The 71381-nt window shown below is 49.4% G+C and overlaps 1 protein-coding gene across 1 annotated transcript; it reads left to right on the top strand.

Moving 5' to 3' along the window:
- Positions 1-28356: 28356 nt before the first annotated feature.
- On the top strand, positions 28357-58700 carry LOC146334088 (RNA polymerase II elongation factor ELL-like; the record flags this gene model as incomplete). Its single annotated transcript, XM_084824919.1, has 9 exons — positions 28357-28374; positions 30836-30957; positions 35280-35443; positions 39540-39793; positions 40680-40804; positions 43621-43717; positions 45007-45478; positions 56075-56141; positions 58041-58700. Coding segments are annotated over 9 exons (1689 nt in total), but the record flags the coding sequence as incomplete, so codon positions are not given.
- Between the last annotated feature and the right edge of the window lie 12681 nt (positions 58701-71381).

Genomic DNA, 71381 nt, shown 5'->3' with positions numbered 1-71381 from the left:
CCACATCATAGGCTGATGCTTTCCTGGCTGCTTTGGCACATTCCCCCTGCCTGCGCCCACTTACACCAAGCTCCACTGCCATTGAGGAGTAAAAGCTGAACTTGAGACAAGATGCCCCTGTGTCTGACTCTGTTGGTGGTGCAGCTGCTGTGGCGTCATCATTGCCCCTCCTGCTGGTGATGGTGCTACTGCTGCAGATATTGTCTTCAGGGGAGGTAGTAGTCCTACTAGCCTCACCCAGCTCCTTCTCATCCAGCCCATCTCTCTGGAAGCACTCCATGACTTTCTCTGTCAAATATGTTTTTACACTTTGGAAGTCAGGGTTGTCGTTTGGAGGCTCCGCACTTGTTGAGCTATCCCTGAACCGTGGTTCAAGGAACGCAGCAGCAATGTATTTCATGTCCCCCCTGATCGAAGTTATGTGTTTGTTGGTGCCCAGCTCCTGCAGAAGGAATTCTGCAAGCCTAACTGCAGGATTGGGGAATAATTCCCTGCCTCCAGCACTGGTGCGCTCACAAATCTCAGAATGGCGTTTTCTCAGCACCCCCCCTATGATCCTTAGCACAGGTAGCACTTGGCCCAGTGTGGCATAGTCTGCACTCAGTACCGCTGTGCATTCATCGAAAATGTTTAAAATGTCCACCAGGTCTTGCATCCAGAGCCACTGATGTGGTGTGACAAAAAATTTGGAGTGGTGTTGCTTCTCAGTGATGTAGTCGTTTATAGCTGGTCTCTGCTCACAGAGTCTCTGAAGCATATGCAATGTGCTGTTCCAGCGTGTGGACACATCCAAAATGAATTTGTGTTCTGGAAGGCCACGGCTACGTTGGATGGCGCCGATTGCCTCCATTGCTGAGCAGGGCTGCCGGAAGTGGGTGCAAATGGATCGGGCCACCTTAAGTAGCTTGCCAATTTTTGGGGAGGCGTTGCTCAATCCAGAACGCACCACAAGGTTCAAACAGTGCGCAACGCACGGAACGTGGTTTAGCCGTGCAATGCGGGCTGCTTTTAGGTAGTTTGAGGCATTGTCTGTTGCTACACAGCCCACTGTTAGATTTAAGGGGGCCAACCAGGACTGAACAACACCACTGATGCTGCTGCTGACGTTTTCCGCTGTGTGTGTCCCTGAGAGCATTGTGAGGGACAATGTCGCTGTTCTACGAGTCAGTCGGCTGCTCGCACTGGTGGATACCCAGTGCGCGGTGACACACAGGTAAGACTTTGTTTGGTTACTTGTCCATGTGTCACTCGTTAAATGTACACTTCCTCCAACTGCACATTTCAAATCCTGTTGGAGTACCCGTCTGATTGCAGAAGCCAGGGCTGGAATGGCTACGCCACTAATGGAGTGACGAGAGGGGACATCCCACTGAGGGCACAATCTCTTCATGAAGCGCACAAAGTCTTCATCTTCCACCAGGGAGAAGGGACGCATACGTGCTGCAATGGCCACTGTCAGGAGGTGGGCCCACAGTCGTGCCTGGGCGCTGTCAGAGGGGAATTTCTGTGTCAGCGCGAGGCATTTCTCCAGTGACACCTGCCTCTTAGCGAAGCTGCCTTCTGTGCCCTTCCCACCCAGACCACTTTGCGTGAGGTCTTTGGAAGATGAGGCAAAGAACTTGGCGGTACTGTTCTTTTTGGATGGTTGTGGCTTCCCGTTGCTATCTTTGGGCACAAGAAGCGGATGATGCACCTCCATGTGTCGCCTCATGGCAGACGTGCCCACTCGTGGACAGCCCCCTTCTTTTCCTAGCCGCACACGGCTTCGACAAATATCGCACATCACGACATAGCGGTCGTTCTCTGCATATTTGAAGATGCGCCACACATAGGAGCTCACCCTGCCACCACCATTTCTTCTTTGGGGAATGGGGGTTTCGGTTCCAGATGAGGGGGCATCGGGAGCTGCAAGTTTCCGCTCATCTGTGGATGGTGTTGTTGATGGCGCTGACCAGTGCTTGGCAGGGGACGTTTGTTCCTGAGGTTTGGGATTGCTCCCACAGAACCCAGAAGGCTGGAAGTGGAGAACAGAGTCAGACCCAGTCTCAGCAGGGGCATCATTGATATAGAAGGGCTCCTCATCATCTTCGCTGTCCGGATCACTGATGACGCTAAGTCCTCCGGCCTTTTTTTCAAAATCACCTGAGCCGCCGCCCACGAGGTGATCATCAGCAGGCAGCTGTGGACCTGGTTCACCTGTCCCACCTCCGCTGTCGGATGCAGGGAGGACGGTTGTGGGCGTCTCTGTAAAGATTCAAAATACGTAGAAGCAGAGTTTCATGAGAAATGCGACTTTTACACATGAGTAATAGCCAAGCGAATAAAACTGTGTTGTTGTAGCAATCTATGAAACATAGCTTGGAATTGTGATCAATCAACATGACACAAGGTGCAGATGTAAGCTACTACTGCACTAGCTAGCACTGCGAAAACACATTACACAAGGTGCAAGAAAAATGTACTGTACAGACTTCGAAACTCAACGAGAGTTATCTAAACGTGTCCTCACTGGTGAAAACATGAAAAGCATGGGGGAGGAGATATCTGGCTCCCTTGCAAGGTCCACTCCTTTGCATCAGCTCTATTATACCACTGTGTGGAACTCAGCACCTACAGGTTTTGCTAACCTACCCAAAGCGTTTTGCTTCCTGAGGCAAAGGATAAAATGGCACCCCTCCATCCCACATAGAGCGATAGCTGAATCTTACTTGAACAGTGACAATGGGAGAGCCTCTTCCACCACACCAGAGGACAACAAGCTGGCTGAGGAGCTGCAAGGCTCCCTAACGACAGGGCTGGTCCTGACCTGAGCACATACTTGGCGAATCCCACTGCCTTTTTCAAGGGTGCACTTGTGGTCCCCCAGGAGCAGTGCCTGATTAGTCAGGCCCTCTTTTTGTAGTAGCCATATCGGGGGTCAGACTAAAGGGACTAAATAAGTCTCTTCTGCAACATTTTAAAAACCATCCTCAGAAATGTAATTGCTTAATCAATTCACATCGCAGCTCTAGTTAAAAGAGATCAAGCCCAAACGAGACAGCAAACTATGATGAATGGCTTTGGAAACAAGCGAGCACAAAACACTGAAGTGTTTTCCCACCGAAAAGGTGTATCGTTTGAGAAAGTATTGCAGTTCTTTTAAAGACTTGGGGTTTTCTTTAGTACTGGAGCACCATGTAACATTTAAATAATATGAAATATGTTCACAGCAATGAATATGAATGAATGTAAAACAGTTGTGTACATTTTGTTGTGTTGAAGAAGAAGATCCCTTACCCAAATGGTCCCCTCCAAAGGTTTTGGACTTCAACTCCCACCAGGCCCAGCCAGCATGACCAATGGTCAATAATGCTGGGAGATGTAGCACAAAACCTCTGGAAGGCTGCAGGTTGCAGAAGGCTAATGTAGGGACTATTCAAATATTCAAAGACATTTATTTGTATCCAGATATTCACAAGCACCTGTGGTGACAGAGTCTTACCAGATTCAACCTTTGGAATGAGGTAGATATCTTGACTTTCATCCCGCCGCTGCAGAGTCTCCTTGGGAACATTTTCATCCGCTTTGGGTTTGGAGACACTGCCCTTCCGCTCACCATCCAAGGACTTTCTTCCTCTTCCTCTGGAGTTGTGGCCGGTTGTGCCTGTGTCACTTTCTGTAGCGGAAATTGGTGGTGTGCGCTGCTTACGGGTGCGGGGTGGGCTGGGGCTAGGGCTGCTGTCACTGTTGGTCACACCTTGGGCTTCCTCCGCTTCCAGCTCATTATTAAAATACCGCTGAAATGCAACCTCAGCGGTGTATGTTCTCGCCGGGCGTCCATGCCTCTTTTGAGTGCCGGATTGACCACGGGTTCCTCTTTTCTCCATGTTCATGTCTCTGGGCAGAAGGAGACATAAATGCATGTGGCAAAGCTGAAATCATGTGAACAGCCTACAATCGCAGATATAGTGCAGTGTAGAAGTAGTCACCCTCCAATCCAGCCATTCAGTGCTAACTAAACAGGGGCATATTGTACAGCAGACTAGGCTGAAAAGCCCAGGATGGAGGATGTGGTCCATCCATGCTCAGGAGGATGGGGGATGGATGGAGACCTTCCAGCTCCCCCCTCCCCCCGCCCCAGAAAGAAATACATCGGCAGGCACATGGGTGAATCCTGGAAAGCCCAGGAGGATGGGGGATGGAATCCTTCCAGCTCCCCCCTCCCCCCGCCCCAGAAAGAAATACATAGGCAGGCACATGGGTGAATCCTGGAAAGCCCAGGAGGATGGGGGATGGAATCCTTCCAGCTCCCCCCTCCCCCCGCCCCAGAAAGAAATACATCGGCAGGCACATGGGTGAATCCTGGAAAGCCCAGGAGGATGGGGGATGGAATCCTTCCAGCTCCCCCCTCCCCCCACCCCAGAAAGAAATACATAGGCAGGCACATGGGTGAATCCTGGAAAGCCCAGGAGGATGGGGGATGGAATCCTTCCAGCTCCCCCCTCCCCCCACCCCAGAAAGAAATACATAGGCAGGCACATGGGTGAATCCTGGAAAGCCCAGGAGGATGGAGGATGGAGGCCTTCCAGCTCCCCCCTCCCCCCGCCCCAGAAAGAAATACATCGGCAGGCACATAGGTGAATCCTGGAAAGCCCAGGAGGATGGGGGATGGAATCCTTCCAGCTCCCCCCTCCCCCCGCCCCAGAAAGAAATACATAGGCAGGCACATGGGTGAATCCTGGAAAGCCCAGGAGGATGGGGGATGGATGGAGGCCTTCCAGCTCCCCCCTCCCCCCGCCCCAGAAAGAAATGCATAGGCAGGCACATGGGTGAATCCTGGAAAGCCCAGGAGGATGAGGGATGGAGTCCTTGCAGGATGCCTTCCCCCCCAGTTCCCCCTGCTCCTCCATCTCACCCCAAAATCACTAAGCATAGGGGCACATTCAGGTAAAGTAAACATACCTTCACTGTAATAAAGAAAAAAGAAAAAAGGTTGAACTGCAGTGCCGTAGAACACGGGGATGCAGAGAAAGAAACACCCTCCTTGCAGCAGCTGGGACGGAGCAGCAGCGGCGCCTGTTCTAGTTTGTCTCTGGACTCTGGAGTCTAGCTTGGAGCAAGTGAGGCTGCTGCACGACTGCCGTCCTATGTGAACTAAAGGCGGGAATCCAGGGGATAAATGGTCGATGAGTTCCCCCCCCTCAATTATCTTCCTGGTGGGGTGGGGGGGTGGCCTGGAGGGATCTCGCTCACCTGACCTCACCTGACCTGAACCTGACCTCACACATACAATAAAAGTATAAAACAAAAGATGAGGCTATGCAGCTCAGCCTCAGGGCAGGCAGGCTACGTGCACTTCGTGACCCTGTCCCTCCCAGCAAAAGAAAGCCGCGTCGTAGCAGGAAAGGAAACTGCATGTTTATTAAATAGTTTCATGAAATCCCTTTCGCCATCTTTCGTCCTAATTTGCGAAGTTGCCTACATAAATACCTTCGTAAAACTTTCGGCAGATAAAAAAAAAAGTGCTGCATGAGCTCACGTTCGGGTAAACCTGGGCACCTCGTCTCGGGAAAGGGTTCGGCGAACCAAATGTGACTGATTTAGAGCCCATTTCACTTTCGAGAGAATTTCTCTGACCTCCCTACAGTATATAGCATTCTTCCAAACATTGCAAGTATTATTAAATCTTCAATCCGCTACACCACAAACGGTAAACCTTATCTTTCAATATCATAACCTCAGTCTTATAGAAAAGAAATGGGAGCAAACAATCCATTTCCATTGGCCATATGTTACCATTCAGTTAACGCGTATTAATAAACATTAAAGGTTTAACCAACAAGAAATGGTAATGATAATAATACCAGAATAATATTATTAATAATAATCAAAAGAAAAAAAAGTTTACAAAAAAGATAAATAAAAAACAAAAGCAAATCATTTGTATATTTTAAGTAATATCATATCTAAAAATATATTTATATGTGTACACACACATATACACACAAATAGGCATTTTATTACAATATAACACACAAAAAAGGAGAAAGAAAAGAAAAACATGCAAACATTTACTCTGGCATACTGCCTAGACAACTTATCAGCTAAAGCCCAAACAGCACTTCAAAAAAACAGTAAAGATGGCTAAGTTCCAACTCCGGGGGCTGAGAGAGTTGGTTCTCTTGTTTTAATTTTAATTACCAATTAAAAATGCTTCTGCAGCATCAGGATCCAAAAATCTTTTCATCTGGCCTTCAAAAAGAATGCAAAATGTAGCTGGATGTTTAATATGATATTGCAGGTTAATTTTCTTTGCCAAACTTCTTGCCTTGGTGAATTGCTTTCTTCTGTCAGCGATGCCTTTAGTATAATCATGAAAGAGCATAATCTTGTCATTTGCTGGTCCCCACCGGAGCTCACCTCATTCTCTTGCCAGACGCATGAGGTAATTTTTTGTGGAGACTTGTGAAAAGTGAACAATAACAGTCCCAAAAGTCCCTTTAGTGCCATGTATTGAACCAGAAACATGATATGCATGCTCAATATCGAGTAAAACATCAGATGGTAAAGCAAATAGCTCATGCAAAAGCTTATCCATAAATTCAGCCAAACCTATATCAGTAGCCATGTCTTTAATATCAAGGATGCAAAGATTCGCTCTGCGTGTGAAGGCCTCCAGTTGAGAAATTCGAGCAGACAAAACATTGTGAGATGCTTTCATGGCCATTTCATGAGCAGCAACCCGATCTTCAAGATCATTAACCTTCGCTTCCATCTTTTGAAAGAGATATTAATTAAATCCACAGCCCCCTGAAGGGCGGTTATTGAGTCCTGAATTGTTTCAAGTTTCTTTGACTGCTCTGGTAGCTGAGAAGACATAGTTTTTATCAAAGCAAGCAACTCCTCTTCATCTCCGGCATTTCTAGAAACCTTTGCCAGGGGAGCAATGGGGTGGGTAGGTGGCATTCTCAAGCCTTTCCTTTTTTCCTTTGGTACTGCCATCCCCCACTTTCCAAAGCACAACAAGCAAGTACAATTGCAGAAAAAAAAAAGCAAACACTTGCGCAGATTTAATTACAGGTCGTCAGATATTGCTGGTAGTTTAAATTCAGAAATGCTATTTGGAGCCGTTTGTCCTTGTGTCTCCTAATTGCTTAGGAGTTTCAAACAGCGTTCAGTAGTAGGGATGGACGAAAGTCACTTACCTGATCCCGAAGCTTGCTTCGCAGTGGGGGGGAGGCGCTCCGTTTCTCCCCCTGAAATGCTGGCCGGTTCTGGCCGGCGGGGAGCACCCCGTCTCTCCGGCCGCGAATCCTGTTGTCCTGCTGGGACGCAAATGGCGGCGTCCCTGGCCTGCAGTCAGCCGTGATAGGCTATGTAAATCCTTACGTAGCCTATCACGGCTGACTTTGAAAAAAAAAAAAAGTGCGTACGCATTTGTGTTCCTTATTTTGGCACGGGTAGTCTACATAAATATTTACGTAGACTATGGCGAAAATAAGGGCAATGCTACGTAGCCTATCACGTACATAGCCTATCACAGTGTTTTTTTAAAATCTAGCCATGATAGGCTACGTAAATCTTTACGTAGCTTATCACGTTTGTTGTTTTTGTTTTTTTTTTACACTTGGAAATGGCGGCGGCGGCAGCTGGTCAGAAGACCGGCCGCCGCCGCTTCTGAACCGCGTGAGCCGTGAGCCGCCGCCATGAGGGACATTCACCAAAGGTAAGTCCCATCCTGGGGGGGGCGGGGGGGCGGACTGTTTCTCCACCAATTTCGGGGGGGCCGAATGCGTTGGCATTCGGCCTCCCAAAGATTCGTGGAGAAATTCTCTGACATCCCTATAGTAGTTGACACTCCGGCATCTAATCTTAGATTCCAGCCCCTCTGTTTCTCCGCAGAAGCAGCTGTTCTTCCAAGATTTCATCCGGATGGTACTGTAAGCTTCCCCTTTTAATTCCAGGGGAAGATAAAAAGGTTTCACAACCTTTTCCCAGCTGTTTGAGATACGCAACCTGTGGAGCTCCACAAGTCGCTGCCTGACGCCATGGCTCCAACCGGATATCGGAAGTTCCATTTTTTTAAGCAATTGTGCAAACTTGGGAAGCAAATTCTCCTGTCCATCAATTCCACTGGCAACCCCTGCAGAGTTAGGAGAGATGGAGAAAAACATCTTTCTCTCCAGTTCCCCCCAATGCATCATATTTATTATGTTGCTCTCATGTACCCCCCCAGCTTCGTTTTCCGACACTATAGAGCCCCAGGTGTGATCACCTAAGGAAGGTGCTTCAACCCCCGGATTATTTTGGCTACCCTCTTCTGCGCCTTCCTTGGTTCCCTTTTTGGGTTGCAGTTGGGCGTGTGGTTGTTGAGCGATGTTAACGCATGCACGGACCAACCATCCCATCTCTCTCTCCCCTTTGCAGGACAGGGGACGGCCTCCCCTCACCCCAAAGTCTTGCCACTATGCGACGCAGCCAGACTACCATGCCCTTTTTGAGCATGGAGTTAAGAAAAGGCTGGTGATGGGGTTGGTGGGGGTGTCTGGAAACAAAGCGGGAAACAAAGGTGACAATCCGATGTCGTGTCATGGCTACGAGAGTGCTGGATGCCCCAAGTTCAAATCTTGCATCAGGCATGAAGCTCCATACAGTGGCGGATTGGGCCTCTCCCTCTCCCAGTTGCAGGTCTCCCCGTCTGTAACCCCGGGGTAATAATTCTGGCCTTCCATTTAGGGGTGTCATAGCGGTGGCTGAGACAATGCATGTACAGTGTGTTGCTAGGATTTAGTGAAGATGGGCCATCTGGGCAAGCTTCCCAGGTCTGGGAGTGTGCGAACAGACAGCGTGGGGTTGTGGACTGAGGCCTGGACCTGGGTTCTAATCTCTGCTCAGCCGTGAAGCATGCTGGGTGACCTTGGTCAAACCACCTCTCTGTCAGCCTACCCTTCCCTTACAGGAGGATGGTGACTGGGACGAGGAGGAAGAGGAGGCTGGAGAGGAGGGAGAAGGAAAAGAGGAGGAAGAGGAAATGGAGGAGGAGGAGGAAGAACCCCATCACGAATCAGATACATTATTTTTTAATCACTGAACATTTTGCCTGTTGCTACCAGGGCTTATCGAATTGTGTCCCTGGAGACCCTGGGGTAGCTTACAAAATGATGGGTTTGGCCTCAGTTTTAGAGAATTGGCACCACCACCAGGATTCCCTGAAAGGCAGCTGGCTGTTGTGAGTCGCCTGGGGCATGTTGTCGTTTGTGGCTCGTGCAGCTCAGGAGTATAGGAGAAGCTTTGAGGGCAGAAAGTCCTGGGTTTGATCTCCACTGTCTCCAGGGCCCGGGAGCGACCCCTGTCTGAACCCTGTGGCTGCCAGTTGGCACAGCATGGAGCTGGACGGGGCCCGTTTCTGTCTCGTGATGAGACCATCCCCTGGGGTTCATCCTAAAACACCCTCCGTACGCCTTTGCAGCTGGGGTGGGCAATGCCAGGGCCTTCAGGTGATTTGGACAATGACTCCCACAATCCCTGACCATTGGCCATGCTGGCTGGGTATGATGGAAGTTGTAGTCCATTTGGAGAGCCCTCGTCGGGGTTCCACAGTTAGGGCTTGATATTCCTTAGCAGAGAAAGTTTATAAACCCTGTTCCAGGGGTAGGAGGACCAGACCATCAACTTCAACGAACTGCACCATCTTTTCCTCCTCCTCCTCCCAGCCAGGATCATGGTACAGGCAAGCCCCAGCCTACCCTGAGGAGGCTTCAGTGACTTTGTGTTCAAGGCCTGCCGTTCCTTGGTTACGAGTCACACTCTTTTGGCTTCTTGCCCCTCAGCCGCCAAGGAGGACCTCTTGTGACGTGAGACCGGCTGAGCAAGAAGAACGGAGCCATGCCCGTGTTCTTTTCTCTCCCTGTGCCAGTGTGGTGGCTGCCTGGGCCACCGATAGGGATGGCAGAGAATTCTGCCACGGATCACGGTGAGGCCGAATGCCAGTGCATTTGGCCCCCCGAACTCCATGGCAGAACGGCCTGCCACCCCCCCGCCCCCCTGCGGATCCCCCGTGGATCCCCCCCCGGGATGAGACTCACCTGGGGCAGATCTTCTGACCGGCTGCTGCGCCGCCATTTCCACTCTTGTAAAAAAGAAATAAAAGAAAAGAAAGAAAGACGTGATAGGCGATGTAAAGATTTACATAGCCTATCATGACTAGGTTTTTTTTTTAAAAAACACGACGTGATAGGCTACGTAAATCTTTACGTAGCCTATCATGGCTGGGTGGGTTAAAAAAAAAAAAAGCGTACGCAAATGGTGGCGGCTACAGCCACTGCCATTTGCGTCCCTTATTTTTGCCCTCTTAATCTACATAAATATTTATGTAGGCTAAAACGGCGAATCAAAAAGGGACGCAAATAGTGCCTGCTACGCTATTTGCATTCCCCTTGATTTTCGCCGTCATAGTCTATGTAAATATTTACGTAGATTAAGAGGGCAAAAATAAGGAACGCAAATGGCAGCGGCTGTAGCCGCCTCCATTTGCATACACAGTTGTTGTTGTTGTTGTTGTTTTTACCCAGAGCCCTCCACAGCCGGAAATCCAGCTGTGGACGGCTCTGGCCTGGCCGGCTGGTCTGCGGAGCTGCCGCAGAGCACAGCCAGCCACGGAGGATTCCAGGGGGAGGGACGGAATGCCTCCCCCCCCATCAACATAATCCGCAAACGGGTAAGTGACTTTCATACATCCCTAGTCACCGATTCAGGACAGGCCTAATGTTGCTGACCCAGGCCAGGAACCTGCAGTGTCACCGGGACTGGGGTGTTTCAGCCCCCAAAGAGGGGAGGGGGATTTGGGCAGGGGCGTGGCAACTATCACACAATGGTGGAGCTGTCAGTTCCGGGTGTCTCCTGTTAAAAGGACCATGAAGCGAATGAGCCTTCTCTACCTGAGAGCCCAGAGAATTAGTGCCACAAAGAGAAAAGCAACCTTCCCCTCCAGATGTATTGGACTACACATCCCATCATTCCTGGCCAGCATGGCCAACATGGCCAACATAGTCTGTGTGTGTTATTTTGTGTTTATAATACTGGGCTGTTCCTATATACTACAGGTGTTCAACCTTGGTGGGCTGTGTCTGGCCCTCTTGGGATCCCAATCTGCCCCACTGGTGTTCCCCAGAAGGCCACACCCCTTTCCCCAACCCCCAACCCCCAACCCTTTGATGGTTTCCCAGCTTTCGCACCAGGTTTCCCCTTTCCGGAGAGTTTGCAAATCCTCTCTGAAGCCGGAGTGACTGGTAGGAAGACCTTTCCACTGCAACATGCTGAGATTGTGTGTCTTTTTGGTCCCGCCCCTTCTGCCTTTGGTCCCACCTACCCCTGAGATGTGGGCCCTGAGAGCTTCTCTGAAGCGGAGGTTTGACACCCCTGTTATATCACAGTCTATTATATTACAGGGGTGCGGAACCTCCCTCAGCCCACTGGCCAAATTCCGTTTCAGAGGAGCTCTCAGGGGCCACATTCCAGGGGTGGGTGGGGCCAGAGGAAAAAGGGGTGGTGCCAAGAATCCATCTAGTTTGAGCTCAAAGCTCTTACTGCCAGTAGCTCAGCCTTAGGAGAGGCATTTCGACCTTGGAGAATGGGGGAGAAATGTGTGAAAGCCGGGAAACCACAGAATGATTGGCGGTTAGAGAAAAGGCAGTGGGAACCAGATTGGGGCCCCAGGCAGGCAGGATTGGGGCCCTGGATCCAAGATTCCACACCCTTGCTGTATTATAGGGATTTGCGTCCCTGTGCAGGCTGCCCAGCGGCCGGATGTCCGGCTGTGAGAGTGGAGTGGAGTGGAGCCGGCCGGAGAGAATTTCGGGGGGAGGGACGGAACACCTCCCCCCCACTGCGTATGTCACCTTTTGAAAAGGTAAGTGACTTTCGTACATCCCTAAGAATTTCATTCAGTAAGAGCATGAGGAAGAAACCCAGGGGAGTAGCTGGGGCAAGTTTGTGGCAAAGTAAAAAATAAAATAAAAATAAACTGTAAACATAACACCACATAACTCTGAGCTTTTCTACAGGAGCATTTATTGTGTGCTCATCTGTCCGTATGCATGGTTGTTTATGGGTTCTTTAGACAACATCGTCTCCAATTTCACGTCTGTTTTTAAAGAGCACTTTCGGCATGTTTTTGAAAGCAAGGAAATGTGGTATTATTTGCAAGCGCAAAAGAAAATGAGATTTCCGCTGGTGTGATCACATTCTTCCACTATTCCACAGTGCCACCTAGAGGTGATGTAGCAGAAAAGCAGGAAAGGAAATTGTCTTTGCATGGTGCTCGGATCTCAATGCTGCAACTAGGGATGTCAGAGAATTCCGCAACAGATCTCAGTGAGGCCGAATGCCAGTGCATTTGGCCCCCCGAAATCCATTGCGTAACGAAGCCCCCGCCCCCCCACCCCACGAAAGACGAGCAGGACGAAGGCTCCGCTGCCCCCACCCCACGAAAGGCGCGTGAAACGGAGCACTTACCTGCTCCCATCCGCGCTGCTTTGCGAATGGTGGCTGTCCTGTGGCCACCATCCGCTTCCTCCTCTTCCTAGCTGTGATAGGCTACGTAAATACTTACGTAGCCTATCACGGCTAATGCAGGGATGCCATTTGCGTCCCTGCGGAGGCCGTGATAGGCTACGTAAGTATTTACGTCGCGGGGGGGGAACCCAGTGTACGCAAATGGCGGCAGCGACCGCCATTTGCGTACGCTGGGGTTTTTCCCCCTGCCATGATAGGCTACGTAAATATTTACGTACCCTATCATGGCTCAATACAGAGATGCAAATGGTGGCGGCTACGACAGCGGAGCCGGCTGGGCAGGATTCCGGGGGGAGGGATGGCGCGCCTCCCCCCTCCGCACGGATTGCCCGGTGTGGAGCCAGGTAGGTGTTTCGTACATCCCTAGCTGCGATGAAACAGCCTCATGTAGAAAAGCTCATGGTCCTTGACCATCCTAAGGGATGCCACAGTTCTGATGGCCTCTGCGCCTATGCAGAGTGACCTCCTCTGAAAGGTAGGAAAGTAAGAGGAGCCCTGCTGGATCAGACCAAAGGCCTCTCTGTTCTAGCATCCTGTTCCCACAGTGGCCAACCAGCTGCCTGAATGGGGAGCCCCCAAGCAGGACATGCGTGCAAGAGCAGCGGCCTGCTCAAGTTCTCCAGCACCTGGTATTCAACACAAGAGGTTCCTATCTTGCAGCAGTGAGTTCCATTAGTTAATTCCACATTGCAAGAAGCAGAACGTCTTTTCACCTGCCCTGAATTGCTGGTCCTGAATTGAATTGGCTGTTCTGGTGCGAGTGAGGCAAGAATCCTTCTCACCGTCCACGTTCTCAGGGGCTGAGGATGTCTGGCCCTCCAAATGTTGTGAGACTATGCTTCCCATTATCCCCAGACACTAGGGCTAATGGGAGTTGGAGTCCAGTAACATCTAGAGCAGCTCTCCCCAACCTGGCGCCCTCCAGACATTTTGGACTACAACTCCCAGCATCCTGAACCATTGGCCATGCTGACTGGGGCTGATGCGAGTTGAAGTCCAAAACATCTGGTGGGCACCAGGCTGGGAAAGGCTCTCCCTGCCTGCCATTGAGCTGTTACAAATGAGGAGACTGTGAGAAAAATAAGAAAGGTGGCAACGCTGAACCAGCACTACAGACATGGTTGAATACGTCAGGATTTGAACTCAGACTACCAAGAGTGGAACACTCAATGCCCTGGGCCTGGAGGGAGGGATCTGTTGACTCACTGTGGGTTTCGGTTTCTCCTACATCCTCTTCTTTTTAAAAAATCTCAAGTCTTTTCTGTCCCATTTATGAAAAAATACGTGCATTTTGGTCAGTTCTTATTTTAAAAAACCAGCTGCTACAAAATTCTTGCCTGTTCTTAGCCAGTGTTTCCCAAATGCCTGACAGCAGATGCGGACACTATTGCCTGTCCCCCCATCCCCAAATTAACGTTGCAGGCATAATGGCACTCTTGTCTGCCCCAGAGAACTTTGCTTTTATAAAGTTTGCATGAGATCCAGCCACCCTGAGAGGAGCCCGCCACTGCCCCCTGGCTATTCTCTGTGGGTCCCTGTTCTGTGCATGCCAGAGCGGAAGGAAGGAAGGCCAGACTCATGCAAGGAGACTTTCTCCTTGGGGGTAGATGCTGCGATGCCCCTGGGGAGTTTTTCATCAGAGGAAGAGCTCGAGCAGGGCGGCAGCACCTCATGCTTTCAGCTCAAATATGCTGGTCTTTTGGGGGGCCCACTCCCTTTGCCTTCAGCTCCACCGACCCCGGGAATGCATCTCTGAAATGGAATTTGGCCCTTGGGCAGGAAGAGGTTCCGCACCCCTGGGCTCAAGACCTCAGAGCCAGATGTCCTCAGGGAACAGGGCACAGAGCTGCCCAAAACAGTCCCGGGTCATCAGGAGCGATGCCTTCAGCTCTGCCCCCGCCTAGCCCCTGAGCAAGCCAGTGTCCAGGCTAGGATGGTGGCCAGGTGAAGGAGTGCCCACTTGCTGAAGAGGACTCCTTTTGTGCAAGGCTTTCCTCACAAGGAGATGTCTGACAAAGTGCCTGTGATGTCCTGCTGCTGAGTCTTGAGTGGGGCTCTGGAAACTCCAGCTGAGAAGCTCTCTAGTGGCTGGAACAACATCTCTTCGCCAGCTTTGGATCCAGAGTACGTCGCCTCTGTCGGCACACCTGTAAGTCACCTTGGGCTGCCTTTGGCAGCTCGCCCGCTCCTCTTGCTGGATCCATGAGTAGCATCCATTGTGAGTCCTATGTAGAGTAGAACCATTGAAATGAATGGGACACAAGTTGTCAGTCTGTTCCTGGCCTACTGGCTTCCTTCACCATGGTTGATATTCGCAGGGCCCAACGGGAGGCCTGCTGCTTGTTTCCAATTCACAAAGAAGAGAAACAGGTTCTCAGGATGTAGTAAAAATGTAACCTAAAAGCCATTGTATGTGTCTTAAGCAGCACATAGTACTGTAAGAGCTGCGCATGCCTGGAATGAGCAGACAGTAACCCTAAGATAAGGTTGCTAAGCAAACCGCTGGCAACCAATCAAAAGAAACACGCTGGCTGAGGAATGCAAGCTAAGTGATAAAACTGTAGCGCGGAGGTTGCCCAGGGTCGACTCTGCTTTGAGCGTGAGCTCCTTTGTCGAACTGTTTGCAAACAATAAAATCGAGTTGGACCCAGCCTGAAGTTGACTCTCCTCTTTGGGGCAAATTGGACTAGCCTCCGGGGGGCGAAACTAGCATTTTGTGCAACAATTTGGCGAGCAGTCAGGAGTCCCTTGGACCACCCTGGGGTCAAACGACAGAACCGGCAAAGGTGCCTGTGGGGCGCGCCGGACCGCCTTTGAGGTCTGCCACGGCACCAGAGAACGGGGGTCGGGACACCCAGGAGGTTAAAGGCGTGGACTCCATTGATTTAGTCAACCAGGCTGAATGGGTCTGAAGAGACGGCACTAGGGTGCTGGGCGGAGTAAGTACTTGATTTCCCTTCTGTCTTTCTGTTTGAGTTGCCTTCGGAGCGTCTGAGGTTTGTCAGACTCCGTGTCAGTGTCGGAGGTTTGTCAGGCTCCGTGTACTAAGATGTCGAAAGGCAAGCTGGTTACACTCTGTCAATTGGACTGGCCAGCATTTGGAATTAGTTGGCCAGACATAGGATCCTTTGGTGTAAATCTTGTAAATGCTGTATATAAAAATGTGGTGAATAATGGGCAATGGGATCAATTCGCCTATATTGATGGGTGGTTGAATTGGTGCGGAAAGAATCCCCCTTAGTTACAGAAGTGTAAATGTGCAAATGTGTTACTGGCAAAGGACCGCAGGGGCAAGAGACCCCGGGTGGTGTCTGAATCAAGTAGTAAGAGATAAATTTGCCTCAGGGAAGGTGAGGTTATCAGCATTTGGATGAGTGCCAACCAAAATCCACTGAAGGTGAGAAAAGGTTGAATATAAAGTTCAATATTGTAAAGTCATGATGGTATGCTCCGAGGTGAAGCCCAAAGCCCCTGTTCCCCCCGATTCAAGCCCCACGGAAGGAGCTTGAAGACTGGGAGACCCTGCCCAAGGTGCCCTGAGCTCCCCCCGGTCTGATTCGGTCTGTTAGGTTGGGAGGAGAGGTTGTTGGGGGAGGGAGGGAGGGAGGGGGCCCGCCAGAGACAGTTTGTCTGCCACCGTATCCAAGTTTGTTAGAAGAAGCAAAAGCAGTTGAAAAAGTTGCAACTTCTGAAGAAAGAGATTTGTTTGACGACTTAAAGACTGTGGCAAAATCAAGAAACAAAGACAGAGCAAGTTCTTAAAATATCAGGGTCTGTGTGAGCTTCTCTCTGTCAGCCTGCTCAGAGCAGAGCCAAGGGGGACTTGCCTAACCCCCCTTCGCCGCGGCTGGTTTAGCCTTAGCAAGCAGAGAGGCTGGAGGTGTCTGTGAGGACCTGACAAAAGAGTGAGATTTGCAAAAAAAAACAAGAAAAGCATCACAGCTGGAAAGCTGAGCAGCACTGCTCTGTTCTTATCTGTGGAGGAATCTAGAAGAGGTGTAAGGTTACACCTTCCCCATTCGAACTGATGAAGAGACACAGAGCTTTTGTTAAAACGCATCCCTTCTTTATGGCCCAAAGCCTTCTTTGTTAGAGGCACTCTGCACATGGACTGGAACTTTGGACAGTTAAAGACTTGCCGTAAAAAGTACTGTGAGGCTTGTCATAGCCTTCAACTCCCGTTGTTGTAGATTGTGTGTTTGTTTGTGATCAGCTCAGTGTACAGTTTGATTTGTGATTTCAACACTCAGATAAAAAGCTGCATTTGACTGAAAGAACTGGGTATATTTAGGCTTGAGAAGAGAAGACTGAGAGGAGATCTGATAGCACTCTTCAAGTACTTAAAAGGTTGTCCCAGAGAGGAAGGCCAGGATCTCTTCTCAATCATCCCAGAGTGCAGGACACGGAATAATGGGCTCAAGTGACAGGAAGCTGGATTCCGGCTGAACGTCAGGAGAAACGTCCTAACTGTCAGAGCAATACGACAATGGAACCAATTACCTGGGGAGGTGGTGGGCTCTCCCACCCTGGAGGCCTTCAAGACGAGGCTGGACAGCCATCTGTCAGGGATGCTCTGATTTGGATTCCTGCGCTGAGCAGGGGGTTGGACTCGATGGTCTTGTAGGCCAACCCTACTATTCTATGATTCTATGAATACACAGGTTCATACGGGAAGAGGTGTGCCATCAGGTATTGCGCTCCCGAGCCATGTAAAGCTTTATAGATCAAAACCAGGACCTTGAATTGGGCTTGGAAACATACAGGCAGCCTTTTTCAGTCCGCAAAGCAGCATGCAATAGATTTCTACAAAATTGCAAAATAACCCCTTCTAGCCACCTTCCTCAACCTGCTGTGTTCTGGATGTGTTGGCCTGCAAATTCCAGCATCCCCCAGACTGCAAAGCTGGCTGGGGCATGCTGGGAGTCGTAGTCGGATACACCCATCTATATGGAAGTAATATGTCGCCATCTTGGCTAGTAGCTGTTGATTGCCTCTGTGAAACGGGAACATTAACGAGAGCAGTGTTTGGCGGACCCATGAGTGCTCCTTGAGAAAGTCATGGCTTAATCATCTGCCACACCAGTAAAATAAAATTTTAAAATGCCACGCGCAATTAAAACAATAACTATTCAAGCCACAGCGTAAACTCCAAAAGCCCCAGTGGATGAAATAGATTTTGGCAGTTGCCGTGATCATTGCCACTTCGCAGAGTTGTCCAGGAATGCCCTCTCACTTGTCGACGCCTGCTTCTCCTCTGACAGAGATCTTCAGGAGATCGGGCCAGATTCGCACACATGTGTGATTGGCGTGTAAGAGTTGAGGAACGTGGGGCTTCACCCTCAGCCCTCAACTGCCCTAAAGTTTTCGCTGAGTCCGAACATCCGGTGGTACTCAAGCGATGCCCGTTGAGGCCTTCAGAGTCATTGCTGGGGTTAATTACAAGCAGGGCCAGCGTCAAGGTTTGGCGTGGTCGGGCACCTGCCCAGGGCCCATACCCCAGCAGGGGCTCTGACAAGAACCCCCTGGAGTTGCACCTCCTTTTCCCCATTTCAGCCTGCTTGTCCACCTGACAGCAGCACCCAGATGACAGTGGTGGAGAGAGGGAGAAGGAGCGGATGTTGCTGCCTACTTTCTCCCTGGCTCTTCACCTGTCGAGCAAGCAAATGGTAGCAGTGATGAGGAAGAGGAGAATGAGGAAGCGTGACTGGTGACCATGGTGGTAGACTCAGTGAGGGAGGAGGGGGCCCACAGCGGGCCCTCCAAAGCCTAGAGGCAGCACTGCTCAGAAGACAGGAACTTGGGAGCTCCGAACTTTGTCTGCCAACTCCTTCCCCGCCCCCCCCGCCGCCGTTCCTTGTGGCTGAATGAATTGCATGACGCAAGCATGCTATGCAAACCTGCATGACTCATGTAAGCCGCCTTGAACTCCTGTGTGGTGCGGATGATTAGCGCAGGAAGAGCAGGGCGGCGGGGGTAAATGTGCTTGGTTAGGCTGTGGACTTAAAGGGCGAAGCGCAGAGTCTTCAGACCAGGGAGAGCAGCTTCTCCCCTGAGCTGAGCGAGTCGGGAGTTAATTGGCACCCTGACGCCTGCTGCTTAAAGAGGGAGGCTGGTCCATCCCAAGCCGAAGAGAGTTCTGGCAGGTGTGGTGGCGTAGGAGTGCGGGCATGACCCCCACTTGCCTTGTCAGTGGCTGATGGGTTGCGCTTCCCTTGAAAAATCCAAAGGCGCAAGAGGGCGCGAGTGGGGGCGGGCAGGGCGTGTGCACGAGGGGGGGAGGGGGGGTGCGCACACGTGAGGGAGGGGGAGGGTAAGCGCGTGAGAGAGAGACCTTCACGCTAAAATGATCCAGGGGCTGGTGCATCTCCCCTATGAGAGAAGGTTACAACAGCTGGGATTGTTTAGCTTGGAAAAGGGTAAGTGAGGGGAGGCATGAGAGAGGTCTGCAAAATTATGCCTGGTGTGGAGAACGCGGATAGGGAGACATTTTTCTCCCCCTCTCAGAATACTAGAACCCAATGGGATCATCCCATGAAGCTGATTGGTGGGAGAATCAGGACAGATCCAAGGAAGGACTTCTACACACAGTGCAGAGTTAAACTATGGAACTCCCTACCACAGGATGTAGCAATGGCCACCCATTTGGATGGCTTTAAAAGGGAGTTGGACAGATTCCTAGAAGAGAAGGCAATCAGTGGCTACTAGTCCTGATGGCTATGGGCTACCTCCAGGACCAGAGGCAGTGAGCCTATGGACACCAGCTTCAGGGGAACATGGGCGGGAGGGTGCTGTTGCGCTCATGCCCTGCTTGTGGGTTCCTGGTCGACAGCTGGTTGGCCTGTGTGGACAGAATGCCGGACTAGATGGACCCTTGGTCCGATCCAGCAGGGCTCTTCTGATGTTCTTAACTTCTGGAAATCCTTTTTAGTTCAGATATGAATTCCCACCAGAAAAATAAAACTGCCGTTATTGTTGGCAAGGGATGGGTTGCACCTCACAAAGGCTGGGAAGAATGTGTTTGGCTACAGCATGAAGAACTTCATCAGGAGGGCTTTAAATTGAATCCTACGGGGAAGGGAGATGTAAAGTTTGGGGTAACAATGGACGAAGGCTCATGCACCGCAGCAGAGAGAACAGCTTTAATAGCACCCAATAATAGTCTTCGGACACATGTAGGAAGAAAGCCAGACTATGAAGCACATGGTCTTCGGTGTCTATATACTAATGCTCGGAGTATGGGAAACGAACAGAACGAACCTGAACTCTTAATACAGGAGGGAAATTATGACTTGATAGGTGTAACTGAGACTTGGTGGGATGACTCTCATGACTGGAATACAGCAACTGAAGGATATAACTTGTTCAAAAAGAACAGGAGGAACAGAAAGGGAGGTGGGGTTGCACTGTATGTGAAAAATACCTATCTCTGCACAGAAATACAGGAGGAGGAGCTTGGTAGCCCCATCGAGAGCAGCTGGATCAAAATAAATGGATCAAAGAATAAAAGGAACCTGATGGTCGGAGTCTACTACCGGCCACCCTATCAAGGAGAAGACAAGGATGAAACTTTTGAAAAGCAAGTAGCCAGTGTTTTAAGGAAGCATGATGTAGTAGTAATGGGGGACTTCAATTTCCCTAATATTTGTTGGGAGACAAATTCTGCAAAACATGGCCCCTCCAGGACATTCCTGACTTATGTGGCGGATAACTTCCTCCTACAGAAAGTAGAGGAAGGAACTAGAGGATCGGCTATCCTTGACTTGATCCTAACCAACAGAGATGACTTAGTGGATAAAGAAGCAGTTACAGGAACTCTCTGGGGAAGCGACCATGTTGTACTTGAGTTCGTGGTTCTAAGGGAAGCAGAAGCCGAGTGTAGTCAAACGCATACCCTGGATTTTAGGAAAGCTGATTTTAATAAACTCAGAGCAATGATCAGTAAGGTTCCATGGCAAGCGACGCTAACGAGAAAAGGAGTCCAAGATGGGTGGGAGCTTTTAAGAAAGGAAATTCTCAAGGCACAATCACAAACAATTCCAACAAGAAGAAAAGGTGGGAGACAACGGAAGAAGCCAATGTGGCTTCACAAAAAGCTTAGAGATGACCTGAAAACAACAAAGGACACATATAGGAAGTGGAAAGAAGGCCAAGTAACAAAGGAAGAGTACAGGCAGGTAGCACAGAATTTCAGGGATGGTGTCAGGAAGGCTAAAGCTGAGAACGAGCTGAGGTTAGCGAGGGATGCTAAAAACAACAAAAAGGCTTTCTTCAGCTACGTGCATAGTCAAAGGCAGAGGAAAGAAATGGTGGTTCAGCTCTTAAATAAGGATGGCAAAATGATAACAGATGACAAAGAAAAGGCAGAGGTGCTTAATTCCTGCTTTGGCTCAGTCTTCTCCCAAAAGAGGGTCTATGACCCCCCTGGCAAAGGCGAAGTACAGGCTGAAGGGGCAGGATTGCAGCTTGAGTTCGATAGGCATGTGGTCAAGGAACACCTAATTACCTTGCATGAGTTCAAATCTCCAGGGCCAGATGAACTGCATCCTAGAGTAATAAAGGAACTGGCCGAAGAACCCTTAGAACCGCTGTCTATTCTCTTTGAGAAATCATGGAGGACAGGGGAAGTGCCAGATGACTGGAGGAGGGCTAATGTTGTCCCTATCTTCAAAAAGGGTAAAAAGGAGGAACCTGGGAACTACAGACCAGTCAGTCTGACATCAATCCCTGGGAAAATTCTGGAGCAGATGATAAAGCAATCCATCTGGAAGCACCTTGAAAACAATGCAGGGATTACTCAAAGCCAGCATGGATTTGTCAAGAACAAGTCCTGCCAGACAAATCTGATCTCATTTTTGGATCAGGTAACCTCCCTTGTGGACCATGAGAATGCTTTGCCCGTAACATACCTTGACTTCAGCAAAGCTTTTGACAAAGTGCCCCATGATATCCTGATGAGCAAACTAGCTCAAGGTGGGCTAGATGAAACAACGATCCGGTGGATCCACAGTTGGCTACAGAATCGGACTCAAAGAGTGCTTATCAATGGGACCTTCTCAAACTGGGGAGAGGTCACGAGCGGGGTACCGCAGGGCTCGGTCTTGGGCCCAGTGCTCTTCAACATTTTTATTAATGACTTGGAGGAGGCGGTGCACAAAATTGGGCGGGATAGCTAATCCTTTGGAAGACAGAAACAAAATTCAAAGTGATCTGGATAGATTGGAGCGCTGGTGTTGCACAAAATGCTAGTTTCGCCCCCTGGAGGCTAGTCCAATTTGCCCCAAAGAGGAGAGTCAACTTCAGGCTGGGTCCAACTCAATTTTATTGTTTGCAAACAGTTCGACAAAGGAGCTCACGCTCAAAGCAGAGTCGACCCTGGGCAACCTCCGCGCTACAGTTTTATCACTTAGCTTGCATTCCTCAGCCAGCGTGTTACTTTTGATTGGTTGCCAGCGGTTTGCTTAGCAACCTTATCTTAGGGTTACTGTCTGCTCATTCCAGGCATGCGCAGCTCTTACAGTACTATGTGCTGCTTAAGACACATACAATGGCTTTTAGGTTACATTTTTACTACAATTCCCCCCTCAAAAGGCTTTTCTCAAATTTATACTCTCTTTGGTCCCGCGGTGGACTACGCACTTAAAGGCGCAAACTATTATCGCTGTGGCATTGACGGTTTTCTCTAAACAGCAAGTGAGGCCTGGGACGCCCTTGTTCTAGCTACTAGAATGTTGACAACAAAAACACTTTTTTTTTGAACTTTTGGAACTCAGTTTTGTTCCGTTCATCAGGAACCCTTGAAAGGAGAGCGCCCTCTTTCTGCAGAGCTACTTGAGTCCTTTCAGGGGTTCATTATTCCAACGGTGCCCTTCAGGTGGGTCAGCTTCCGGTGTGACCCTCTCTGGTGCAGGTGATGCCTTTATTCAGTGTGATGAATCCACTTCTTTTCTTTGGCGACTTTCATAGCAATGGGAGTGGTAAGTAGGATCTGAAACAGACCCTTCTGCTTCTTGGTAGGTGGTTCATCTTTCTAGGACTGGATTAGCACCCAATCGCTGGGATTGAGATTATGCACTGGAGCATCTAAAGGCCAGGATTGGTGCGGTGTCGCAAACCTGTGAAAACAAAACAGACTGCAAAGCAGTAACATAACCTTGAATCTTAAAACTTTTACTTTTAAATTCACATTTAAGCTATCAGCCATAGGTGATATCCGAGGTGGGCGCTTATGGAACGTTTAAAAGGTGTCAATTTAATACTTCCCTTGGGGGCGCACCGTACTCGAGTCAAGGTGATTGGCAAGGCCTGTGGCCTTTCAATTTAATCTTTCAACAAATTCTAATGAGCATTGTCTTTAAGGTGCGGTTCATCTTCTCAACTTGACTTGTAGATTGAGGTTTCCAAGGGGGGTGTAGCTTCTAGTTAGTTTGTTATGCCTGGGCCACTACTTGCGTTACTTGTCCAACAAAATGGGGCCCCTGATTTGATTCACTCTCTTTAGGTAACAAGAGCTTAGGGATTACTTTTTAACAGGATCTTGGCTACTGTCTGAGCGGTGCAGTCAATTGCTTTTATCATTACTAGCAGGTACCGATAGCCATGAGTCTGGGGCAACTCTGAAAAGTCAATTTGAAATCTCTGAAAAGGATAGTAAGCACATGGGCGACTTCTCATTTGAGCTGGGGGCTCAAACATCCTTGAATCATTTTTGAGGCACAAAGGGCAATCAGCCACTGTTCTCAGGTCTTGGTCTAACCTGAAGGAGGTGCTATTTGCCTCGGGCGCACCTAAAATTGGGGTGTTAAAGGGGGACGATCCCTTTATTAGCTAACCATAATTTTTGAACTTTTCAATGAGCGGCTTCAAGCCTGCACAGGTGGCTTTTTTCAGAGGATACTGCCTCACGCACACAGGGCTCTCCCTTTTTAAAGAAGATTTTAACTGGTGTCATGCATTTGCTCGGGCAGGGGTTCTGTCTGCCCACACACATGGATCAACATTCTCTAAAATCTCAGTCTCTTTGGCCTCTGACACAATCTTGATTGCTTGAAGGGCCATTCGATAATTTGAGCCCTGCATTGCTGGCAGCTGTACTACAATCTGATTATCACTGAAGAAGATTTTAGCTTGCAGTTTTGTTAACAAGTCCCGCTCCATGAGGGCAACCAGGTATGCAGATGAAACTACAAAGGCATGTTCCAGTATATTATTTCCAGTCTTCGTGAGGAGGGGCTTACACAGGGATCATAGAAAATGTGGCTCCAGTATCTACTAGGGCTTTACAGTCCTCGCCACCAACCCTTACTTTTACCTTGGGATTCTCCCGAGTGTTTGTTCGTAGGGTGGTGGCCCTTCAGCTAGACTCCCCCCCACTGGAGGACTCTGCCAGCATTTGGCAGCCTTAAGGGTGAGTCTCTTTTCTTTTTTCTTTCAGCTCTGGACAATCTTTCTTTTAATGTCTCTTCTCTCGGCAATACTCACATTTATTGAGCCTCGGTCGGCCCTTTCCTTTTCTGCCTCTCCCCCCCACTGTGGTCGCTTCTGTGCTCTCAAGCTGCTGTTTATATCTCCGCCCATGGTGGCTGCCAGCATTGCCTTTTCCTTTTTCCAGGAATGGCACTTTTTTATGTGCTCTCATGTGCACCATAGCTCTAAAAACTTCATGATCTGGGGTCTGATAAGGCTAAAGCAGGCGGTGATATTAAGGCTTGCTTCAATTTAAGAAAAGCCTTTTTTATTTTAATTGTCCACTTCTAGTGGGTAATATTTTTGTTAAAGCTTCATACGGGGGCTTCACCCCTTTTTATGGCTACTATAGCCTCCCTCTTGTAACAGGCACACTTATCTTTTGGCTTGCCTGTTCTGCAGATCATGTTTCAAATTCTCTGTGCCATGCACCAGTTTTAACTCTTTGTTTTCTCTGCAAGTTAGGCTGTTTGCCATTGCTTCGACAGAGACTCGCTTGCTTAGATCTTCAACGACACACATTTGGGATAAGCTTTCTTTCTTTTTTAAGCCTTTTTGTCTGCTACTTTCTTCTGCCTTCTTTTATACCTTTTTCATATCATTAAAATCTAACACCATGACTGGAAAACATTTGTTTTGTATAGTAGGGCATGGTGGAGCAGATCTACCCGTTATACTGCTCCTCTGACTGCATGGTCAGGGCCCATCAAAATCAAGGGAAGGGCGTTCTCATATGTGGAAAGAGTTCCAAGCCACCATTTTTGCATCGGCAACTCCACACTGCATGAGTTTTGGCAGAGTGTCAGGTTTGCCTCTGAGCAAATGGAACGTCAGAACAGTTCAGATTTTGAGAAAGAGCTGGAACACATGGGGCAGGAACTTTCTTAGGCTTCAGAAACACAGCTGGGCTTAGAAGTATCACGGGAGAGTGGGGGACTCTCTCTCTCTCACCTCTTAAGTTAAGAGAATTTGCTGCCCCCCTTTTTAAAGGGAAACTAACTTTCGTAGTTTCTCTTTGAACTTTTTGAAGGCTGTTTCCTTTGTAGTCTATGAATCTCTAGAAATTTGTATCTGTATGCTTCATTAGGGTAAATGAAATCAAAGCCTTGGAAATCATAGAATCATAGAATAGTAGGGTTGGAAGGGGCTTACAAGGCCATCGAGTCCAACCCCTTGCTTACTGCAGGAATCCAAATCAGAGCATCCCTGACAGATGGCTGTCCAGCCTCGTCTTGAATGCCTCCAGGGTGGGAGAGCCCACCACCTCCCCAGGTAATTGGTTCCATTGTCGTATTGCTCTAACAGTTAGGACGTTTCTCCTGATGTTCAGCTGGAATCCAGCTTCCTGTCACTTGAGCCCATTATTCCGTGTCCTGCACTCTGGGATTATTGAGAAGAGATCCTGGCCTTCCTCTCTGGGACAACCTTTTAAGTACTTGAAGAGTGCTATCAGATCTCCTCTCAGTCTTCTCTTCTCAAGGCTAAATATACCCAGTTCTTTCAGTCAAATGCAGCTTTTTATCTGAGTGTTGAAATCACAAATTAAACTGTACACTGAGCTGATCACAAACAAACACACAATCTACAACAACGGGAGTTGAAGGCTATGACAAGCCTCACAGTACTTTTTACGGCAAGTCTTTAACTGTCTAAAGTTCCAGTCCATGTGCAGAGTGCCTCTAACAAAGAACGCTTTGGGCCATAAAGAAGGGATGTTTTAACAAAAGCTCTGTGTCTCTTCATCAGTTCGAATGGGGAAGGTGTAACCTTACACCTCTTCTAGATTCCTCCACAGGTAAGAACAGAGCAGTGCTGCTCAGCTTTCCAGCTGTGATGCTTTTCTTGTTTGTTTGTTTTTTTTGCAAATCTCACTCTTTTGTCAGGTCCTCACAGACACCTCCAGCCTCTCTGCTTGCTAAGGCTAAACCAGCCGCGGCGAAGGGGGGTTAGGCAAGTCCCCCTTGGCTCTGCTCTGAGCAGGCTGACAGAGAGAAGCTCACACAGACCCTGATATTTTAAGAACTTGCTCTGTCTTTGTTTCTTGATTTTGCCACAGTCTTTAAGTCGTCAAACAAATCTCTTTCTTCAGAAGTTGCAACTTTTTCAACTGCTTTTGCTTCTTCTAACAAACTTGGATACGGTGGCAGACAAACTGTCTCTGGCGGGCCCCCTCCCTCCCCCCAACAACCTCTCCTCCCAACCTAACAGGCCGAATCAGACCGGGGGGAGCTCAGGGCACCTTGGGCAGGGTCTCCCAGTCTTCAAGCTCCTTCCGTGGGGCTTGAATCGGGGGGAACAGGGGCTTTGGGCTTCACCTCGGAGCATACCATCATGACTTTACAATACTGAACTTTATATTCAACCTTTTCTCACCTTCAGTGGATTTTGGTTGGCACTCATCCAAATGCTGATAATCTCACCTTCCCTGAGGCAAATTTATCTCTTACTACTTGATTCAGACACCACCCGGGGTCTCTTGCCCCTGCGGTCCTTTGCCAGTAACACATTTGCACATTTACACTTCTGTAACTAAGGGGGATTCTTTCCGCACCAATTCAACCACCCATCAATATAGGCGAATTGATCCCATTGCCCATTATTCACCACATTTTTATATACGGCATTTACAAGATTTACACCAAAGGATCCTATGTCTGGCCAACTAATTCCAAATGCTGGCCAGTCCAATTGACAGAGTGTAACCAGCTTGCCTTTCGACATCTTAGTACACGGAGTCTGACAATCCTCAGGCGCTTGACTTTGCTAAAGTTCTTTAGCATGCATCCCAAGGGAGTGGCAGAGCTTTCTAAACGGGAGCTACCCGCCCCCATTGTGCCTACCTCTATTTGAAACCACACACGGAGCCTGACAAACCTCAGACGTTTACACGGAGTCTGACAAACCTCAGACGCTCCGAAGGCAACTCAAACAGAAAGACAGAAGGGAAATCAAGTACTTACTCCGCCCAGCACCCTAGTGCCGTCTCTTCAGACCCATTCAGCCTGGTTGACTCAATCAATGGAGTCCACGCCTTTAACCTCCTGGGTGTCCCGACCCCCGTTCTCTGGAGCCGTGGCAGACCTCAAAGGCGGTCTGGCGCGCCCCACAGGCACCTTTGCCGGTTCTGTCGTTTGACCCCAGGGTGGTCCAAGGGACTCCTGGCTGCTCGCCAGTTTGTTGCACAAAATGCTAGTTTCGCCCCCTGGAGGCTAGTCCAATTTGCCCCAAAGAGGAGAGTCAACTTCAGGCTGGGTCCAACTCAATTTTATTGTTTGCAAACAGTTCGACAAAGGAGCTCACGCTCAAAGCAGAGTCGACCCTGGGCAACCTCCGCGCTACAGTTTTATCACTTAGCTTGCATTCCTCAGCCAGTGTGTTACTTTTGATTGGTTGCCAGCGGTTTGCTTAGCAACCTTATCTTAGGGTTACTGTCTGCTCATTCCAGGCATGCGCAGCTCTTACAGTACTATGTGCTGCTTAAGACACATACAATGGCTTTTAGGTTACATTTTTACTACACTGGGCAGAGAACAACAGAATGAAATTTAATAGGGGTAAATGCCAAGTTCTGCACCAAGGAAAGAGAAACCAAATGCACAGTTACAAGATGGGGGATATGTGGCTCAACAACACTACAAGTGAGAAGGATCTTGGAATTGTTGTCGATCACAAGCTGAATATGAGCCAACAATGTGATGTGGCTGCAAAAAAGGCAAATGGCATTTTGGGCTGCATTAATAGAAGCCTAGCTTCCAAATCCCGGGAAGCACTAGTCCCCCTCTACTCAGCACTGGTTAGGCCAGTTCTGGGCACCACACTTTAAGCAGGATGCAGACAAGCTGGAGAGGGTTCAGAGGAGGGCAGCCAAGATGATCAGGGGACTGGAAACAAAGCCCTACGAAGAGAGACTGAAAGAACTGGGCATGTTTAGCCCAGAACAGAAGACTGAGGAGAAATAGGATAGCGCTCTTCAAGTCCTTGAAAGGTTGTCCCAGAGAGGAAGGCCAGGATCTCTTCTCCATCATCCCCGAGTGCAGGACATGGAATAATGGGCTCAAGTGACAGGAAGCCAGATTCCGGCTGAACATCAGGAGAAACTTCCTGCCTGTTAGAGCAATACAACAATGGAACCAATTACCGAGGGAGACGGTGGGCTCTCCCACACTGGAGGCCTTCAAGATGAGGCTGGACAGCCATCTGTCAGGGATGCTCTGACTTGGATTCCTGCATTGAGCAGGGGGTTGGACTCGATGGCCTTGTAGGCCCCTTCCAGCCCTACTATTCTATGATTCTATTCCTGGTGCTGCTTAGTAGAAACCAGGCATTTTCTCATTTCTGTATCATTTCGAGCAATTGCTGGTAAGAGAGCAAAAGTCGCAGCTGCAGCCGTTCTATTTTTAAGGGCAGGTGGCAGCCAGAGAAATAAACAGCAGCAGCATCTCCCTGCCCTCAGAGAGTGCCTGCCGCCTCTGCTGAGCAGCCCAGAGTCCCTCAAGCGTCTGCCGTAAATCATTCCCAGGAACCGCTGGTGAGATCCGCTCCACCACCAAAACAAGCCTGGCCTCTTAACATAAATGTTAATAAGGGACTGGAAGTGGCGTGGCGTGGCCCTTTCCCCCGCCTCTCTTTGTGAGGCTGTCAAAGGAATTCTGCAAAAGTACCAAAAGTATCATAAATCGGGCGGGGGTGTGTGTTTCCATCAGGAACCGCCGCTCTGTGCCCAGGTGGCCTTGTTTGCTTGTAGGCCCTGTGTGGAGTCAAGGGCTTTGTTTGGGTTAATGCCTCCTTGCATGGAGAAAACCAGCTTCTCAGGGTTTTTCCCTGACAGGCTATTTTTCTACATGCGGGGTGTCTTTGATTGTTCTTTTCATAGGGAAGCATTTAAATAGTTGGTGGGAACAATGCAAAGGGCCTACTCTGTGACAGCCCCAGAACTCCTTCCCCCAAGAGATCCACCGTTCCCCTTCTCCTTTGGTCTTTGTTGCCAGTTAAAGATTTTTCTCCTTAGATTCCTGCATTGAGCAGGGGGTTGGACTCGATGGTCTTATAGGCCCCTTCCAACCCTACTATTCTATGATTCTAAGCGTTTAGTTTGCCTTTTGTTTGATTTCTTTCCTTTTCCCCTGATCCCCTCTTTTCTTGTCTCCCTCTCATAGTTTTGATTTACTCTGCTGTCATCTACTGGCTGATTATGATTTGGCTGTATTTATTTTTTCGGGATTTCTTTTCAAACATTGTAAGCTATTTTGAACATTCCTTGTTGGAGGGGGGAGGCAAGTTAAAAGCCCCATCAATAAATGCAGACAGGTTGTAAAAGAATGACTACAATTCAGATATTTAAACATGGACACATACCGAAACTGTGTTCAACCTCCCTGGGGGGTTCCCCCCGCCTCCCCTGGTCTCCAGTGAGTTGCAGCGCACGTCATCAGTCTTTCTGCCTCCCCCCACCCCCCATTTCTCACTACTTGTTTCCCAAACTTCAGCGTTTGGTCATTTTTAACAGGTTAGATTAAACTTCAGATTGTCGTGCTTAAAAACAAAATTACTGTTTTTTTAATGCAAGTACCATCTTGGGAGAGGCATTCTCTCCCATGCAAGAGGCATGCCTCATCTTAGAATAGCTCTCCTAGGCTCGGGGGCAAAGCCTCCACTTTGCACACAGAAGGTCCCAAGTTCAAGCCCCAGAGCATGTCCAAGGAGTTCAGGTAGCAACTGATGGAATGCCCTGGGAAGAGCTACCAGTCAACGTAGACACTGGGGCTGTTCACACAACATGCTAACCCCCACTCAGCGGTTGTATGTGGTTTGTTGTTGAACCATGGGTTGTTGGTTGAACCATGAGTTAGCGTGATGTCTGAACCAGGGACATTTTTCCACAGGGTGGCTTGTTAACCCTGCAGTGTGACTTGTTAGCCACCCTAACAACCCAACAGTTAGCCATGGGTTCTCAGGGTGGCCTGTTCGAGAAAAATAAGCCACACTGCGGAAAATGCCCTGGGTTCAGACAACCTGCTAACCCACGGTTCGACAAACCACACTCAACCACTGAGTGTGGGTTAGCGTGTTGCGCAAACCCAGTCGTTCATTGGGCTAGGAAAGGAGTGGGCAACCTTTTTGAGGTGGGAGCTGCATTGGCTCTGGCAGAGCCCTTTGGCGGGCGCACGAGTGAGTGGGGCTTGTGAGTGGAACCAGAGCAAAAGCAGTCATTGGAAGGGTGAGATTAAAGACCCCCCCCCCCCCCGGTGATCCTGATGCTCTTAGCAGTGGAGAAGCAGCAGTCTTGATTGGGATCACGGATGTGGGGAGAAAGAGGTGTTAACCTCCCCCCACGGCCCAGTGATCCTGACCAAGATCTCTGTTTACCCATGGCTTATAGTGGGTGGGCTTCTGGGGACGATGTGGACCACACCAAGAGTGTCTGAGAGCTGCATCTGCTACACAGATTGCCATATGTGGGCTAGATGGATGACTGCCGCGACCTGGCATACGTAGCGTGCCTCTTTGAAGGATGCACAGGCATGCCTCTGGAGGGGGTAGGCCCTTCTTTGCCTCAGGTGTTTATGCAGAGACTGAGCTGTAACCACACCCTGCAGCACAGAGCCTATGTTGAACAGGCCAGATGAACTCCGAGGACCCTTCCAACCCTATGATTCTGTACATTTTCCTGTAGAACTCTTTCTTTTTCCTCCTAGGCAAAGGAATGCCAATTTAATAATTTGATTCATCTAAAACTCCTGCGATAATTGGCTATGGATTCTTGAGGATGTTCTGCTTGTCTCCCTCGCTGTTTAACTTCGCCGCTTTTCTTTTTCGACAGCACATCTCGATCCCCAGACCGGACTGCCTGACAGGAGCCCGAGTGTTCTCATTTTATCTCTCCCATATCGGCAAAGACAGCCCCCAGGGGAGTTTTGACTGCATCCAGCAGTATGTGTCCAGGTGAGTGGTGCTCTTCAGCTCCGAGAAGAACGGGGGGTTGCCGCAGATTCTTCCAGATGAGCAGAATGCATCTGCGCCTGATCCTGCAACTCTTTTTAAAAAGTATTGTTTAGCTTTATTCCTGTGGTAGCACCCTGATTTCAGAATGCCCTCCCAAAAGAGATCCAGTTGATCCCCAAATGTTACCTTTTGTCCGAGTATTTTAAAAATTTGACCTTTTACAGTGCAGTGCCAAACAAGCCTACTCAGAAGTAAACCGCATAGAATTCAATGGCACTTACTCTCATGTTAACGTGTATAGGATTTAACTATTTATTTTTAAACTGAATTGACCCTTGTGTTTTTGTTCAGCTTCTCAGTTGAAGGGTTGCTGTTTTAATTTGTCTTTTAACGTATCATTCTGTATCGTTTTTATATTGGGTTTATTCGTTCATTTGTTTGTTTAATGCTGTGTACACTGGTTCTATGAAGACCTACAATGCCATCTAAAACTAACACCAAAAAAAGATGTCCTTTTCATCATAGGGGATTGGAATGCTAAAGTAGGAAGTCAAGAAATCACCGGGATAACAGGCAAGCATGGCCTTGGTGTACAAAATGAAGCAGGACAAAGGCTAATAGAGTTCTGCCAAGAGAACACGCTGATCATAGCCAACACTCTTTTCCAACAGCACAAGAGGCGACTCTACACATGGACATCACCGGATGGTCAATATCGAAATCAGATTGATTATGTCCTTTGCAGCCAAAGATGGAGAAGCTCCATACAGTCAGTAAAAACAAGACCTGGAGCTGACTGTGGCTCAGATCATGAGCTGCTTCTTGCAAAATTTCAGCTTAAATTGAAGAATGTAGGGAAAACCACTAAACCATTCAGGTATGAACTAAATCATATCCCTTGTGAATATACAGTGGAGGTGATGAATAGATTTCAGGGATTAGACCTGATAGACAGAGTGCCTGAGGAACTATGGACGGAGGTCCGTAACATTGTTCAGGAGGCAGCAACTCAATCCATCCCAAAGAAAAAGAAATGCAAGAAAGCCAAGTGGCTGTCTGATGAGGCTTTACAAGTAGCTGAGGAAAGAAGGGCAGCGAAAAGCAAGGGAGAAAGGGGAAGATATACCCAACTGAATGCAGAGTTCCAGAGAATAGCAAGGAGAGACAAGAAGGCCTTCTTAAATGAACAATGCAAAGAAATCGAGGAAAACAACAGAATGGGAAAGACTAGAGATCTCTTCAAGAAAACCGGAGATCTCAAGGGAACGTTTTGTGCAAAGATGGGCATGATAAAGGACAAAGAAGGCAGGGACCTAACAGAAGCAGATGAGATTAAGAAGAGGTGGAAAGAATACACAGAAGAACTATCCAGGAAAGATCTGAATGTCCCTGATAGCCATGATAGTGCGGTCACTCAACTTGAGCCGGACATCCTCGAGAGTGAAGTCAAGTGGGCCTTAGGAAGCGTTAGTAACAACAAAGCTAGCGGAGATGACAGTATTCCAGATGAGCTATTTAAGATCCTAAAAGATGATGCTGTTGAAGTGCTGCACTCAATATGCCACCAAATTTGGAGCACTCAACAGTGGCCACAAGACTGGAAAAGGTCAGTTTACATTCCAATTCCAAAGAAGGGCAATGCCAAAGACTGTTCAAACTACCGTACAATTGCGCTCATTTCACGTGCCAGCAAGGTGATGCTCAAAATCCTACAAGCTAGGCTTCAGCAGCATGTGAACCGAGAACTACCGGAAGTACAAGCTGGGTTCTGAAGAGGCAGAGGAACTAGAGATCAAATCGCCAACATTCGCTGGATCATGGAGAAAGCAAGAGAATTCCAGAAAAATGTCTATTTCTGCTTCATTGACTACGCTAAAGCCTTTGATTGTGTGGATCACAACAAACTGTGGCAAATTCTGAAAGAGATGGGCGTACCAGACCACCTTACCTGTCTCCTGAGAAACCTGTACGAGGGTCAAGAAGCAACAGTAAGAACCGGACATGGAACAACCGATTGGTTCAAAATTGGGAAAGGAGTACGCCAAGGCTGCATATTGTCGCCCTGCTTATTTAACTTATATGCAGAGTACATCATGAGAAATGCCGGGTTGGATGACTCACAGGTCGGAATTCAGATTGCTGGGAGAATTATCAACAACCTCAGATACGCAGATGATACCACCCTAATGGCAGAAAGCGAAGAGGATCTCAAGAGCCTCTTGTTGAGGGTGAAAGAGGAGAGTGCAAAAGCTGGTTTGAAACTCAACATTAAAAAACCTAAGATTATGGCATCTGGCCCCATCACTTCCTGGCATATAGAATTTATTTTCTTGGGCTCCAAGATCACCGCAGACGGTGACTGTAGCCGTGAAATTAAAAGACGCTTGCTCCTTGGGAGGAAAGCTATGGCAAACCTAGACAGCGTAGTATGAAGCAGAGACATCACCTTGCCGACAAAGGTCCGTCTAATCAAAGCTCTGGTTTTCCCAGTAGCAACGTATGGCTGTGAGAGCTCGACTATAAGGAAGTCTGAGCGCCGAAGAATTGATGCTTTTGAACTGTGGTGCTAGAGAAGACTCTTACGCGTCCCCTGGACTGCAAGGAGGTCAAATCAGTCCATCCTAAAGGAAATCAACCCTGACTGCTCAATGGAAGGACAGATACTGAAGCTGAAGCTCAAATATTTTGGCCACCTAATGAGAAAACTCCCTGGAAAAGACCCTGATGCTGGGAAAGATTGAAGGCAAAAGGAGAAGGGGACGGCAGAGGATGAGATGGCTAGATAGCATCCCCGATGCAATGAACATGAATTTGAGCACGCTCCGGGAGAGAGCGGAGGACAGGAAGGCCTGGCGTGCTCTGGTCCATGGGGTCACGAAGAGTCGGACGCGACTTAACGACTGAACAACAACACCGCCCTGGGACCCCTTGTGGATGAAGGGCGGTTTATAAATTCTACAAAGAAATAAATATCAACATGTTGGGTGAAGCAGAAGAGAAAACCAAAAGAAAGCAAAACTCTGGTGCTGGGTAGTACAAATTATTTATTTGTTTGTTTATTTATACCCCGCCTTTTTTCCTCCCTAAGGATCTCAAAGCGGGTTACATAATCCTCCTCTCCCTTTTATCCTCACAACAACAGCCCTGTGAGGTAAGTTGGGCTGAGAGTCTGCAACCGGCCCAAAGTCACCCAGTGAGCTTCCATGGATGATGTACTATAATTATGTATTATAGGTCAACGCATGTCAGATTCTGAAATGCTGTGAGAAGTTTAAAAGACATTGTAACTGAGCTTATCTAAGGCAGAAGGCCTCACAAACCTGTCATAAGGTTTTGCTTACATGCAAGAGCAGCATAGATAGAATAAGAGAGTATAGATAGGTATAGAACAGCTAGCTAAGAGAGGCAAGGATTGGTTCTATAGGCCTGATCAAAGATTGGGGCTAGCTTGAGCCAGAGTGAGTTTCAGGAAGTTGCTGGTAGCAAAGTCATTTGACTTCACTAAAGAGAGAAGTTTAAGGGAAAGGTTTGTGGTTGATGCACATTTTTTAGATCCGTTACCAACGGCAGGATGCAAAGACAGGATGCTTAAGGAGACACCGGGGGACATTTTGACTTTCTTTGGAATTAACAAAGAAGTCAGCAATGATGTTAGTAGATGGGAGGTGCGTAGATTTTAGAGTAAGGGGCTTAGAATGAGCCAGGACACCTTATCATCACCAATCAGCAAGCTTAAAACATAAAAGTTACCAGGTATGGAAATAGGTGTGGAAACTAGCATATTACAAGGGTATAAAACACAGCCTCACCCCAGGTGCCATGTTTTACCTTCGTTCAGGTTTCCTGGGATCTTTTCCACACCCCTTACAAAGGGTCTTTAAAGGAAAACCGATCCTCCGCTGATGAATTTAGTCAGCTAATTCTATTCTTATTCTATTTCTGTATTAAGTAGGAAAGCTGTGTGTTCCTGTTACCTTTTTTGAATAAAAGCATGCTGTTCTATTTTAAACTGTTGTCTGCATGAATGGAAATCAGTGAATCTCGGCATCAAGGCAACCACTTCTAGCCTGTGCCAAATTTTAGTAGATAGGAGGTGGGAACCTGTCAGTATTTTAAACAGATAGTTTGAGTCGAAATCACCAGTAAATTTGATTTCCTTCCACCGCGTTGAGCTATAGCGAATACTTCACACTATCCAGCGCCTGAGTTTGCCCTTTTGGAGGGTCTAATTTTTGAGGCACTAGGGTTTTTCCCCCATTTCACAAAGCAGAAGAAATCAGGTTGCTGCCCCGAGGGGCTTACAGTCCACTCTTTTCCCGCAGCAGTGGGCACATCCAGCTGGATTGTCTTGGCAGCATCCAGCACAAGATCACCATCTGTGCCACTGACGAATCCTACCAGAAAGCAAAGCAGAGCATGGCCCTGGTGGAAGAGGAGACGCGCAGCCGGGGAGCTATCGTCATCAAGCCGGGGGGCCGCTACGTGGGTAAGGGGCACTTTGCCTTTCCGTCTTCGTAGCAAGCTGGGTGAATGTTTCTGAGCTTGGCAACTTGAGAGGGTGAATATGAGCCAAAAATGTGATGTGGCTGCAAAAAAGGCAAATACGATTTTGGGGATGCAGTAATAGAAGCATAGCTTCCAAATCCCGGGAAGTACTAGTTCCCCTCTACTCAGCACTGGTTAGGCCTCATCTGGAGTACTGTGTCCAGTTCTGGGCACCACACTTTAAGAAGGAAGGATGCAGACAAGCTGGAGAGGGTTTAGAGGAGGGCAGTGAAGATGATCAGGGGACTGGAAACAAAGCCCTATGAGGAGAGACTGAAAGAACTGGGCAGATGAGGCCTAACCAGTGCTGAGTAGAGGAGAACTGGTACTTCCCGTGACTTGGAAGCTATACTTCTATTAATGCAGCCCAAAATTGCATTTGCCTTTTTTGCAGCCGCATCACATTTTAACCTCCTACTTCAGGGCTGGGCCACTTGTGGCCTTCCAGACATCTTGGCTTACAAATCCCATCATCCTTTACCATTGGTTATGCTGGCTAGGGCTGATTGGAGTCATAGGTTGGCCACCAATTGCCCATTCTGGTCTACATGTTGTGGTTTTGAAACATTTTTCACGATAACCATAGCAGCTATTGTGAACATTTTAAAAAATCCCCTTACTTTTTAAAAAGAAAGGAAGAAAAGAAGGTGTGGAATCCCTATCAGAGATGCTGTAGAAGCAGATTTTTTCCCAGGGGCAGGAGGATTAGACTAGATGACCTTCAAGGCCCTTTTCTCCCATGGCAGCCATTTTGTGGCAGTGCCCAGGACAATTTCTCAAATTATCAAAGGCCCCCAAAGTGGCCTCCCCCTGCCCTAAAACATTGACGCTGAAGTCACTCTGTGTATTGTCCAGAGATCTGGGTCCTGTGAGGCAGTCCCATGGGGAGTGAAACCCGGCAGGGAGCCACCCTGCAACGTTCTCCAAATGATCCCTCTGAACCTGCTCTCTGATGCTGCTATGTGAAATGATTTCTAGGCCGCCTTTGAGGATGGAAACGCCTCATGCCCCAGATCTCTCAGAGAGACTCCCTGGCGTTGGCCACTGCCTCCCCCCACTCCTTGGAGAGCCTGAGTCTGCACGCAGCTATGCTTTCCGGGTGGCTGAGTTTATCCCTGACTCATCTTTTCTTTTAGTCAGCCAAGCACATCAGGAAGGAAGTATCATGTTTTCCTGTGTTCTGGGAAGAACGCACGACTTGCTGGGGCAATCCTTATCAGTTAGCGGTGGAGGAGGTTGTCCTACTCCCCGGTCCCCCTAGGCAGTGAGCTTATTGAAATGAAAGTTCAGCGCGAGGGGGGAGAGGACAGGCTTCTGGTCATTCCTCTTCTGCAAAAATAAGTGTGTCACTTTTTTTTTTTATAAAGTACCTCCAAAAATCTAAGCTTGCCTTCCCAACTCTGGTGCCCTCCACACATACCAGACATCAGCTCCCATCAGCCACAGCCAGTGGTCAGGAATCCTGGCACTTGTCGTGCAAAACTTCTGGAGGGCACCAGGTTGCTAAAGCGAAAAGCCAAAGGCAAGCTTTCCGATCTAGCGAGAATTGTTTTTAAAAACAAAAAGGAAGGTAGATGCAGAAGGGACAGGAAAGCCCCTTCATGTCAGCAAACGATCAACACAACTCTTGCCCCATATCTGCTTTTCGACACAAGTCACTTTGCTTCTAGCCCTTTGTCTCATCCTGGGTCAGAATTGGGGAGCCGTATATGTCACAACAAAAGAACATGGGGCGCAGTCCCATCGGGACGCCTGTCTACCTCTGAACTCGAAGGCTGACGGACATCCTATGCGGAGTGGGGGCAGCACGGAGGCGGTTTTGCTAGGTGGGCTTTTTCGCCCGCCTAGCTGGGGCTCTGCAGGCAGGGAGGGAGGCTAGCGAGGTCAGAGGAGTCTTCATAAGCCAGCCTCCCCAGTCCCCTTTCTGCCCACAGAACTGTCCCCTTTCTCCTCTCCGAGGTCGCTTTTGCAAGCTCGGAGAGGTGGCCAGCACAGTTCTCTCTGTGCCAGCAGGGGGAGGGGCTCGGAGCTCAGACTTATCCTATCCCCCCACGACACTGTCTAGGGGCCATGGGATTGCTCTTCCCAGGGAGCCTTGGGGAATCTTGGGGGCAGGGTAAACTACGGGGAAATCTCCCACCCCCTGGTTCTGTGATGCTGCAGTGCTGAAATTGGGGGCTGGGGCAGTGGTACCTTATGTAGTGCGTAGAGAGGGGCAGTTAGCCCCCTCCTCACCCTGAATGGGAGATTTCAGGGGGCTCGTGTGCTTTTTCCCCAATTAGCCATTATTTTATATATTTATTTATTCTAACTTATTAATCTGCAACATAACCAAAAAACCCCAAACAAACAGCAGCACCCTGGTGTCAATTCACAATGCCATGAACAAAAATTCAACATTCATATCTTAGATATACGTATTACTATAAGCAGTCCGTGTGTCTGAATAGGTATCCAGGTGAGATTGATGCTGGTAGGATATATGTTCAAATGTAGGGAAAGCAGGAAGATTCTCAAACCACTGGACAATAGATGGTGGGTGTTTATCCTCCCAAGCTTATAATATAAGGGCACAATCCTATGTGGGTTTAGACAGACAAAAGTCCTACAACTCCCAGCATGCCCCAGCCAGCCTTTGGCATGCTGGGAGTTGTAGGACTTTTGTCTGTCTAAACATGCATAGAATTACACCCTAAGTGTGTTTGCAACTATAAGCTCTCTACTGTCACTGTCTGTCTATTACTCCTCATGCCACAGAAATACAACTTCGAAGCACATGGGCATCTGCAAATATCAAAGATGGTTACCGCCTGTCCTCGTTCTGATGGGTATTGTTTACGTGTACAAGGTCTTAAGCCTAGAGCAGCCTTTCCTGACCTGTAAAGCCCTACTCAGCTTGGGACCAGGCTGTTTGAAAGACCACCTTCTCCCTTAGGAGCCCGCCTGGGTTTTCAGATTCTCAGGAGAGGGCTTCCTTTCTGTCCTGCCACCATCAGAGGCACAGCAGGCAGGAACATGAGACAGGGCCTTCTCAGTGGCTGCACCCAGGCTCAGGAGCTCCCTGCAACGGGAAGCCCAGGTAGCACCATCTTCGTTGTCCTTCCACCGGCAGGCAAATAAGTTTGTATTCAGACAGGCTTTTGGATTTTTGGCCCATGCTGAAGTAGGTTTTAACTGGAGGGTGCTTTTGTATTTCTTGATATGTTTTTAATTCTACTTATATATTGTAGTTACAATTTTATGTTTTATTTTCTACTTTATTAGCCGCCTCGAGTAGTATTTGGCATGGTAAAGCAGAATAAATTTTTTTGATAAATGAGGAGGAGGTAGGAGGGCACAAGGGATTGGACAGACACCCACGAGGTCTAATCGAGAAGGCAATGAGGACCTCAGCTAGACCTATGGAGACACGGGAAAACCTTCTTGGAGTTTGTCGGGAGAAGGAAAGGGAGAACGGGGAGTGAAAAAGGGGAAACCTTCTTGGAGTTAGTGGAGAGAAGGAAAGGAAGAACGGAGAGCGAAAAAGGGAAAACATTTTTGGAGTTAGTGGGGAGAAGGAAAGGAAGAACGACGAGCGAAAAAGGTTGGAACACTAATATACATATCCCAAGCCAAAGAGAATAAAGGGGGACTCTTTTGATGTCTGCTGTGCTCAGGGAGTTTGTTTTGTGAACCAGGGTACTAGAATGATGGGGACTTTTCCTTAAAGATTACCCACTGTCCTGGCTCGCAAAATACAGGCTGCTAAGGGCAGAGGAAGAGCGATAATGGGGTGGGGAGGGGGGAGGTTGGCAATGCCTTAAGAAATTTCCTATGTACAAAATCATAAAACTGGAGCTGGAGGAAGAAGGTAGCCTAGGAGACTTTAGAAGGAGGATGCGGAGACAGGGAAACTGACTGTGAGAGAGCAATTCCCTCGGGGGGCAGAAGGGGAAAGAACCCCCAGGGGAACATGAACTGAACGATCGGAAAGTCTTCCTTTTTAAGGCGCAACTGGATCCTGTTGACCAGGCTTCTGTTTTCTCCCGCCCCCCCAGGCAAGACAGTCAAAGTGCACAAGCCCACGCCGGGGGTTTCCGACGCCGTCCCCTCACGGATACACCCGACGCCCATCAAGATCCCCAGCGTCATGAAGAAGAGCAACAGCGCTGTCTCTGGCCGGCCTTTCAGGGACCGGGTGATGCACTTGCTGGCCCTCAAGCCTTACAAGAAGCCGGAGCTGCTCCTGCGTCTGCAGAAGGATGGCCTTTTGCCGCAGGATAAGGATGCCCTGGACAGTCTCCTGCAGCAGGTGATTCTGGGCCCGCCGCATTGTCCCAGAAACACCCACGCCCCCTTTTGCTGTTGTTCCACATGCAAGAGGCAAAGAGACGAAGTAACCTTCGTGGAGGATCCTTCATGGCCATCAGCCGCAATATCTGTAATGGTGGCCTGGAGGAAGCCATGAAGACTCCACAGGCCAGATGGGGAACCCTCTGAAGGCCAGCTTAGCCCCTGCAGGCTGGAGGTCCCCCACCCTTGATCTCAGCGGAGCCTCTGTTGGCAGAGGTGGTCTGCCTCCAAAAGCTCAACACTGTCACCCCCGTGCTTTTTTGGCTATCTTGCTGATGGCAGTTGGAAACAGTGTGCTGGGTTAGGGGGGCCTAATGAGAGATTTTGAAATGCTGATGGGAAGGGTGGCGTCAGAGTGAGTCAGGCAGGGCGATACATAGGGGTGTATATCCCCATTCCTCTTCGGTTTCTGAGCCCTTGCATGGATGGGTATGTACTCTGTGCCTCAAGAAACGATAATCCTTGGGCCAGTATAATGTACAGAGCTGTTCCCCCACCACAACCCCAATTGCAATTCTGTTGTTCAGGTTTTTAAAATGTTGGCCTCTCTTCCCTGGCAAGTAACAGAGAAGAGGAGCCTTCCCCAGGCTGACAGGGGTTTTGCTCCACATCCAGGAGGACTAGAACCTTTTCAAAATGCATAAGCATAGCCTTTTCTAGTTTGCCAAATCTTGCCTGGGAAGGAGGGCGTAGCATGCAAAAGCCAGGGAGGTGTGGGGCTCGTGCAGCCCCTGTGAAATGAACTGCTTCATTAGCAGTGACAGGGCTGCAGGGTTACCTGGTCTCTCTCAAGCTTCCCATGCCGAATGTGTAAAATCAACTTTCCTCTCCTCCTTGTCCTGCAGGTTGCAAACATGAACGCCAAAGACAGCACGTGCACCCTGAAAAATTATCTTCACAAAGAGCTGCAGAAGGACTGGCCTGGCTACTCAGAAGAAGACCAGCAGCTGCTGAAGAGGATCCTTTTCCGGTAGTAGTTATAGTGTCTCTCTCTTAGGATTGGGGCCATTCAGTTGGTGCACTTTTAAAGCAGCCTCTGTGCTTTCATCTTTAGTATTTTTCGAGTCCTAGGTTCAAATCCCTCACTCAGCCACAAAGCTCCATGTTTTTTTTGTGAGGAGGGGGCAACCATGCACCCCAGGGACTGGGCAAAAGGTAGATCTCCAGATGTTTGGGACCTCTAACTCCCAGAAGCCCCTGCCAGCGTGGCCAAGGGCTAAGAATGCTGGGAGTGAGAAGTCCAAAAACATCCGGAGATCTTCTTTCTGCCCTTGGCGTACGCTACCCTCAAGCCCGTGGAGGAAGGTCAGGAGAAAACAATGTTACAAATGAACCAGTCCAGATATTGCTGCAGAGGGGATCTCGGCAGCAAACCCTCCTTGCGTTTGGACCCATGCAAACATAGCTGCTCCCCCCGCCCCCCCAGCAGAAGATGGCATCGGGCTCAAGATTTGCAGCTTCCATTTCTTTTCCTTTGATTTTTGAAAAGCCACGTTTCTAGTCCTCATTATTTGTGAAGAGGAAGCTTGTAATTCTGTGGGCAGTGCCTGCTTGAAATCTCAAGAGGCCAGGGAGGTGGTAAGGTAAGATTTCCAGCAAGTGGAGGGGGGGCCGGAATCAGACAGCCATCTCTCTCCTATGGACAAACAAACAGAACAACTCTGCTTTTCTAAGTGCCGAATGTGGATTACCTGGGTGCAGAATTATTATTTTTTGACACGGAGAGTGCCTGGCCCTAGTCGGAGCCCTCCGGGCCTGGTTGCCTTGGCTTTGTTTGCCCAGTAGGCCGTATCCTTCCCAACATCTATTTTTAGGCTGCTGCTCACCCAAATGCCACCTTGTCCTCTGGAGGAGGAGTACTTGAGTCAATATACCGCCCCCACCCCAGTGGCACAATTTTGTGCAGGCCGTTTGTAGTCTGTAATTTTCCGTTTAATTGCAGCCTGGCTCTTAATACATTCCAGACCCTCTTGGTTTGCCAAAGGAAATTCCTGGCATTTCAGGTTCTCGTTAAACCAGCAGCGTCTCCTCTCTGAGCGAAGCAGGCTTTACAGATGGCGGAAACTGCTCAAAGAGGAGAGGGAGGAAAGGAAAGAGAGAAGCAGGTTCTTGTCTGCCTTCACCAAAGAGCAACAACCCTGCAGTAGAAACACAAAAGGGGGAAGCTGAGACGCCTCTTGCTTAATGGGGCAGGGAAGCAGGGGGTTCAGGTGTCCAGTTCAAGTTTCCCATCTCCCCACCACCACTTCTTCAGCAGGGGCGGCAGGCAGGTTCTGTGTCAGAACTGGGCACCTTTAATTTAGAAAGCATTTTTCAGACTCCAAACTGCAGTGAAATTCTTCTAAATCTGCATTCCGTCCAGCCGGGTCATCATCTATGCCCGCTTGAAAGGATGGGATGTGCTGAATATTTGCCTGCAGATATTTTGGGGGTGAAAGAGGGGGCTGTTGGTAGGGGCTGGAACCCCCCCCCCCCATAAAAGCCTTAAATGTCTACCTCCTTTGGCTGCTGTTCAAAGCCATTGGCAGCAGCGGGTTCTTCTTTTCTCTGATGTTGCTTTCCCACTGCTTTCTCCCCCCGCCCCCGGCTTTCTCCTTCCTTGAGTCACCTGACATCACTGTCACAAAGCCCATTCTGAGTCGGGGCAATTCCTGTCTTTGCTCTGAATGTGCCAACACCTTTGCTCCAGTTAACAGCCCCACACCCCCCCAAAAGCACTAAAAGAGGTCGCTTTTCGTAGTTGATGAAAGCCCTCGCCCCAAAAAAGCTTCTCTCGCTTCTTTTTGGCTCAGCCTTATCCAAGAGATAAGAAGATCAGAAGAGCCCTGCTGGATCAGACCCAGGGTCCATCTAGTCCAGCATTCTGTCCAACCAGCTGTCAATGAGGAACCCACAAGCAGGGCGTGAGCGCAACAGCACCCTCCTGCCCATGTTCCCCAGAAGCTGGTGTCCATAGGCTCACTGCCTCTGGTCCTGGAGGTAGCCCATAGCCATCAGGACTAGCAGCCATTGATCGCCTTCTCCTCCAGGAATTTGTCCAGCCCCCTTTTAAAGCCATCCAAATGGGTGGCCATCACTACATCCTGCAGAAGTGAGTTCCATAGTTTAACTCTGTGCTGTGTGAAGCAGTCCTCCCTTTGATCTGTCTTGAATCCGCAGGTTGGTTGTCCAAACCTGCAACCTGTTGGGGCTTCCGTGAGTCGCCTCTTCAGATCCTCAGGTCAGTTAATTGGACTAACGGAAGTCAAGCCCCCAAATCCAATGTTTTTGGTTTTGGGTAGAACCAGAACAGAACCCAGACCTAAACGCTGTTTTCTTGAATATCCCCTCTGTGCTCTCCAGCAAAAGCTGTTTGTCGTTGTTTTCATACCATTCGTTCTTGTGTTTGTTTTGCAAATTCGTGTTAATGCAGGAGTGCTGAACCGGAAGCAGGTTCCCAGTCCAGCTTCCCCAGATGACCAGTCCCTCCCCCTTTCCCTGGATTGCCAACTGTTTGGTAGTTTCCTCGCTTTTGCACATTCCCCTTCTAAAAGGTTGAAATCCTTCCACTAAGGCTGAGTTACTGGCAGGAAGGGCTTGAAGCCAGGACATAAGTGGGGGGACCATTCTAGATGGTTTTTACCCAATCTTAAAAAATCATCTCATATTTGCTTGCCACGCTGCACCCGTTAGTGTTTTGACTTCTCTGCCATTCATTTGTACCAGAAAGTAGCCCAGCAGAGCAATGCTTTGCGTAGCCTTACGAGCCCTGTCTGAACACCCCGCTCCTGCTTTGTTCCCCTGCAGGAAACTCTGCCCTCCGCAGAACACCAGCTGCCCCCCTGAGAACCCTGATCACAGTCCACCAAGGGACAACACAAACATAACTTCCTCCCCTCCCCAGGTAAGTGACAGCTCCTTGCGGGGGGTGCAGAGAGCCGTGGCAGGGGCGCAAGGCCAGTCGGCATTCCTACTTCCAGGCGGGCCAGAGGGTTTCCTAGGCTTTGGGATAAGGCGATAAAACCGGCCTTTCCTGACCTGGGTGCAGATGTGTTTTACTGGCTGGAATCAATGGGAGTTGAAGGGCACCTGGGTTGGGGGAGCCTGATACGCCGCAGAGTAGCAATGTAAATAATATAAATGTCTGTGGATGCGTGGAGAAATTGGGGTGAAAACGTAGGGATGTCAGAGAATTCCGCCACGGATCTCGAGGAGGCTGGATGCCAGCGCATTCAACCCCCCAAAATCGGTGGCGGAATTCTCTGACATCCCCCCCCCCCCCCCCCCGGGACGAGACTTACCTGGGGTGGATCTTCCTGGCGGTGGCGTCTCTGGCGGCGGTTCGGCGGTGGCGGCCGGTCTTCTGACCGGCTGCCGCCACCACCATTTCCAGTAAAAACAAAAACAAAAACGTGATAGGCTACGTAAATGTTTATGTAGCCTATCACGGCTGACTTAAAAAACAACAACAACAACAATGCGCGGATGCAAATGGCGGTGGCCACGGCCGCTGCCATTTGCGTTCCTTATTTTGGCACGTCTTAGTCTATGTCAAGATTTACATAGACTAAGATGGCGAAAATAAGGGGAATGCAAATAGCGTAGCGGGTGCTATTTGCGTCCCTTTTTCATTCACTGTTTTAGCCTACGTAAATCTTGACGTAGACTAAGACGTGCCAAAATAAGGAACGCAAATGGCGGCGGCCGTGGCCACCGCCATTTGTATATGCACGTGTTTTTTTTTTAAAGTCAGCCGTGATAGGCTACGTAAACGTTTACGTAGCCTATCACAGCTGACTGCAGGGACGCAAACGGCGGCGGCTACGGCCGCCGCCATTTGCGTCCTTGCTAGCCAGCGGCCGGATGTCCAGCTGCTGGCAGCGCTGGCTGGCGGCTCCGCAGAATCCCTGCGGAGCACGGCCGGCCGGCCAGGATTCCGGGGGGGGGGAGGAACGGAGCGCCTCCCTCCCCGTCCAGGATTCTGGGGGGAGGGACGGAGCGCCTCCCCCCCCCACCATCAACATAATCCGCGAAAGGTAAGTGCCTTTTGTACATCCCTATGAAAACGGTTTCCCATCTGGTAGGAAGCACAGCCCCCCAGTGGCGATAGATTTAAAGCCTCTGTGTTTCAGGCTTCCCAAGCAAAGATGCTTCTCTTTTAACGCTGTGTTGAATTTCTCCTCATTCCCCCAGAAGCGACCCCAGCCGCTGGAATTCATGGACCCACCAGCCAACAAAAAGTCCCGGATTTCTCACTTCGCCCAAAGGACTCAGGCCGTTCTCAATGGCAAACTGAACTCTGCCAGCGGCAAGGAGGCCTCTTTGGCCGCTCCAGCAGCGCCCGCCGATCTGGTCAGCTCCGGCTCCGTCTTCCCAACCTTGGACTTGCTGAGGCCTCACGACCCGCTCTCTGATGTCAGCAATGACCTTGGCCACAACGGCAAAGACTTTGAGATGGCGGAGCCGGCCGAGAGGTTGGCAGGGGCGGGCTCTGTCCCAGCGAGCAAACACAATTGTGGCATGCACTCAAAGTCCCGGAGGAAGCTCAAGAAGCAGCACCGGGAGAGGGAAAGGAAGGAAGAGCAACAGCAGCAGTCCCGGGAGGAGGCAAACTGTGAACAGAAGAAGGACGTCTCGAACACGGGCCCCACGCAAGACATTGCAGGTGGGTGTGGCGCCAGGAGGCCCGTAGCTTTGAATGACTTGTGAGGTGCTGGCATTTACAGAGGAGAGAGAAACAAATGGCTCTTTCGACAAGCATGCTTCCTTTGTGCCGTTTTTTCCCATTCTAAAAGGCTTAAATTTTATTCATTTATTTAAAACATTGGTATCCCACCCTATATCATTAAGATCTCAGGGCAGCATACAGATAAAATCAGATTAAAAAAGCATACAGATAAAATTTATTTATTTTTTCCAATCTTTTATTGTAGATTTTTACAAAACAAACTGAAAACATAACAAAACCTAAAAAAAAAGCACAAAATAAAAATATGACAAGTTCAAAACTCCTCAGTTTCTAATATTACAATATTTGAGAAAGGAAAAAAAAGAGTGGGGGGGGAGAAATAGGTTACATATAAACTTCAGTGAAAGCAGACCAAATATCTGCATATAAGTCCATCTGCAAGTTACGCCTGTATACCACTCTTTCAGATGTTGCTACTGTTAAGTCTTCGGTCTGTTGCGTTATAGGCGGTGAGCTTTTATCCTTCCAGTATCGTAGTATCAGTCTTTTAGCAACCAAAAGGGTGCAAAAAATCCATTTGCGTTGACCATGTGTTACATTCCAAGAAGCAGGTAAATAGTTTACAAGATAAAATCAATTTAAGCAGTATAAAGCAATAATCATTTAAACAGCTAAAAACATATTAAACCATTAAACAAGCTAATACCAATTAAAATTTAAAACTGTGCTACTTTAGGGAATGCATTTAGCCCTCAAAGGCTATGGTAAAAAGCCATGTTTTTACTTGGCACTGAAATGAGATCAATGTCTGCACCAATCAAGCCTCCAAGGGGAGGGCATTCCACAGCCAGGGGACCACAGCAGAGAAGGCCCTCTCCCACTTCCCACCGTAGTGTATGTCTTGCACTGGTGGGACGCAGAGAAGGGCCCCTCCAACAGATCTCAGTCCTTGGGCAGGCATATATAGGGAGAGGCGCCCCCTCAAATATCGAGGTCCCAAACCGCTTAAGACTTTAAATGTCATCACCAAAACCTTGAATTCCTACCAGAAGCGTATTGGCAGCCAGTGCAATTCCTTTAAAATGTGTCTTATGTGATTTTTAAATGTCTCTCCCAAGGTCCTGGCAGGAAGGGCTTTAACCTAGAACACGGGGTATTTCTTTGCATTTTTGGCCCTTCCCACCCCTGGAAGCGTCTCCAAAATGGCGTCCGGCCCTCAGCCTGAAAGGGGTTCGACAACCCTGGTTTCGACGATGCACATGTTGTGTTGCATGAGGGGGCTTCTGAAAAGAAGCTGCCCATCCCACATGAGAGAAAGATGGACAAGTGGTCTGACCTGGTATTAGGCAGTTTCCTGCACGCTCTTCTGGGCTCATGGCGGACAGAACGGGGACTGGTTTTTTGTGGCCACGCCACCATGGGCTGCTGAGTTACTGGCTGAACCTCCACTATGCGCCAAGAACACTTACACCCCTCTAGGGACAGTGTCACGAACCTTCCCAAACACAGGCGCACGTCCCTCGGGTCACTCGTTGCTAGCCTGGCCAGCGTGGAAGCAGAGATCCAAAGTCCCTTTCGCGCTTCCCACCAAAGATCTTCAGCAGCATGGCACCTCTTTAATTTGGAGCAGCCGAAAAGTCGCAAAGACCTCTTTGGGCTAGGTGTCGAGCAAAAAAGCCAAGGAAGCAGGGGACATATTTTTGCTTGTTCGTTCATTCATTGCATTTCTAAACCATCCAAAAGCCAAAGCTCTCTGGATGGTTTACAAAGATTAGGGTGCAATCTTTGTACTTTTGTAAAGCACCCAGAGAGCTTCGGCTATGGGGCAATATAGAAATGTAATAAATAATAAATAAATGATAATAATTCTATGCATGTTTCGACAAAGACTTTTTTCTGTCAAAACATGCATAGGGTTGTGCTCTGAGATCCTAAAAATACCATATAAAACCATTACCATGCCAAAACATAAAACAGTTTTGCGCAATCAACAACAACAAAATCGCAGGACATGATGCAAATGGCCCCCTCCAGGAAATTCCTGACTTGTGTGGCGGATAACTTACTCCTACAGAAAGTAGAGGAAGGAACTAGAGGATTGGCTATCCTTGACTTGATCCTAACCAACACAGATGACTTAGTGGATAAAGAAGCAGTTACAGGAACTCTGGGGGAAAGCAACCATGTTGTACTTGAGTTCTTGGTTCTAAGGGAAGCAAAAGCCGAGTGTAGTCAAACGCGTACCCTGGATTTTAGGAAAGCAGATTTTAATAAACTTAGAACAATGATCAGTAAGGTCCCATGGCAAGCGACGCTAACAAGAAAAGGAGTCCAAGATGGGTGGGAGCTTTTAAAAAAGGGAATTCTCAAGGCACAATTACAAACAATTCCAACAGGAAGAAAAGGTGGGAGACAACAGAAGAAGCCAATGTGGCGTCACAAAAAGCTTAGGGATGACCTGAAAGCAAAAAAGCACACATATAGGAAGTGGAAGGAAGGCCAAGCAACAAAGGAAGAGTACAGGCAGGTAGCACAGAATTGCAGGGATGGTGTCAGGAAGGCTATAGCTGAGAACGAGCTGAGGTTAGCGAGGGATGCTAAAAACAACAAAAAGGCTTTCTTCAGCTACGTGCATAGTCAAAGGCAGAGGAAAGAAATGGTGGTTCAGCTATTAAATAAGGATGGCAAAACGATAACAGATGACAAAGAAAAGGCAGAGGTGCTCAATTCCTACTTTGGCTCAGTCTTCTCCCAAAAGAGGGTCTATGACCCCCCTGGCAAAGGCGAAGTACAGGCTGAAGGGGCAGGATTGCAGCTTGAGATCGACAGACGTACGGTCAAGGAACACCAAATTACTTTGAATGAGTTCAAATCTCCAAGGCCAGATGAACTGCATCCTAGAGTAATAAAGGAACTGGCAGAAGAACTCTCAGACATTCAATACTGAATAAATTTTGGGGAAATTCTCAAGGGTCGGAGATGGGTTTCTTGGGCTTACCTTACTAATGAGGTGGCCCCTTCATAATGAGCACACGTGTTCTCTTTTCCCTGGGAAAATTCTGGAGCAGATGATCAAGCAATCCATCTGGAAGCACCTTGAAAACAGTGCAGTGGTGACTCGAAGCCAACATGGATTTGTCAAGAACAAGTCCTGCCAGACGAATCTGATCTCATTTTTGGATCAAGTAACCTCCCTTGTGGACCGTGGGAATGCTGTCGACATCATATACCTCGACTTCAGCAAAGCTTTCGACAAAGTGCCCCATGATATCCTGATGAGCAAGCTAGCTCAAGGTGGGCTAGATGAAACAACGATCCGGTGGATCCACAGTTGGCTACAGAATCGGACTCAAAGAGTGCTTATCAATGGGACCTTCTCAAACTGGGGAGAAGGAACGAGTGGGGTACCGCAGGGCTCAGTCCTGGGCCCAGTGCTCTTCAACATTTTTATTAATGACATGGAGGAGGAGGTGCAGGGAACGCTGATCAAATCTGCAGATGACACACAATTGGGCGGGATAGCTAATCCTTTGGAAGACAGAAACAAAATTCAAAGTGATCTGGATAGACTGGAGCGCTGGGCAGAAAACAACAGAATGACATTTTATAGGGATAAATGCCAAGTTCTGCACCAAGGAAAAAGAAACCAAATGCACAGTTACAAGATGGGGGATACGTCGCTCAACAACACTACAAGCGAGAAGGATCTTGGAATTGTTGTCGATCACAAGCTGAATATGAGCCAACAATGTGATGTGTCTGCAAAAAAGGCCAATGCTCTTTTGGGCTGCATTAATAGAAGCATAGCTTCCAAATCCCGGGAAGTACTAGTGTTGCACAAAATGCTAGTTTCGCCCCCTGGAGGCTAGTCCAATTTGCCCCAAAGAGGAGAGTCAACTTCAGGCTGGGTCCAACTCGATTTTATTGTTTGCAAACAGTTCGACAAAGGAGCTCACGCTCAAAGCAGAGTCGACCCTGGGCAACCCCCGCGCTACAGTTTTATCACTTAGCTTGCATTCCTCAGCCAGTGTGTTACTTTTGATGGGTTGCCAGCGGTTTGCTTAGCAACCTTATCTGAGGGTTACTGTCTGCTCATTCCAGGCATGCGCAGCTCTTACAGTAGTATGTGCTGCTTAAGACACATACAATGGCTTTTAGGTTACATTTTTACTACAATTCCCCCCTCAAAAGGCTTTTCTCAAATTTATACTCTCTTTGGTCCCGCGGTGGACTACGCACTTAAAGGCGCAAACTATTATCGCTGTGGCATTGACGGTTTTCTCTAAACAGCAAGTGAGGCCTGGGACGCCCTTGTTCTAGCTACTAGAATGTTGACAACAAAAACACTTTTTTTTTGAACTTTTGGAACTCAGTTTTGTTCCGTTCATCAGGAACCCTTGAAAGGAGAGCGCCCTCTTTCTGCAGAGCTACTTGAGTCCTTTCAGGGGTTCATTATTCCAACGGTGCCCTTCAGGTGGGTCAGCTTCCGGTGTGACCCTCTCTGGTGCAGGTGATGCCTTTATTCAGTGTGATGAATCCACTTCTTTTCTTTGGCGACTTTCATAGCAATGGGAGTGGTAAGTAGGATCTGAAACAGACCCTTCTGCTTCTTGGTAGGTGGTTCATCTTTCTAGGACTGGATTAGCACCCAATCGCTGGGATTGAGATTATGCACTGGAGCATCTAAAGGCCAGGATTGGTGCGGTGTCGCAAACCTGTGAAAACAAAACAGACTGCAAAGCAGTAACATAACCTTGAATCTTAAAACTTTTACTTTTAAATTCACATTTAAGCTATCAGCCATAGGTAATATCCGAGGTGGGCGCTTATGGAACGTTTAAAAGGTGTCAATTTAATACTTCCCTTGGGGGCGCACCATACTCGAGTCAAGGTGATTGGCAAGGCCTGTGGCCTTTCAACTTATTCTTTAAACAAATTTTAATGAGCATTGTCTTTAAGGTGCGGTTCATCTTCTCAACTTGACTTGTAGATTGAGGTTTCCAAGGGGGGTGTAGCTTCTAGTTAGTTTGTTATGCCTGGGCCACTACTTGCGTCACTTGTCCAACAAAATGGGGCCCCTGATTTGATTCACTCTCTTTAGGTAACAAGAGCTTAGGGATTACTTTTTAACAGGATCTTGGCTACTGTCTGAGCGGTGCAGTCAATTGGTTTTATCATTACTAGCAGGTACCGATAGCCATGAGTCTGGGGCAACTCTGAAAAGTCAATTTGAAATCTCTGAAAAGGATAGTAAGCGCATGGGCGACTTCTCATTTGAGCTGGGGGCTCAAACATCTTTGCATCATTTTTGAGGCACAAAGGGCAGTCAGCCACTGTTCTCAGGTCTTGGTCCAACCTGAAGGAGGTGCTATCTGCCTCGGGCGCACTCAAAATCGGGGTGTTAAAGGGGGATGATCCCTTTATTAACTAACCATAATTTTTGAACTTGCCATGCACCAGTTTTAACTCTTTGTTTTCTCTGCAAGTTAGGCTGTTTGCCATTGCTTCGACAGAGACTCGCTTGCTTAGATCTTCAACGACACACATTTGGGATAAGCTTTCTTTCTTTTTTAAGCCTTTTTGTCTGCTACTTTCTTCTGCCTTCTTTTATACCTTTTTCATATCATTAAAATCTAACACCATGACTGGAAAACATTTGTTTTGTATAGTAGGGCATGGTGGAGCAGATCTACCCATTATACTGCTCCTCTGACTGCATGGTCAGGGCCCATCAAAATCAAGGGAAGGGCGTTCTCATATGTGGAAAGAGTTCCAAGCCACCATTTTTGCATCGGCAACTCCACACTGCATGAGTTTTGGCAGAGTGTCAGGTTTGCCTCTGAGCAAATGGAACGTCAGAACAGTTCAGATTTTGAGAAAGAGCTGGAACACATGGGGCAGGAACTTTCTTAGGCTTCAGAAACACAGCTGGGCTTAGAAGTATCACGGGAGAGTGGGGGACTCTCTCACCTCTTAAGTTAAGAGAATTTGCTGCCCCCCTTTTTAAAGGGAAACTAACTTTCGTAGTTTCTCTTTGAACTTTTTGAAGGCTGTTTCCTTTGTAGTCTATGAATCTCTAGAAATTTGTATCTGTATGCTTCATTAGGGTAAATGAAATCCAAGCCTTGGAAATCATAGAATCATAGAATAGTAGGGTTGGAAGGGGCTTGCAAGGCCATCCGGTCCAACCCCTTGCCCAGTGCAGGAATCTAAATCAGAGCATCCCTGACAGATGGCTGTCCAGCCTCGTCTTGAATGCCTCCAGGGTGGGAGAGCCCACCACCTCCCCAGGTAATTGGTTCCATTGTCGTATTGCTCTAACAGTTAGGACGTTTCTCCTGACGTTCAGCCGGAATCCAGCTTCCTGTCACTTGAGCCCATTATTCCGTGTCCTGCAGTCTGGGATGATTGAGAAGAGATCTTGGCCTTCCTCTCTGGGACAACCTTTTAAGTACTTGAAGAGTGCTATCAGATCTCCTCTCAGTCTTCTCTTCTCAAGCCTAAATATACCCAGTTCTTTCAGTCAAATGCAGCTTTTTATCTGAGTGTTGAAATCACAAATCAAACTGTACACTGAGCTGATCACAAACAAACACACACTCTACAACAACGGGAGTTGAAGGCTATGACAAGCCTCACAGTACTTTTTATGGCAAGTCTTTAACTGTCTAAAGTTCCAGTCCATGTGCAGAGTGCCTCTAACAAAGAAGGCTTTGGGCCATAAAGAAGGGATGTTCTTAACAAAAGCTCTGTGTCTCTTCATCAGTTCGAATGGGGAAGGTGTAACCTTACACCTCTTCTAGATTCCTCCACAGGTAAGAACAGAGCAGTGCTGCTCAGCTTTCCAGCTGTGATGCTTTTCTTGTTTTTTTTTGCAAATCTCACTCTTTTGTCAGGTCCTCACAGACACCTCCAGCCTCTCTGCTTGCTAAGGCTAAACCAGCCACGGCGAAGGGGGGTTAGGCAAGTCCCCCTTGGCTCTGCTCTGAGCAGGCTGACAGAGAGAAGCTCACACAGACCCTGATATTTTAAGAACTTGCTCTGTCTTTGTTTCTTGATTTTGCCACAGTCTTTAAGTCGTCAAACAAATCTCTTTCTTCAGAAGTTGCAACTTTTTCAACTGCTTTTGCTTCTTCTAACAAACTTGGATACGGTGGCAGACAAACTGTCTCTGGCGGGCCCCCTCCCTCCCTCCCCCAACAACCTCTCCTCCCAACCTAACAGACCGAATCAGACCGGGGGGAGCTCAGGGCACCTTGGGCAGGGTCTCCCAGTCTTCAAGCTCCTTCCGTGGGGCTTGAATCGGGGGGAACAGGGGCCTTGGGCTTCACCTCGGAGCATACCATCATGACTTTACAATATTGAACTTTATATTCAACCTTTTCTCGCCTTCAGTGGATTTTGGTTGGCACTCATCCAAATGCTGATAATCTCACCTTCCCTGAGGCAAATTTATCTCTTACTACTTGATTCAGACACCACCCGGGGTCTCTTGCCCCTGCGGTCCTTTGCCAGTAACACATTTGCACATTTACACTTCTGTAACTAAGGGGGATTCTTTCCGCACCAATTCAACCAACCATCAATATAGGCGAATTGATCCCATTGCCCATTATTCACCACATTTTTATATACAGCATTTACAAGATTTACACCAAAGGATCCTATGTCTGGCCAACTAATTCCAAATGCTGGCCATTCCAATTGACAGAGTGTAACCAGCTTGCCTTTCGACATCTTAGTACACGGAGTCTGACAAACCTCAGACGCTTGACTTTGCTAAAGTTCTTTAGCATGCATCCCAAGGGAGTGGCAGAGCTTTCTAAACGGGAGCTGCCCGCCCCCATTGTGCCTACCTCTATTTGAAACCACACACGGAGCCTGACAAACCTCAGACGTTTACACGGAGTCTGACAAACCTCAGACGCTCCGAAGGCAACTCAAACAGAAAGACAGAAGGGAAATCAAGTACTTACTCCGCCCAGCACCCTAGTGCCGTCTCTTCAGACCCATTCAGCCTGGTTGACTCAATCAATGGAGTCCACGCCTTTAACCTCCTGGCACCTTCGCCGGTTCTGTCGTTTGACCCCAGGGTGGTCCAAGGGACTCCTGACTGCTCGCCAGTTTGTTGCACAAAATGCTAGTGTCGCCCCCTGGAGGCTGGTCCAATTTGCCCCAAAGAGGGGAGTCAACTTCAGGCTGGGTCCAACTCGATTTTATTGTTTGCAAACAGTTCGACAAAGGAGCTCACGCTCAAAGCAGAGTCGACCCTGGGCAACCTCCGCGCTACAGTTTTATCACTTAGCTTGCATTCCTCAGCCAGCGTGTCACTTTGATTGGTTGCCAGAGGTTTGCTTAGCAACCTTATCTTAGGGTTACTGTCTGCTCATTCCAGGCATGCGCAGCTCTTACAGTACTATGTGCTGCTTAAGACACATACAATGGCTTTTAGGTTACATTAATGTAACCTAACTACATTAGGTTACATCTAGCTCAGAACTGTACACGGACTGGCAGCAGCTCTCCAGCCTTACCTGGAGATGATGGGGGGTGGAGTAGGGGACACACAACCATTGCCAATTCTGTCCCAGCATGCCTTGCTTGGGTCCTGAGATCGCTTATGCACCTGCCATACATCAAACCCAATTTAAAGCAGGCTCGCCAAACCTCTTTCAGCCTGGGGGCCAAATTACATTTCAGGCAAGCTCTCAGGAGCTGCATTCCAGTGGTGGGCAGAACCGAAGGCAAAAGGGGGCAAGGCCACAAATAACAGCATCTTTTAGCTTAAAGCTCTTAATGCTGGTGTGTCACCCTTAGGGGGCTGCACCAAAGCCAGAAAACCACCCAATGATCTGTGACTGGGGGAAAGGGTGGGACCGGGGAAAGTGGGGGGGGCTCTCTAGGGACCCCCAGATCTGGCTCGCAGGCATGCCGGATTTGGCCCACAACCCTGAAGGTTCTGCACCCCCGGTGTAAAGAGTTTGGTTGAACTCTGAAGCTTGCTTCCTGCTTTCCTAGGTGGTCCTAATAATGGTGGCACACTAGGAGTCTCTCCCCCCCTTTTTTTTTCTAATGGGTGAGCGTGGATGTGTTCATGTTTTATTTTTTTCTCCTATAAGCAGCTGTTTCTCAGAACATCCTGCAGGGCTACATGTACGTCCTGAGTATGATCACTAGGCGGCAGCCAAAGGCAACCCAGATCCCATGTCCTGCTCCTGCCCTCCTTCCTGTCCATCCCTCGTTCAGTTTCCTTCCTAGATGGATTTTTTTTTTTTACTAGCCACAACTAGAATTAAGATGTGCTCCAAGTGGCACTGCTGATCACGTCTGTGTACATGAACCAGCCTGCACGCCACAGCACGAAACCCTCTTTTATTTATTTATTTATTTATTCATTTCATTTCACTGCTTTACCACCCAAGAGCTGAAGCTCTCTGGGTGGTTCACACAAATTAAAACCACAGAGCGCAGCATAAAGCAATATAAAATATGAAAGCTTAGAACCACAATAGAACAGTACAACCAGAGTAAAACCTAGCAGCAAATGCAAAGATTTAAAATACAGATTTAAAACAGCAGAGCTAAAAGACTAGGGAGCTGAAATGCTAAAATACTGGGAGAATAAAAAGGGCTTCACCTGGCACCAGAAGGAGAACAACATAGGCGCCAGGTGAACCTCTCCAGGGAGCTCATTCCACAGCTGGGGGGCCACAGCAGAAAAGGCCCTCTTCCTGGTAGCCACCCGCCTCACTTCCTTTGGCAGGGCCTCCTGGAGAAGGACTGCTGAGGGTGATCTTAGGGTCCGGGCAGGCCCATATGGGAGGAGGCGATCCTTCAGAGAACCTGGCCCCAAGCCGTTAAGTTCTTTGAATGTTAACACCAGCACTTTGAATCAGGCCCAGAAATGGACTGGCAGCCAGTGCAGCTGGAAAAGTATGGGCACAATGTGATCTCGTTGGCCAGTCCCTGTTAACAATCTCGCTGCCCTGTTTTGGACCAGCTGAAGTTTCCGGACCGTTTTCAAAGGCAGCCCTGCGTATAACACGTGGCAGTAATCGAGATGAGAGGTTATCAGAGCACGGATAACTGTAGCTAGGCCATCTCTGTCCAGATAAGAGCATAGCTGGTATTTCAGCCTTAGCTGATCAAAGGTGCTCCGTACCACCAAGTCCACGCATGCCTCAAGTGACAGTTCTGGGTCCAAGAGCACCCCCAAACTACGAACCTGATCCTTTAGGGGAGTGCAGCCCCCCCCCCCCCCTGAACAGGTTGAGCATCACCCAGCTGGGCAGGCAGACCACCCACTAACAGTACCTCTGTCCTGCCTGGATTGAGTCTCCGTTTATTGGCCCTCATCCAGTCCGTTATCGTGCCCGGGCACTGATTCAGAACAGCCGCTGCCTTGCCTGTGTTCAATGAAAAAGAGAGGCAGAGCTGGGGGTCATCCGCATATTGATGGCCAAGTCCTTTTAAGCCCCCTTTCTTTAAGCAGAATGCTTCTTGTGCAAGTGGCTGAAGTTGAAGATGTCAACCTTTTCTTTCTTTCCCCCCTTCTTCCCTTCTCGCCCCCAGGTTTGAACGAGATGTGCAACAGCTCCAGCGTTCCAACGTCCACATCAGAAACGCCGGACTACTTGCTGTAAGTGTTTGAGGGACCAGGGGTGGGGGGGTTGAATGTTGGTGGGGCCTGGGTGCCGCCTCCTGCAGTGGCCAGACAGGTGCCCCAGTGGGAACCCCACAAGCAGGGCAGTGAAGGCAAGACCCCTCTTCAGTTTCTCCCCCTGGCAGGCAATACCCAGGGGTAGACGTTCGCTGTGCATGGAGCTTAGAACAGCAGAAGAGCCCGGTTGCATCAGACCACAGGCCCCACTGGTCCAACATTCTGTTCCCCACAGTCACCTGTCAGATGCCCACGGGAGCCTACAAACAGAGCCCGTGTGGTGCAGTGGTTAGAGCATTGGTCTGGGACGCAGGAGACCCGGGTTCGAGTCCCCCCTCCATCATGAGGCTCACTGGGCGACTTTGGGCCAGTCACTGATGCTAAGCCTAACCTACCTCGCAGGGTTGTTGTGAGGATAACATGGAGGAGAGCAGGACCATGTAAGCCACCTTGGGCTCCTTGGAGGAAAAGCAAGATATGAACGTTGGTGATGATAAAGGCATGAGTGCAATGCCACCTTCCTGCCCATGTTCCCCAGCAACTGGTGCACATAGACACACTGCCTCTGAGACTGGAGGTGGCATATAGCTGTCATGACTAGTAGCCACTGATAGCCTCCTCCTCCTCCAGGAATTTGTCTACCCTCCTTTTAAAGCCATCCAAATAGGTGGATATCACTACATCTTGCGGTAGGGAATTCCATAGTTTAAGTCTGCGCTTCCTTCCTTGGATCTATCCCGAATCTCCCCCCAATCAGCTTCTTGGGATGACCCCATTGGGCTCTAGTATTACGAGAGAGGGAGAAAAATGTCTCCCTGTCCACTTTCTCCACACCAGGCATCATTTTGTCCACCTCGATCACGTCTCCCTTCACTCACCTTTTCTCCAAGCTAAACAGACCCAGATGTTACAACCTCTCTCTAGCCCCTGGATCATGTTCCTTGGCCTTTTCTGCCCTTTTTCCACCTCTACAATATCTTAGGTGTGGCAATTGGAACTGAACATAATAGTCCAAGCGCAGTTCCATTTTTAGTTTTCATGGCTGGTAGCCCTTGAAAGGCTGCTACCACCTCCTCCTCCGTAAATTTGTCTCCTCGTTTAAGCCCACCTCCGTGAGCATGGCCATCGCCACCCCTTGTCCCAGCGAATTCAAACTAAGTATTGCTATGCGAAGCAGTTCTTTCTTTTGCTAGTCCTCAGCTTATATTGCCACCACAACAGTTCTCCAGCAATCTCTGGGACACCAGGTCGAGGCAGCTGCTCTGTTATGCCCCCTAACACTTTTTTTCCTCCGTAACAAAAAAATCTCCAACCCTGTAGCTTTTCCTCGTAGGGGTGTCGCGTCAGCCCCCAGGTCATTTCGGTGGTCCTTCTCTGCACCTTTTTGGCTCCACAATTCTCCCTTCAGAGGGGGGCAATTTGAACCGTACTCAGCGTGCCTGACACCTCCAATTTATATAGAGGCATAACAATGCTGGCTGATACGTTCTATTCCAGCCTGGCACCCTCCAGATGGCTTGGACTTCAACCCCCATCAGCCCCAGGTCAGGAATGCTGGGAATTGTGGCCCAAAACATTTCGAGGGACGGTCGTTCCGTTCTTTTCCTGATAATTTAGGGCTTGGCTCCCAATATTCCCTTGGGCCTGACGTCATACACCGGCGGTAAGGAGGGCGCGACCCTCCAGCTGTCCTGGACTGCAAGTCCCATTGGTCCTGGCCAATGGGCAGGGACAATGGGAATTGTAGTCTAGTATCATCTGGAGGGCTACCATTCCCCCATCCCTGCAGCGTGTCTTCATTGCGTTGGTCATGAGAGGGCGGGGGGCGTGCTGGGTTTTCGTTGGTTTGCTCACGTTGAGTTCTCCTCCACGCTCCAGCAAATACGGCGCCATCGCCTCTTCCGAGCAGCGCCAGAGCTACAAGAACGACTTCAACGCGGAGTACGGCGAGTACCGCGACCTGCACGCCCGCATCGAGCGGATCACGCGGCACTTCATGCAGCTGGACTCGCAGCTGAAGCAGCTCTCACCGGGCTCAGAGGAGTACAAGGTCAGAGCGGGGGCAAGGGCGGGCAGCCGGAAGCGGCTGGCCATCCTGTCCAGGCCGCCTCGCAGCAGGGGGAACAGAGGGAGCCCCGTGTCTGTCTCTTGGCTGCGAGCTATAGCAGCAGCTTCCTGGCTCCTTGGTCGCCCTTGCAAAGAAGCCATTTCTGGGCATCACATTTTAAGGAAGGCCTTGGCAAGCTAGAGCACGTCCAGAGAAGGGCGCCCAGGAGGGTGGGGGCCTGGGAACCACACCCCCTGAGGAGCGGGCAAAAGAGCTGGGTGCATTTAGTCTGGAGAAGAGAATCATAGACTAGCAGGGTTGGAAGGGGCCTACAGGACCCTCGAGTCCAACCCCCTGCCCAATGCAGGAATCCAAGTCAGAGCATCCTTGACAGGTGGCTGTCCAGCCTCGTCTTGAACGCCTCCAGTGTGGGGGAGCCCACCGCCTCCCGAGGGAATGGGTTCCAAGATTGAGGGGAGACACAATAGCAGTCTTGCGGTACCTGAAGGGCTGTCGCACGGAAGATGGAGCAGAGTTCTTTGTTGCTCCCGGGGGCAGGACAAGAGTCTGTGGGTAGAAGTTGCATGGAAGCAGATTTCGGAGAAACATTTGGGGGATTAACAGGCCAGCTGAGGAGAAGAGGGGCTAGACACCTTACAGCTGTCCCCTCTTCTGGTTCTTCCCCCAACCTGATGGTTCCTGGCAGCCTTACCAGTCTGCCCTCGGGTCTGGTGGTGCTGCTGCTGAATGCCAGGTCGGCCCAAAATAAAATCTCCCTCATCCATGATTTGATTGTGGATGAGGGGGCTGACCTGGTATGTATTACTGAGACCTGGGCGGGGGAACTGGGCGGGGTCACGCTCTCCCAGCTGTGCCCTCCTGGGCACTCGGTGCAGCACCAGCACCGACTTGAGGGTCGGGGAGGTGGGGTTGCCGTGGTCTATAGGAATTCAATCTCCCTCTCCAGGCTTCCTGCTCATTCGAGTGCAGATCTTGAGTGTTTGAACCTTGTGTTGGGTACCCGGGACAGATTAGGGATTCTTTTGGTGTACCGCCCACCCTGCTGCCCATCAGACTCCCTGCCTGAGCTGACGGAGGTGGTCTCGGACTTGGTGTTGAGGACCCCTAGGATGATGGTCCTGAGGGATCTCAACTTCCATGCCGAAGCCGCTGTATCCGGGGCGGCTCAGGACTTCATGGCCGCCATGACAACCATGGGGCTGTCCCAACATGTCATCGGCCCAACGCATATAAAAGGACACACGCTTGATCTGGTTTTCTCGACTGGGCAGGAGGATGGTGATGTGAAAGTAGAGGAATTAACATCTGTCCCTTTGTCATGGTCAGATCACTTCCTGCTGAGGTTTAGACTCCTGGCAGCCTTCCCCGTCTGCAAGGGTGGGGGACCTATTAAAATGGTCCGCCCCCGGAGATTAATGGATTCCGATGGATTCCAGAGGGCTCTGGGGGATTTTCCTGCTGGTATGGCTGGTGCTCCTGTCGAAGCCCAGGTCGCTCTGTGGAATGCAGAGATGACTCGGGCGGTTGACACGCTCGCGCCCAAGCGCCCTCTCCCTCTGCGCAGAGCCTGGCCAGCTTCTTGGTATACACCTGAGCTGAGGGCAATGAAGCAAGAGGGGAGACAGCTGGAACGCAGGTGGAGGAAAACTCGTGCTGAGTCTGACCGAACACAGGTAAGAGCCCACTATCAAGCCTACTCTGTGGCGGTGAGGGTGGCAAAGAGACAGTTCTTTTCCACCAGCATTGCATCTTCTCCGTGTCGTCCAGCAGATATTTTCCGAGTGGTTCGCGGCCTGTTACATTCTGGGCCAGGGAGAGAGACGGTGGAACCCTCGGTAGCACGCTGTGACAAGTTTGCGCGGCACTTTGAGGATAAAGTCGCTCGGATTCGTCATGAATTGGACACCACCATTAATGCAGTTCCATTGGTAGAGGCGTTCAGAGCACCGTTTGGTCCAGTTTTATTGGATGAGTTTCAGTTACTGAGGCCTGAGGATGCGGACAAGGTGCTTGGCCAAGTCCGATCGACCACTTGTGTGCTTGACCCTTGCCCTTCATGGCTTATTAAATCAAACAAGGAGGGGATGTCCGGCTGGGTCCAGGAGGTTGTAAATTCCTCCTTGAGAGAGGGAGTGGTGCCTGCCGCTTTAAAAGAGGCGGTAATTAGACCACTCCTGAAAAAGCCTAACCTGGACCCAGAGGATGTTAACAATTATAGTCCAGTGGCCCACATCCCCTTCCTGGGCAAGGTGCTGGAGCGGGTGGTTGTAGGACAGCTCCAAGCACTCTTGAGTGAAACGGATTATCTAGATCCATTTCAATCGGGCTTCAGGCCTGGTTTTGGAACGGAAACTGCCTTGGTCGCCCTGTGGGATGACCTCTGCCGGGAGAGGGACAGGGGGAGTGCGACCCTGTTGATTCTCCTGGACCTCTCAGCGGCTTTCGATACCATCGACCATGGTATCCTTCTGGATAGGTTGTCTGGGTTAGGAGTTGGAGGCACTGCACTACAGTGGTTCCGCTCCTACTTGGATGGCCGATTCCAGAAGGTGGTGCTGGGGGATTATTGCTCTGTGCCATGGCAATTGTGCCATGGGGTTCCACAGGGCTCTATTTTATCCCCCATGCTGTTTAACATCTACATGAAACCGCTGGGGGAGGTTATCCGGAGGTGTGGGCTGAGGTGCCATCAATATGCAGATGACACCCAGCTCTACCTCTCTTTCTCATCAAAACCAGGTGAGGCAGTGGCTGTTCTGAAGCAGTGCCTGGGCACGGTAATGGACTGGGTGAGGGCCAATAAACTGAAACTCAATCCAGACAAGACGGAGGTACTGTTAGTGGGTGGTTCGTCTGCCCGGCTAGGCGATGTTCGACCTGTTCTGGAGGGGGTTGCACTCCCCCTAAAGGATCAGGTTCGTAGTTTAGGGGTGCTCTTGGACCCAGAACTGTCACTTGAGGCACAGGTGAACTCAGTGGCACGGAGCATTTTTTATCAGCTTAGGCTGGTATACCAACTACGCCCTTCTCTGGACAGAGATAGCCTAGCTACAGTTATCCATGCTCTGATAACTTCTCGTCTGGATTATTGCAATGCGTTATACGTGGGGCTGCCTTTGAAAACGGTCCGGAAACTTAAGCTGGTCCAAAATAGGGCAGCAAGATTGTTAACAGGGACTGGCCTGCGAGCTCATATTACGCCAGTACTTTTCCAGCTGCACTGGCTGCCAGTCCATTTCCGGGCCCGATTCAAAGTTCTGGTGTTAACATTCAAAGCCCTTAACGGCTTGGGGCCAGGTTACCTGAAGGATCGCCTCCTCCCATATGTGCCTGCCCGGACCTTAAGATCATCATCAGCGGCCCTTCTCCGTGAGCCCCTGCCAAAGGAAGTGAGGCAGGTGGCTACTAGGAGGAGGGCTTTTTCTGCTGTGGCACCCCGGCTCTGGAATGAGCTCCCTAGTGAGGTTCGCCTGGCGCCTACATTGTATTCCTTTCGGCGCCAGGTGAAGACCTTTTTATTTTCCTAGGCATTTTAGCATTTTAGCTTTCTAAATTTTTATCTTTGCTGTTTTAAATCTGTATTTTAAACTCTTGCACTGCTGCTAGGTTTTATTGTGGTTGTATTGTTATATTGTGGTTTTAATGTTCTATATATTTTAAATTGTTTTATTGTGTGTTGTTTGGTTTTAATTTTTGTGAACCGCCCAGAGAGCTTCGGCTATTGGGCGGTATAGAAATGAAATAAATAAATAAATAAATAAATAAAAAGCCATCCTTAGAGCTCAGGATTTGACTTCACTTATTTCTAGGTTAAAAAATGAATAGTTCTCTCCTTCCTAACAGCCCAACAGTTGTCTGTTAACTAACAGAGGTTGTTACCTTCCAGGTCAAAATCCTTCACAAATGCATCCACTCTTTTGCTCTTGCAGGAATTCTTAGTGGTGCCTCTGGCAGCTTTCTTCTTTGATGGAGCCATGCAAATAGCTAAATCCTGGGGAAAAGTGGAGGGAAAGATCCACACTATATAAGCTTGGCCATCAGCACCCAATCCCAGATTGCCAATCCAACTCCTCAGAGCGGAAGAACTGAGACACAGCCCCTCCGTCCTGGGTGACCCGACAAGGGAAGGGCAGAGCTGGGCGAGGGGAGGGAGAGAGGGAAGCCTTTGCCTGTGTCCAGCAGCCACTGAGGGGCTTCTGGGCGGAGGGCTCCAGGTGCTACCACAGAGGAGGCCTCCTGCAGGAGTTGCGGCTTTTCCCTCCATGGACATTCCACAGCACAGAACGAGACGGAAGCAGCAGCGGGAAAACATGGGATGCCTGCACATGGAGGACAACGCAATCCGGGTGCCCCCTGAACTTCCGTGAACAAAGCGGGGCAACAGCGGCACCATCAAAGCCTTGTCTGGAAGCCCCCTGGGCAGCAGTACCACCTGACGAAGAGCCTCCCGGCCGCTTCCAGGGAGGGGCGGGGGCGGGGCCTCTCCTGGTGCCTTCGGGGCCGACATGCTCACTGAGGCGGCCGCTTCTGTGGGCCAGGCCGCGTGTGGAGCTGGTGCGAGGCCCTGCAGCCCACCTGGGCAGCGGCATCGCGTGCCCACCAGGTGCTCAGGCCTGCAGTGCCCGCCAGCCCAGCCAATGGCACAGGGCAACGGGGGTGACAGACCCAAGCGCCTGGAGTGCTGCAGGGTGCCCCCCCCCCCCCGTGGAAGCAGCCATGGGACGCCCCAGAGGTGGCCCTTGTTCAGGGCCCGGGAGGGGGTAAGGGCAGAAACCGGAGGGCGCCCCCTCCTCCCCCCCCCGGACGGGTCCCAGGTGGCGAGGGCATCATGGCCACTAACACAGAGGCCGGAGACAGGCAGTTCGAACTTGGGTGCTGGCAGGACAGCAGGGGACCCTAGGGTGGGCAGTCCTGGCCCGTGGAGGGCGCTGCTGCTGCAGGCGGTCTGCCAAAGCAGGGGTGGGGCAGCTCTGGTGCTGTGCCCCCACAGCTGAGCCAGAGCAGCCCCAGGCCAGCCCCGCCCATCTGCCTGCTGGCCCAAAAGGGGCTCCGGTGAGTGCTGCTGCCCTGCCAAGGGGGGGGCAAAGGACCCATCTTAGGAAGATGCGGCCCCCCTCTCTGCTGCAAGGACCTCCTGAAGGGGGCCCAGGGGGTAGGGAGGCGCCCCCTGAAAGCAGCCCCGGAGCCATTGCACGCCTGTCTGAAGGACATGTGTCTCCCAGAAGTGTCTGGGCCCTTGGAGAGAAGGCTGCACCTGCACGGGGGGGGGGGGCACTCTCAGGACCCTCCTTCAAAAAGGCCCTGGAAAACGGCGCCCTGGGGCCCTCCCAGTGCCCCGCTCTCCTCTTTGAGAGGCGGGAGCTCAGTGGTGGAGCCCCCGTTTTACATGCAGAAGGCCCCAGGTTCCGTCCCCAGCAACATCTCCAGGTAGGGCTGGGAAAACTCCTGCCTGAGACCCTGGAGAGCCACGGCTGCAGGTCAGAGGAGGCAACGCTGGGCAAGAGAGGCTGAGGCCTTGGAGGAGAGCAGCTTCCTCTGTCTCTGTGTGGGAAAGGAGAGCAGGGCAGGCAGCCCTGAGAGCAGTACAGCGTCTGCAGCCCCCCCCCCTTTGCCCCCCCCCCTTTGGAAAGGCCCTATTCAGGATGCTGCCCGTGCAGAGCTGCAAGGGTTGAGCAGGCGATGTCTGCAGCATCCAGGATCTTCCCACAGACAGGTGGACACCTGTGTTTCCCTATGGAAAGGCAGACTCTTATGGTTCCCTGTGGACAAGTGCTGTCAGTTGCTTTAGCGTGACCCCACTCAAAGACCCCAGCAGCACCCTTGCCTCACCTGCACCAACTGCTCTTCTTCAAGATGCTAAGGCACATCTGCCAGCCCCACCTCCCCTTTTAAGGCACGGAGCCAGCCAATCACGGGACCCTGTGTACACCTGTTACAGGCTGTGACCCACAGAGATGGGAAAGGGGAAGGGTTTGTCCACACAGCACTCAGCTCGCATATCCCATAGGCACGATGGGAGCTTGAAGCACAACCCCTCCTTCCCTCATATCTCTACAGCGCCCTGAGCTTGGGTTGCCACGCCCCGCATCTTCACCTGCCGCTTCCCCTCCCGAATCACTCAATGTTGCAGCCCTGGCTGAAGTTACATCTGGCTGATAATGGGGGGCAATTCATGCAAAGTTCCCCATCTTCAGCTGGGCATTGGAGGTGTGACTAAAGTTTAAGCAGCAGGTGAAGTTGGGAGGCCGCAGCCAAACTAGAGCACCTTGGAGCAGATTCTTTTTCAGCAACGATCCTTGGCGAGATAGAAGAGCAGGGCTGCCTCTGCTCCTGTATGCCAACACTAGTGAGCAACTGGAAAGCCCTTGTAGTAGGATGATCATGTGGGCAGCGCTGTCTTCTGCTGAGCAAAGCTGTTTACACCCCCAAACTATGTATAGTGACATGGGCTGCTCCTTCCTTTGATAGCTACTTTGTTACACAGGGCTGCTCATGTGGCAATCCTGTGTGAAGATTACTTGAGAGTAAGCCACCCTGAATATGGTTATCATATTTCAAAGTAACACACTGAAAGGCTTCAATCTTATACGTTAGTATAAATAAAGGAGGGGGGTTCACATCAAACTCTAAACCATGCCCCTTTCTCGAAGGTGACAGTTGCACCACCCCCTGTTGAGATGGGAAGTCCCGCCCTAGCCAGAAGCCCCACGTATGCGATCAGCTGACCCAGTCATATGACCTTCAGGGTCACCTGACGGGGGTCATGTGACCCCTCTACAAGCTCGTCATGCTGCCGTGGGCCAATAGGCATTGGTTTTAGAGCCCTAGCACATACAGGCACGGAGATGGCCCACGGGGCCTTTTCCAAGCCGCACCCGGATTGACCCAGTGGGGTCATGTGTCCCCTCTACGAACTCACCATGCCACCATAGACCAATAGGAAGCGGTCTTAGAGCCTAGCCCTGTAAGGTCACGCCCCACAACCCCACTGACCAATAGGTACAGCCTTGCCCCCCAGAAAAACAGCCTTTTTTCTTGCACAGACACGTTTTCTGCACAGAGAACATGGAATGGCTAAAGAACATGGAGTGGCCAAGAGTGACTGAGCGACCTTCGGGTTTTACTCATCCCCCGGTACCCTTGTGCATTCAGCCCAGAAAGATGGAAACTGTACCTATGACACCTGGAGAGTCATAAACAGTAAACCAGGGAAGGGAGCTGGTGTCACAGCACCTGTAACAGAGCGCTTACCTTTAGCTGTATTTCCCATGGGGCAAAGAACATTTCCTGAAACCGAGTTACATGCCGATAGGGATGTACGAAAGTCACTTACCTGGTCTTGCAGCTTGCTTCGCGGTGGGGGGGAGGCGCTTCGCTGCTCCCACCGAAGTTCAGGCCGGGGGGGGGAGGCTTCCCGCCTCGCCCGGCCGAAATTCAGGCCGGGGGGGGAGGCTTCCCGCCTCGCCCGGACGAAATTCAGGCCGGGGAGAAGCGCCCCGTCTCCCTGGCCGCGAACTTCAAAAGAAAAAAAAAAAGCCCCTGTGATAGGCTACGTAATGATTAATGTAGCCTATCACGGCTAGATCTGCAAAGTCAGCCGTGATAGGCTATGTTAATCGTCACGTACCCTATCACGGGTAGGGGTGCACGAAAGTCACTTACCTGGTCTCGCAGCTTTTCGCGGTGGGGTGGAGGCGCTTCGCTGCTCTCCCCCCGAAGTTCAGGCCGGAGGGGGGAGGCTTCCCGCCTCACCCGGCCGAAATTCAGGCTGGGGGGGAGGCTTCCCGCCTCGCCCGGCCGAAATTCAGGCCGGGGGGGAGGCTTCCCGCCTCGTCCGGCAGCGAAATAAAAAGTAAAAAAAAAAAAACGCCCCCGTGATAGGCTACGTTATGATTAACGTATGCTATCACGGCTAGATCTGCAAAGTCAGCCGTGATAGGCTACGTAAATCGTCACGTAGCCTATCACGGGTGACTTTAAAAAATAGCGTTGCCCTTATTTTCGCCGTAGTCTACGTAATCTTTATGTAGACTACAGCGACCAAATAAGGAACGTGAATGGCGGCTCCCTATGGGGGCCGCCATTTGCGTACGCACTTTTTTTTTTTTAAGTCACCCGTGATAGGCTACGTGACGATTAACGTAGCCTATCACGGCTGACTTTGCAAATCTAGCCGTGATAGGCTACGTTAATCGTTACGTAGCCTATCACAGGGGCGTTTGTTTTTTTTTTTACTTTTCTTGTAATGGCGGCGGCGGCAGCTGGTCGAAAGACCGGCTGCCGCCCCCGTCCCTGATGAAGACCTGCCGAACCGCCGCCAGGACCCGCCACCGGGAGGGACATTAGTGAAAGGTAAGTCCCATCCCGGGGGGGGGGCAGGGGGGATGGAGAATTTCTCCCCGAACAACCTTCGGAGGACCGAATGCGTTGGCACTCGGCCCCCTGAAGTTTCGGGGGGAAATTCTCCCCCATCCCTACATGCCGATTGGAGCATGGATAGCACTGAGGTAAAGCCTGTTGATGACATGGATGGCGGGGTGCTCATGCAAATAGCCACCTTGCCTTTAGAGAAAATGGAGCTGGGGGATCCTGACACAGACTGGTCTACTTACCGCACAGCCCTTGAGGATCTGGATATCAAGGGCTCCTTGGAGGCCTCTCTCAGTCTAATCCAGTAGCCAAGTCCAGACACAGACAAAGGGATTCTTTTCAAAGCTTTATTCCTCTTTTACAACTTAACAACTCTACTGTTAGCAACTAGATATGAGCAGAAGAGTACCGATGCCCTAAGTTGGAACAGTTGGTTCCCGTTTGAAGGAGAATCACTGGCAGGCCCTGAACTTATGGGCTAGGGAGAGTCCCTCCCCTTTTCCCTTGGATCCTCTGGGCGCAACCGTTCTTTGCGCGCCAACCAGGCACTACGCCTCCTTTCCGCGCCCTCCATTTGGCGCCGCTCCCTGCATCGGCGTCATGCGTCCAGCAATTCTGCTTCCCGCGCTCTCTCACTCCCGGGACTACTATCTATGCTAGGAATGACTTTAGAGAAAATGGAGCTGGGGGATCTTGACACAGACTGGTCTACTTACCGCACAGCCCTTGAGGATCTGGAAGAGGATCTGGAAGTTGTGGCAGAGAAAGGAGGCACACTGGTAAGTGTTTATTTCTGAGATTTGTTCTTAATAGTATTTAGAGAGCAATTGTGGGGGCGGTACATGCTGCTGACTCTAAGCTTTCATTGTGTTACACAGGAACATGGAATGTGTGGTGATACTGAGAACCTGAACATCGAGAGTTCACCGACAGTCAACATTTCCTGCCTGTCATGTATTTCCCCAGACACGTGCATAGAAAGATAAGGCTTTCTGTGGTGGTTGTTTCTTTTGCACCAATAAAAATGCTTTGTAGTAACCCTACGCGTCCATTCTTGTGTTAACCTACAAAATGTCAGAGCACGAAGAAATCCTAAAGAAGATTTATTATACCCCGGTGATGCTGGGAGTTTGGGTGGAGTGAACCCCTTATTTCAGGAGGCAAAGAAACAGAGCAAATTGCTGGTCAGAAGAGAGGTTACCAAGTGGCTCTCAGATCAGGAGGCTTACACACTGCATAAACCAACTAGGATCCATTTTAAATGAAAAAGGACCATAGCGTCCGAAGTGGATGCACAATGGCAAGCCGATTTAGTCGACATGAAGCAATTTTCTCAATACAACAACAGTTACACGTATATTTTAACGGCGATAGACATTGTGTCTAAATATGCCTGGGCTTGCGCTCTAAAAGGCAAAACGGGCAGGGAGATGTCTGGAGCTTTTAAAGCGGTTTTCACACAAGATGGAAGACAGCCTATCAAAATACAGATGGACAACGGAACGGAGTTCCTAAACAAGGATGTGGGTCGTTTTCCAAAAACATGGGGTACATCCTTCGTTTCCAATAGCGAGGTCAAAGCTGGGATTGTTGAGAGGTTCAACAGGACTTTAAAAACAAAAATGTGGATGTATTTCACAGCCAACAACACCTTCACTTATATACACGTGCTACCGCAATTCCTAAAAAGTTATAATCATAGCTTTCACAGAACCATCAAAGCTAGACCTGTGGATGTTAATCAGTCCAACTCCCTGGCCATTTGGAAAGTAGTCTATGGGAGCTCTGTGAAAAGGAAACAGGAGGCACCGCTCCTCAGAAAAGGGGATCATGTGCGGATTTCTAAAAGCAAGGGTGTCTTTGCCAAGGGTTATGAACAGAATTTCACCACAAAGTCATTTATAGTGGACCAAGTCATCCAAAGAGCAAAGAGACCTGTCTACCAGTTAAAAGATTATGAAGGAGACACCGTAGCGGGGACCTTCTATCCTGAAGAATTACAGGAGATTAATGCCACAGAGGATAGGGTGTACAGGATCGAAGAAGTCCTGGCTACAAAAGGTAGGGGTAGGAGAAAGTATCACCTAGTGAAATGGTTAGTCTGGCCTAGCAAGTTCAACAGTTGGGTGCGCGCTTCTGATCTTTGTGAACCTGTATAGAAGGGCAGAACAGGATGGGTGACAGTGGGTTTTACATTACCCTGCCTAGTAACACCTGTGCAGACGTTTTCCCACAGAACACCATCTCGATGTTTACTATACACCTAGCAAGATCTCTGGACCTACCTGGGTCATGGGAAGTGAGTCGGTTGAGATACAATACCCGCACAGCTGGTACACTCTAACTAGCAATGCACAATTTGAAAGTCATCAAGGGAAAAGCAAGATCTTCTATATTCTGTCTTGTTAGAGACCCATCGTGTGTCTGTAGCTTCTGTACAATTATACCTCCAAACAGAAAGATGGTTAAAATCTGCCCCCAATTGATTTTTCCATCAGCAAATTCAGACTGCATCACCACAGTAAAAGTGTGGAATGCATCAGCCAGACTCTGTATTTGGAGGTCATGGATGAGGGGGTTTAACAGCTGTTCAATATTGTCTTGAATTGTAGAAACTGTTTTTTGCAAAATTAATAAGGCTTTGCATTTTGCTATTTTATGGGGTATTTGTCCACAAGCTGTGCTTAAATAAGCATGAACTAGCATAGCCATTTCCCACTCCATTCTTCTCAGGGGTTCTGCTAGAAATGGTCAAAAGGCTCTCACACCATACGTAGTGCTGGGGGGCGGAGCAAAGCTTGAGGCAAAACTCTACATGCCTTTGGGTGATCAAACTAGCACCTTTTCCTTATTTACTATCTCATGAAATCACACACCCGACAGAGATGCGCCAAAATTAAGTCAACTGATAAAGAACTGGGTAAGGCTTTTGAGGGTGAGGGGGTGGGGGGTATTTTTAATGTAAAAAACAACAACAACAATGTGCTGTTTCTGAAAGTATTGGCTATGTGTATAATGTTTTTACAGAAGACTTCATCACGCCCAGCCATCCTTTTAGCAAGAAAAGGCCCAGGGCAGAACTCACACCGGCATCTGGTAGTGCAGATAAAACAGAATTTTTCTAATAATTGTCATGTGGTTTTTAAGGTTTCCTGTAAAGCTGAAAACATTGTGTGTTTTTTTCTTTTTAGAAATCACAACCAATGTTCAGGAGGCTGCTGTGATTAATCGCCCAAAGAAGGCCACAAGAAAAATCAATCACCTTCTGATGATAAAATAGGTAAAACAGTTAATGTTGGTAAGGGGGGTTAGGGGGTCATATGGAAAGTAGGAATCTACTAAAGTGATTATTGCTTTTTGCAGTGAACATGACGCCTGTTAGAGCTCCTTTTAAAAAACCAGAGGCTACCAGACCGCCAACAGGCAAGGGTAAGACATTGACTGTGTGTGTGTGTGTGTGTGTGTGTGTGTGTGAGAGAGAGAGAGAGAGAGAGAGAGAGAGAGAGAGAGAGAGAGAGGTTTGTGCCTAATGAATAAGGATGCACCCTACCCCTTCTCTTTTTTGGTTTTAGACCAGAAAGCTGCTGCAACTGTGAAAAGTGCCCCTGCAGAACCACAAGACGCCACAGGACCACAGGCAAAGCGATCAAGATATGAAGGGCACCCAGAGTCTGGGATCTCTAAAGCAGGGAGGGGCTTGCTAATTGGCTTGAACATGCTTCTAAAAGACTGAAAGAAGGCTATGAGCTCATGAAGCGCCGTACAGAGACTGAAGCAGCCGTATGCAAGTTTTTAAGTGCTGATAATGGTGGGGCATCTGAAGTAAACTCTTTTCAGAATATTAAAATGCATGCAAAGTACCCTGCATATGGCAACACATTCTTTAAACACGTACAAGTAGGGGGTGGTAAACCAAGCCGGAGGTGTTGGAAAAGGCGGCATAGGAAGAACGCATTCAACAAAGCACGATTTTACTGGCAGGGGAGGGTTAGTAAAATATTAAACAGGGCTAAAAAAAACACTCTCTGCCTGTAAAAATCAAAGGCCTCCTAAGAAAAGCTGCTCTCCAATGGCAGACTCTCAGGATGCCTCACAATTTTCTGAAGCATGCACAGAGGGTGAGCCTCCAGAGGTTGCGTCTCAAGATACCTCACAGTCTTCTGAAGCTTCCAGGGATGCTTCAGGGATGGTCCAAAGCCCTCCCATAAATAACACAAATGCAGACCAACCCCCGCAAGTATATGCAGAACTTGTGCGTAGGTGGGGGTGGGAACATGAGCGTTACAGGTCAATGCACTTAGGTGAAGAATTTAGATGTGTTAATTTAGAACATGTAACATCGTTCTCACAGGCTGTGACTGCATTATACACAACGATCCAGCAAATCCTGGATGATGTTAATAGGAGAATTTCTCCTCAAGATTTCGTTCAATTAAGATTGGACCATGGGGGGTTATCATTTCCTCTTTTTTCAGTTAAAAGACATAGGGACGTTTTGAATGTAGAAGATTTTCTATCCCATATCAGTAATCTCATGCAAAGCCATGCTGAAATATGTGGGGATGTTACGCTGCGGTTGATTGTTACAGTTGTGCGGGCCCCACGGGGCGGTGGGAATCGGAGTAGGAAAATAGGTTCTCTCCCAAACAGTCAATTCATACTTAGAAAACAACAACATTTGGTAGATCTAAATTACACAGGCACCAATCTCTGCTTTGCTGGGGGGCTTTTAGCAGTAATGGCCGAGAGGACCCCCACAGACGCAGAGTTGTTGACCGCTG

Source organism: Heloderma suspectum, chromosome W, assembly GCF_057233095.1.
Source record: "Heloderma suspectum isolate Gila_16-S chromosome W, 16-S_ref, whole genome shotgun sequence".
NCBI classification, from domain to species: Eukaryota; Metazoa; Chordata; class Lepidosauria; order Squamata; family Helodermatidae; genus Heloderma; species Heloderma suspectum.
Note: the sequence above shows the minus strand (reverse complement) of the source record. Positions and strands in the feature narration are given on the sequence as shown.